The sequence below is a fragment of the Eutrema salsugineum genome, unplaced genomic scaffold (genome assembly GCF_000478725.1).
Source record: "Eutrema salsugineum unplaced genomic scaffold, Eutsalg1_0 scaffold_11, whole genome shotgun sequence".
In the NCBI taxonomy this organism is placed as follows: Eukaryota; Viridiplantae; Streptophyta; class Magnoliopsida; order Brassicales; family Brassicaceae; genus Eutrema; species Eutrema salsugineum.
Window position 1 is genome coordinate 8,451,388 of NW_006256901.1, and position 71,093 is coordinate 8,522,480.

General features: G+C 37.3%; 5 protein-coding genes across 6 annotated transcripts; 2 read left to right on the forward strand and 3 right to left on the reverse strand.

Moving 5' to 3' along the window:
• The first annotated feature begins 12,379 nt into the window (after window positions 1-12,379).
• On the forward strand, window positions 12,380-18,499 carry LOC18026319 (dynamin-related protein 3B). The gene is made up of 20 exons (XM_006409604.2): window positions 12,380-12,808; window positions 12,902-13,184; window positions 13,280-13,308; window positions 13,421-13,522; window positions 13,739-13,807; window positions 13,908-13,967; window positions 14,371-14,484; window positions 14,931-14,979; window positions 15,077-15,186; window positions 15,726-15,818; window positions 15,955-16,047; window positions 16,132-16,269; window positions 16,531-16,644; window positions 16,737-16,832; window positions 16,947-16,989; window positions 17,211-17,353; window positions 17,447-17,593; window positions 17,817-17,869; window positions 17,954-18,053; window positions 18,138-18,499. Exons 1-20 carry the CDS (start codon window positions 12,443-12,445, stop codon window positions 18,273-18,275), a joined length of 2,340 nt encoding a protein of 779 aa, XP_006409667.1. The 5' UTR covers window positions 12,380-12,442; the 3' UTR covers window positions 18,276-18,499.
• Window positions 18,500-21,945: 3,446 nt separating this feature from the next.
• Window positions 21,946-23,323, reverse strand: LOC18026320 (magnesium-dependent phosphatase 1). Its single transcript, XM_006409605.2, has 4 exons — window positions 23,106-23,323; window positions 22,648-22,819; window positions 22,412-22,528; window positions 21,946-22,311 (listed from the first exon to the last, which is right to left on the reverse strand). The coding sequence occupies exons 1-4, from the start codon at window positions 23,213-23,215 to the stop codon at window positions 22,138-22,140; spliced, it is 573 nt and encodes a 190-aa protein (XP_006409668.1). The 5' UTR covers window positions 23,216-23,323; the 3' UTR covers window positions 21,946-22,137.
• Window positions 23,324-32,693: 9,370 nt separating this feature from the next.
• Window positions 32,694-34,187, forward strand: LOC18026053. Its single transcript, XM_006409606.2, has 4 exons — window positions 32,694-32,989; window positions 33,197-33,282; window positions 33,534-33,736; window positions 33,951-34,187. The coding sequence occupies exons 1-4, from the start codon at window positions 32,715-32,717 to the stop codon at window positions 34,086-34,088; spliced, it is 702 nt and encodes a 233-aa protein (XP_006409669.2). The 5' UTR covers window positions 32,694-32,714; the 3' UTR covers window positions 34,089-34,187.
• Window positions 34,188-50,153: 15,966 nt separating this feature from the next.
• On the reverse strand, window positions 50,154-50,576 carry LOC112089828 (glutathione S-transferase T2-like). The gene has a single exon (XM_024160584.1). It carries the CDS (start codon window positions 50,574-50,576, stop codon window positions 50,154-50,156), a length of 423 nt encoding a protein of 140 aa, XP_024016352.1.
• Window positions 50,577-62,278: 11,702 nt separating this feature from the next.
• LOC18026055 (probable DNA helicase MCM9) lies at window positions 62,279-67,345 on the reverse strand. 2 transcript variants are annotated; one of them, XR_002901299.1, is made up of 20 exons: window positions 67,140-67,345; window positions 66,946-67,048; window positions 66,715-66,823; window positions 66,473-66,611; window positions 66,323-66,389; window positions 66,014-66,188; window positions 65,792-65,891; window positions 65,407-65,504; window positions 65,212-65,277; window positions 65,023-65,115; window positions 64,671-64,787; window positions 64,518-64,590; window positions 64,141-64,207; window positions 63,913-63,994; window positions 63,610-63,731; window positions 63,412-63,479; window positions 63,010-63,295; window positions 62,881-62,928; window positions 62,645-62,797; window positions 62,279-62,527 (listed from the first exon to the last, which is right to left on the reverse strand). XR_002901299.1 is itself a non-coding variant. In XM_024160733.1 (20 exons), exons 1-20 carry the CDS (start codon window positions 67,271-67,273, stop codon window positions 62,472-62,474), a joined length of 1,980 nt encoding a protein of 659 aa, XP_024016501.1. In that variant the 5' UTR covers window positions 67,274-67,345; the 3' UTR covers window positions 62,279-62,471. The 2 variants fall into 2 exon arrangements, 1 of the variants encoding a protein (XP_024016501.1); XM_024160733.1 differs by having other exon boundaries at window positions 63,186-63,295.
• Window positions 67,346-71,093: the final 3,748 nt, after the last annotated feature.

Genomic DNA, 71,093 nt, shown 5'->3' on the forward strand with positions numbered 1-71,093 from the left:
CCGTAGGTAGCTTTCATCTCCTACGACGGGTATGTCCATAAGATCCAGTTCAGGTAAACCAGATACAACACTCTCATGGCTCGGATTTAACCTTGGATCGGACTCTGGGTGATCAATCCAGAGAACCGCTTTGAGATTGGGATGAATGGGAGAATCATTTAACAACTTGAAATTTTTTAACCTAAAAACCTAGATTTCATTCGAACATGGGATCCCTTTTGATGGTCCCTTCACCCAACAAGGCAACTACTCAGACATGACTGAGCTTGACATCATCATTGGTTTAAGAATGAAAAATAAATAAAGTAAAGAAACAAAGTTACAAAAAAACTTCTCTGATTGAAGATTGTGTATGGTGATGAAAATCTTCTACAAGTGCATAAAAATAAAACCTAAATCAAAGATGAAGTTCTCTCTCAAATAAATGAAAAGAGGCTTGGTTACAAAAGACCTAAAAATGAGTATTTATAGTGTTTCTCCTCTTCTGGGCGTCTAGGGCTTGTAAAATGAGTGTAGAAAGTGTCTTGGGTTTTAGTTGGGCTTATGAGGCTCGGATAGAGGTCCACCGCGGGTGAAAACTCCTGAGCTGCGGTGGGGAGGTGTTTTACGGACTGTGTCCCTTTCCGGACTGTGTTGATCAGCCTTAAGTGCATTGATGATATCTGAAGATCTAACCATTGGTTTTCAATGATTCCAAGTCTTTTGGAAAGCTGGTTGTCTCTTCTATAATGTATCCAAATATGGGGATGATAAAACGGTGATAAGGTTTTATTTGGTTGCCAAAATTCTGACGGTCTGAATTTATCCAAAAATTTACTTTTGCTCCAAAATGCACTCCAAGAATCAAAGTTTCCTGAAGTCTTTTAAAACTATAAACATGGAAAATACTCATAAACCCCTTAAAACTGAGTGAAAACACATGCATAAGATATTAAAAGTGATCCATAAAAATGGTCAAAATCAGGTGTTATCATGAACGACCCATGACTGCGGTCAAAACTCACGCGACCACGGGGAGGGGATGGTTGGCTGTGATCAGAACTCCGGAACTGGGGTTGAACATAGCTTGGCCACAGGTCAGTTGAATGTGACCGCGGGGACATCTTACTGCCAAATCCTGCTTCTCCTTGGTTCCTGCTGGTAACAACTTCTCGAGCTTCTGTTCAACAGCAGCATATGAAGGGACTTCAGCTTTTCCAAAATGTTTCGACTTAAACGCATCACTACCCATACTCTCATAGTCATTTGGATAATCCCAACAGCCTAATCCAAATAAAAGTGTTTGTTCTTGAGAGAATAGTGGATGGAAACGTCATTAACAACAAACCAAAAATTTTTCTTCTTATTAATCTCTGCCTGATGTGTACGGGTGTGAGGGAACAAGTTTTACCATAAAAGAATCAATGAAAGCCGCAAGTGCAAAGCTAATCGTTTATAGTACATAGGGATCGAATCCACAAGAAGTCTAGAACGAATCGATATTTAAAGGGGTTTTGGATGTCACTAAAAACGTAAATGCCCTACTTAACGGGAAAATGAAAAATCAATTGAAACTAAAAATTACCTAATGCTAAGACCTAAGAAAATCGGCTGGAAAAATAAAGAAGACTTAATCTAAAAAGCTTGAGTAAAAATCAGTGTAAAACTTATAAAAACAAGGCGTTGGGTTGTCAGGGATACTTTCTGGAGTATGAACGATTTAAAACATTGCTAAAAAGTAATATAAAAGATCCTAGTTAAAACTTTTAGAATTCGAGCACGAAGGTATGACTACGTCACTCTCATGATCATAACCAACTGTAGTCCAAGACCCTAAGCAGTAGCTTTCAATTCTGACCCGGCCACAGATGTATGCAATCTTGCACTAGACTCATCTACATTCACAACTCACTCACATGTAGTTTTCGTCTTCTATGGCAGAATTGCTCTTTTCAAACTAGATCTGGCCCCTAATGAAAACTCTCGTAACACTAAGAACCTAAATCAGATTATATTTCATGACGATATTCCCATGCATTAAAAATAAGTTTAGAAGAAAAAGTTCTAGGATTCGGCTTAATAGCTTATGCAATCCTCATTGAACATAGTAGATCCCCATCACAAATTTCCTTAAACCCAACAAGTAAACTACTCAGACATGATTAAAAAAAAACAAAAACATTGTATTGAAAAGCTGTATTGAAATCAATATTGAAGAAGAAACAAAGAGGGTTCAAGAGATAGATCTCTATCTTCTTAAACCTAAAACAAACTAAAAACTATAAAGAACGACTGAAACATATGGCACACAGCCTAAGTTTCTTAAAACGAGTATTTCTAAAGAGAGAAGTCGAATGGGCTTGAAAATGGGCTTCTTGGGTCTGAGCGTTGATTTTCCGCGGTCAGGATATGTGCGACCGCGGGAAACCAAGTGCTGGCCGCAGTCTGGAAGGCTGGCCTGCTTCTTGAATAGACATCTTGCTCTTTGCGTAACTTTTGATTGAAACATTGGATTGTCCTGCTGTCAAATTTGCTGGAAAGCTAGCTGATCCATCTTTAAGGTCTCCAAATTTGAGCTGGATCGGACGGTGAGAAATTCTTCATTTGAGGGTGAACTTTTGACGGTTTGACTCTGAGCTAAATATTTAGTCTTTTATTCAATTTGCAAAGCTTTTACCTAAGTTTCCTGAAAAAAGTCTTGAAACTACAAATACTAGAAAACCATAATAAAAACACTTAAGAGAACAAAAAAATCATAAGAAAAGCATTTAAAAAAACGATCCATAAATGTGGTCAAAATACGGTGTTATCACTGCTGTCCGAAGAAGGAGCATCTAGATACCCATCATCTTTTGTGCGGTTAGCATACAATGCTTTATGCATAAACCAAAAATGCTTGAACTAGGAATGTTCTATAAACCAACTCAGCTTGTCGGGTAAAAGCTTTAGACTACAAATTCTTCAATTCTTTGTGGATATAACACATTGTTCACAGCTTGGTTGCGTTATCACAAAATGGGACTAAAAACATCCTCTCAGGTTGCAGATACTGGTTTTCATCTTCTAAAAAAACTTGATGCACTTGGCTTTCACACCATATCTGACTTCCTACGTCTACAAGCTCTTTTTCCATCGGTTCTGGGCTCGAGTTTTGATAAAGTTGCAGTACAGGATGCTTTGTTTCTTTGATATCAGCCATGACACAAATTCTACAGCAATTTTACAAAAGAATCCATTAGCATAAATCAAATTCAATTCTAGAATCTAGTATACATAAATTGAGTTCAATTCCCAAATATATAACTAAAAAATTTGAACTTTCATTGTCCCATTATGCAGTCATTGAACCCAGAGAAGTATAAAGCAGAGGAAGAATGAACCTGATTCTATTCCACAACAAATATCTCTGGCAGTCGATCGTAGTTGTACTTTCTGTAGAGGAATACAAGGTAATACAAGATGTTAGGGTCAGATTTCATGCCATTAAGTTTTCTTCGACAAGTTTTGCCTCGGCAACTGGTGAAGGTGACGAATCCTCAAACGACTTTGAGGATCTGAACCGATCGCCTCGGTCTCCACCTGAGACGAGGAGACCTCGTTCTCGCTTTGGAGGCTACCCGAACTAGCCTCGTCACCTCCTTCGCTTCGGGAAAAGTTATTCTCCGGATCGACACAACTGCTCGGCTTGGAAGACATGACGGAAGCAAAAAAAGAAAACTGGAAGACGAAAAGGACGAAATGAAAGATCTGATCCGGATCTGGATCCAAAAACAGATCGAAATCTTCGATAACGAACGAAAACCCTCAAGAACAGATTGAAATCTTTGAAGCTGGATCGGAAAATTCAAAGGCTCGCCAGAATCTTCCGAACGGCACGACGGACGGATGGAGGGACCCTATCCGGAGATAAATAAAAAATAAAGTAAAAAGAGGAGAGGAGAAAGTTTCTACCGTTGGTGAATTTTTAGAGAAGTGAATTGTGAGGAATGAAGAAGGGATAGCTCGAACATATAAAAGGTTCGGTGCATGTGGGTTCCACTTAGGCGCGTGAGATCCATAAAACCTCAAGAATCGGCAAATCTACACGGGCCTCCAAACCAGTAACGGTTATAAAACATCACATCTTTCAATCAGCAAACTGATTACGTACCGACGTGAAAATAAAGCACAAATTCAACGGAATCCCGAGCCGGAAGCACGAAGAATGCCACTCTAGTAAACTCGGCTTGGCGAGCCTCATCACAGAACAGAAAAATATGCCTCGGGGTATTCTCCAAGAAGACAGGCTTGGAAAGAGAAATCAACAAACGTTTGGCTCGGCTCGGTTCTAAAAGAACGAGCGAACGCACTTAGCCTCAACAGAACCGAGCTGACGTTTTCCGCTTCGGATTGACATGAGTGTTTCCTCAACGAACCAACATCTAAGCTCCCCTCACGCACCTCAAATCTTACCGCTTCGGCGTTATCTCTTAAACATGTCTTGGTGTCATGCAAAACACTTCAATGATTACTCTGAGGCGAAGTTTCTAAAAGCTCACCCCGATCCTGGAGTTAAACTCGTCTTTTTCAGTTTGGTATCGGATCACTTGGTAGTCATTTTGCCGAGACAAATGCTGCTAGGGATCGTTTCAATTAAGTTTGTAACACAACGGCTCGACAGGATGAACAGCTCGGCAGAACGAATGGCTCAGTCGGATGGACAGCCCAGCAGGTCGAGCGCCTCGGCATACTTCTCTCATTTTCCAGCAGGTAAACTCAGTTTCAAAACTTTATACCTCGACAATCTTGCATCCAGAACTGACGAGCTGGAGGCTAATTGTTGGGGTCGGATTTCAACCCATTAAGTTTGACCCCTGAAAAATGGCTAAATATCAAGATTGGGCTTTGATAAGCCCATTTGTCACAAGAGGATCCGACAAAGGAGTTGTCCACAATAACAAAACCGAACCAAACTGAGGTAGTGGTTCGGGCGAGCCATGTCATGAAACAACCGAACCGAGCCGGGTCTCAGCTTCAAGCCACCATTGGCCGCGAAAGGTCAAGATGGGCCGAGCTCAGTGACAGTCTGATGGGCCGAACAGGAGGACGAGAAGTGTAAATGGATCGAGCCGAAGCCCATTTACGGAAACAAGGTGTTTACCCTAGGAATAGGAGTGACGTGGCAGCTGCGCGGAGAGATAAGAAATCAAACCACAATTGATGTATAAATAGTTGATAGAACTTGTATAAATAGTTGATGTACGTCAACGTAACTTTTGCAATTCTAGAACAATAAGAGTTAAACACTTCCCCAGCAAAAAAAAAAAAAACTTTCTTTTGATTTTGAGTTCTGTCGAGAAAAGTCCTAGAGATTTTCGATCCCTTAAAATTTTTCTTAACAAATTTTGGTTGTGCGATTTTTGACTCACACACAAGACAACTTGAAAATGAAACTGTGATGTTATTTTTTTTTTTACAAATAGTGTTTAGTAATTCTCAAGTATTTAAAATGATAATTTAGTGTGTTATTCGATATTTGATTCGATTTTATTGATTTTATTGGTTTTGATTCGGTATAACTGATTAGGTATGGATACTGCTGGTTGGATTGGTAAATAAAAAAATTTAATATGAAAAATCTTTGGTTGATTTTTTTCCATTTAAAATAATTTGACGATAAAAAGGTAAATCAATAACAAATTAATCATACATATAATAAGAGAAGTGGTTTTTTTGGTTTTGATTCGGTATAACTGATTAGGTATGGATACTGCTGGTTGGATTGGTAAATTAAAAAATTTAATATGAAAAATCTTTGGTTGATTTTTTTTTCCATTTTAAATAATTTGACGATAAAAAGGTAAATCAATAACAAATTAATCATACATATAATAAGAGAAGTGATTTTTGCTTTCAATCTCGCATTTTGAGTTTCAGGGTAGTCAATTATTCTACTGCCTCTCGCCAAAAAAAAACATTGATACTTTTTTTATCGGTTTAAATTAATTTTACTTAAATTATCGATTTTGTGTTGGATTGTCCATTGTTTTTGTTTCAGTATACGCTATAGCTCATTTGTGGCCGTTGGTGTGTTTAGTGATCCAATAATTCAATAAACTGTTGTTTGGGTTTTAGTTTTCTTAGTCTGTTTTCTCAAAAACCCTTGGTTCTGTGTTGTTGACGTAGATGTAATTTAATGTCGGTCGCCATTTAATTAGTTTAAAACTAGTGAACTTTTTCGTGCCTTGCGCGCGTTGAGCGTTGATATAATTTTTCATTTGATTGTTTGTAAATCTAATAGTAGTTTGGACTCATGTTTTATTATTCATTATTATTGAGTATATTTGGTTGTTATATTTTCTTGAATTTTAGTGTTTGAAGACATTATCGTGAAAACAGTGTAGAAGATAATAGATAAAAACATATTAGTATCCAAATAATTTAGTTTAAATAGTTTTGAAATCTTTTGATTAGTGTTCTATGTATCTTAGACGTAGTTTATTGAAGTACCATACGAACTTATTTGATTTTGATCATTGTTCTATGTATTTTAGACATAGTTTTTTAAACTATTGTATGAACTTATTCGAAGAAAAAAGAAGAGGTTAAACAATTTAGAAGGATGTGAGAGAATTTAAAAGAATTCGTACATATTTATACTAACATATTTGAGGTCGAAAACCCTAATCTAGACATCATAAATACCGTCATTCCATTAGACTATTTATTGATTTTTCTTTTTTGTTAAATTTTTACTAAATTTTGGTTTTATAAAAGTTTAGAAACGGTTTGATTGACAATGAAATGAAACATTAAACAACAAGAATTTAGAGCGATTTGTTTTAAGTTATTTTAACACATCATCAGATAAGAACAAATTAAAAAATGACATGTAATTAAAAATGGGGTTAAAAGATTTTTTTTTACAACTGAAACTCATTCTGGAGATGACACGTAAGCAAAACATTTTGAAACTCGCTGTAAAGCCAACACCTAAGCAAATCACTATACAATTAAGTGACATTCCATTAGTTAGAGATGATTTCCTTTTTTTTAACGACATTCCATTAGTTAGATATATAGATTCTTTTTTATTTTTTACCTTTTTGTTAGATTTGTTTTTGTTTAAATTTCAGTTTTACAAAATTTTAGAAACAGTTTGATTTGACAGTGAAATTAAGCATATAATTTAGAGCGGTTTGTTTTAAATTATGTTAACACATCATCACATAAGAACCAATCAAAAAATGACACGTAATAGCTAAATGGGTTAAAATGTCTTTTTGTAGCTGAAACTCATTCTGACGATGACACGTAAGCGAAACACTGTGAAATTCGCTGTGAACTCGACACTTAAGCAAATCACTATACAAATATCCAGAGCTGTGCTTAATGAAGAAAAAATAAGGCATTTGCCATAGGCTCCCTTAATATTAAGCAAGTTTTAGAGCTCCTAATTTTTTGTATTTTTATTTAGTATATTGGTCAATATGTATTTTTTTTTGTTATTTTTTGTAGTTGAAAAAAGCATTAGTAATCTTCTAATATCTTATAAAATAATATTTGTATATGATTTACAACTTATATTTTTTTAGAATAATTATAGCAAAATAGAAATTTTTTTTTTGTCATTTCCCTTAGGCCCCTAACACTCAAGCGCAGCACTGTATATATCTATAATGTAATTTTGTAAATAAATGATTTTAAGAGCATTAATTTTTTTCATCTCTGTTCTATGTTAGACGAATCCAAAATTTACAAATAAGCTTTAGATTTTTGTAAAAAGGTAAAGAGGTTTGACGTAGTATATAGATAAGAAATCAAAAATCATAATTTATATATTATAATTAACAAAATTTCATTAGACATATATATTTTACTTTTATTTTTTATTATTTTTTCTAAATTTTGGTTTTATAAAATTTTAAAAACGGTTTGATTGGACATTCCATTAATTTTTAAATAGATTCTAGCTTTTGTTAGATTTTTTTTTAAAATTTTGATAAAATAAAAATGGTAATCATTAAGTTTTTTGTTTCTTTTAACATTTTTTTTAGATTTTTTCTAAGTTTCGGTAACACAAAAATGGTAATCATTAAGAGATATAGTTTCTATATTTGTTTTTTATTTTAAAAAAATTTGATTATTAAAAAAAAACAGTTTTGTTTATTTTTTTTCTAAATTTCAGTTTGATATAATTTTAGAAACGGTTTGATTGACTATAAAATTAAACATGAAATCATAATAATTTAGACTGATTTATTTTAAGTTTTTTTTAACACGTCATCAAATGAGAACCAATAAAAAATGACATGTAATTGTAAAATAGGGCTAAAATGTCTTTTTGCAGCCGAAACTCATTCTAGAGCTGACACATAAGCGAGAAGCGGTGAAACTCACTGCGAACATGACACGTAAGCAAATCACTACACAAATAAATATATACAGTAAAACCTTTATAAATTAATAATGTTAGGACCATGATATTTTATTAATTTACCGTGATATTAATTTAACTATAAACTAATAATTATTAATTTATAGAGAAAATTTGATTTCCGCATATAATTTTTAAAAAATTTCTTTGAAATAATATTATATTTAAAAATTTTAAAATTTTAACAAATCTCATAATATAAATTATGATTAACAATCATATCTATCGCAACAAAATAATTTTTAACACTATATTGAATTGTCCATGTAAAAATATACATGTTCATAAGTTTGAAATTTATAAAAACTAGGGCTACTATCAGTATTATTGATGATAAAATTGAAGATAACACTACAATACATTTAAAAACATTTACAGTTAAAAAAAATCAGTTATCACATAACAAAAATTAACAAAAATTTTGAATGTATATAGTAAAACAACAATAAGAGCTACTGATATAATTAGAGAGATGAAAACCAATGGATTTCAACTTTAAGTAAAAACAAACACATTAGTCATATTTTAGAATATTATATATATATATATATATATACATAAATTGTGGATTTGAATGGCCAAAATTTTAAAGTTGAGGATTTTTTGAATCATTTTCCCTAAATTTAGATAATTATTAATTTATGTTTTTGTTGGGATTATATATTTACATAAGAGTTTCAAAAAAAAATTATTATCTTATTATCTTATCGAATTTGATGGATTTTTACATTGTCCCAACTTGGGACCAACAAAATTTATTAATTTATAGTGATTATTAATTTGTCGAGTATTAATTTATAGAGGTTTTACTGTAGATAGTTTTTAAAATTTATCTTTTGATATATTTTATATGATTTGGTGGTATCTCTAAAAAAATCTAAACACTAACCTCATTTCAGGACTATAAATATATCCTTTTGACTCCATAGTTAGGTCATACCAAGTACGCTGTTTTCTTTAAAACGTCCAACTTCTACTGTAAAAACTTTTGCGACCAAATTAATGGTTAGTTTGCCAATGTCCCTTATTTATTTCCCTTTTTTTGGTTTTTTTTTTTAGTTTAGTGTGCGTCGTTCCTGTTCTCTTTGAGTTGTCAGTTCCTTGTGTACCATGTTAGCGGATTCGAGAGTTTAATATGCATTTGCTTGGTTTTGCTTTTGACTCTTTCGTGGTTATTTAAAAAAAAAAAATTGGATTGTCTGTTTCTTTCTTTTGTGGGTTTTTTTTTGTTTCGTTTAGTGTCTTCTTTCGCTTTTGCTTTTCTTTTCTTTTCTTTTTATTTATTGCATTTTTTCTATTTGGTTGTGGACTTACTTTAATTTATTTGGTGTTTGTCTGATGTTTAGGTGGTGGTGGTTTAATTTGAATTTGCTGTGCGCATGTGGCGCTGGTTATTGTGTTCTGCAATGGTGTCCAAAGGTAAATTAGTTGTTTTTTGGTTTGTTTGTGTATTGGGCTTGTGTTTTATTTCTTGTGAAGTTATGGTTGTTTACATTGGTTCTTGGATAATATGTTGTGCTAATGCCATTGAAAAACAATGATACAAGAGAACAAAATTCTGAAATGCCTGGGTTTTGTGTACAAGATGAACGTTGTCGTGGTTTATGGAAGCTGCAACATTATGTGATTTATGTCCATCGCCCTCGCAGATGGTGATTTAAGACAATCAAAGTTTTGCTACCATTTTTTTCTGTCCCTGAGAGTTTGTGATTTCATTTCTATTCTTTACTATATGAAGATGCACCTTGAAACTCATTAAGGAAAATAGTTATTACAGAGCCTAGGTCCTGACTAGGAAGACTTTTTTGGAATCAATTGCCTTTTATTGACCGATGCAAAAGAAAATAATGATGGGAATGCTGCTGCAGCTTTTATGGCCCGCCTGTCTCCAAAAACAAGTATGGGACTTCACGTTATGGATTTTGACTCCAATAAGCCAAAACGGAAAAAGTAGCTGCACTATCTTAATAGGTTCTTAGTGATGGACAGTGGCATGAGTAAGATGCGTCTATCTTAGTACCAGGTGATATAATTAGCATAAATCTCAGGGATATCATTTGTGCAGATGCTAGCCTTCTTGAAGGAGATCCCCTGAAAATTGATCAGGCACATACATAACATTTAACACTTAGTATTTTTGTTGCATCTCTTTCCTTTTTAGTGCACTATTTAAAGATTCTCTCTGACAAAATAACTAAACTTTTATTTCTGCAGTCACTACATTATCAGAGAATCACTACTTGTGACCAAGTAGAAGGTGAGAAAGTCAAAACAATATGCTTGGTAGACATCACAGATGTAACTCGACATCTTCAGCAGGATTTTTGTTGTTTTGTTGCAACTTTTGATCATTTCACCATTTTCATGTTAAAACGGATGTCAAAGTGTAATGGAAAATGGGAGAAAAGAGCTATCATACTTGAAATGTAAATGTGTTTCATCTGATTTTGATTGAAAATGACCAAAAATTTCTAAATTCTTACAAACCTCCATTAGCGAAAGCAGGCTCGGGTATCATTTATACCATCGAAAGAAGGTTCGGGTTTACAATGGATAAAGTTAGCTTCACCTTCTATTCCTTTGGCCTTTTGTTATTCTTGATATAGATCGGTCAAATGTTTTGGCTTACGACAGGTACGAAACCAATGTTCTTTCATGCCGCATATATAGCAAGTATTATCATGTTGCTTATTCATTTCTTGGTCATCTTTTTTTTTGAATTTTATTATTTCTTCCATTGGTGAAGTCAGTAGAGCTAGACTTTTTACCACGTCCACGTCCACGTCCATATCCACATCAATGACCACTATTGTTACCACGACCACGATTGTTACCACAAACGCGTACACGTCCTTGTTGCCAATTATTATTGTTGGATTATACAACATTCACTTATGAGAGTGGAGCTGATCCAGTTGGACGAGATAAACTACTACCAAGAGAACTTGCATCAACTCAGAATACTTCTTGTATCCTTTTGCCTCGTATTGTTGCTGCAAGATTACATTACCAAAATGAAATGTTTAAATAGTTTTTTTTATCATATTAAAATCACTTACTTCATTTCCACATAACATCATTTTGGAAGTGAATTTTAAACAAAGCAGAATTATATTCACTAACACTCTTGTAATCTTGAAACAGAGGTTTAACCATTCATGCTTAGCCTTTGGTAAAATCACATACTTCTGGATCAAACCTATCTTGGAGTGATTGCCAAAGATCTGCGAGATCTTTTTTCGTGATATATTCATCTTTTAAACCATCATAAATGTGATGGAATAAAAATATCATGGCCTTTGCCTTTTTCTCTTTCGAAGTATCGATGGTATCAAAGATATGTTTTCTCTTCAAATGTATCTTTGCAGCCATTGCCCATCTCATTTAATTCTTTTTTGATATATCAAAGGCAGCTATTTCGAACTTTGCTAAATTTAACATGATAACTCTTTGGTATAAGAATGGTTGGTAATGTGTTATAAACTATAGACTAGTTATAGATAAAGATGAGTAAAAGTTTGTGTTTTAACTTAAGAGATAAAAGAAAAAGATCACTACAAAAAATAGAATGGAAAGAGTAAAACTTTTATTCTTTTCATCTGTTGTATATTTCTCTTTATTACAATCATCTATCTATAGATAATAAAGAGTAGAGTACGTAGAACAAAATTAAGACATATATAATGGTGATAAAATATCATTTTTTAATAATATAAAAATTAGTATCCAACTCATATGATAAGTGTTCAAGAGAATGTAAAAAGATGATAAAGTAATAATGTGATGGATACTTTTTCTTAACAAAAGCAATTTAAAAAAAATTTGTTGGAAATAAAAGTTAAAAAAAAAAAAAAATTACAATTGCCGGGTTCTCGCGTAAACCGATCTGACCCAATCAAACATTCGGTTTACGTTTTGGGTCGGAGAGCGACCCTGTAACTGGTATGGCGAGATCAAGAGCTCTTTAGTCTCCTTCACCAAAATCTTCGCAACACCCTGAAGCCCTATTTGAAAATTCTACTTCGACCTTCGATCATCATCACACCAATGTCAGTTAACGATTTCCCTCCGTCGTCCACCTCCGCCGCAGCACCACTAGGCTCCTCCGTGATTCCGATTGTAAACAAGCTCCAGGACATATTCGCTCAGCTCGGAAGTCAATCCACGATCGAGCTTCCACAAGTCGCTGTCGTCGGAAGTCAGAGCAGTGGTAAATCCAGCGTCCTTGAAGCACTCGTCGGCCGCGATTTTCTTCCTCGCGGGAATGATATCTGCACGCGCCGTCCTCTCCTTCTCCAGCTTCTTCAGACGAAACCGAGCTCCGATGGTGGATCCGATGACGAATGGGGAGAGTTTCGTCACCATGGTGGCAAACGTTTCTACGATTTCTCTGAAATACGCCGCGAGATTGAGGTTTTTCTCTTTATCTCTCCCTCGTTCCTAAGTTCGTTTTAGCCTCGTTAGCCTCCATGATTCGTCTAATGTATAATTGAAAATGTATTCTAGGCTGAGACGAATAGAGTAGTAGGAGAGAACAAAGGTGTATCAGATCAACAGATTTGTCTCAAGATTTTTTCCCCTAATGTTTTGGATATCACTCTTGTGGATCTTCCGGGTATCACCAAAGTACCTGTGGGTGATCAGCCAACTGATATTGAAGCACGCATAAGAACAATGATCTTGTCGTACATTAAGAATCCTAGCTGCTTGATACTAGCTGTTACACCTGCTAATTCGGATTTAGCCAATTCAGATGCTTTACAAATCGCAGGAAACGCTGATCCTGATGGTAAGTTTTTAGTAGCAATTCAATTGTGAATATTTCCTTCTCCTGGTATACAGAATATTTACCTTTGCTTTGCTTATAAATTTTGCTGTCCTCAGGTCATAGAACCATAGGTGTAATCACAAAGGTGCGATTTCTCTCCTCAGATGTTTGTTTAAAATGTTGCTGCTTTAGATTTAGTCGCAATGGCAAAGTATTACCCGACTTCTCATGGCTGCTCTGTTTTCTCTCTGATTCAGCTGGATATCATGGACAGAGGTACCGATGCTCGGAATCACCTGCTTGGGAAAACAATTCCTCTTCGACTTGGATATGTAGGAGTTGTGAATCGTAGTCAGGAGGTAAATCCTGGTTACTTATGCTGCATAATGTTGCTGTTCTACGCCACTTATTTCTTGCTATCACATATCTCGTCGACTCTGCTCTTACCTTAAATTTCTACCTTTGATATTTACCATTCGTAGCTACTAAACCATTCTACATTCTATATTCGTTTTGCTTTTGCTTTTTTCCTGTGGCAATGCAAGAATTTATTTGCGCATTGATTTCCTTAACAGGATATTTTGCTGAACCGCAGCATCAAGGATGCTCTTATTGCAGAGGAAAAGTTCTTTCTTAGCCGTCCAGTAAGATTACATCATTTTCTCGGTTTACTTTCTGAGAGTGTTGCTTTGGCTGAAGTGCTTATCTGTTTTTTTTTCTTTTTGGCCTTAAACTTTATAACAGGCTTACAGTGGTCTCACTGATCGGTTGGGTGTCCCTCAATTGGCAAAGAAACTAAATCAGGTCTTTATTTGCAGTCTTGGGATTTCATGTTGTCTTTGTTATGCAGTAAGGACACGAGTTCCTCAAGGAAGATGCTTTCTGGATCTCGATATGTTTCTTATTAAGACAATATATGCTTTTCTATGTAATATATTCACGTTTCTATCCGTACAAAGTCTGATTATGCCCATTTTAATTTTAGCAGGAGCTAAGTATTTGTAGGATATTCTTTTGCTTCTCACTGTATATTTGAAAAAGTCTGTAACCTCTGCTCATTATGATTGTTGATTTACATGCTGAACTTTTTTCTGTGGACTGATTAGTCCTTTTTCTAAAGATGGTATTTCATAGGTTTCACTCTGGCAACATTAGTTGTAGAATAAGAAACTTTCTAATGGGAGCGAGTCTCTTTCATTATTCGCAGATCCTTGTCCAACATATTAAGGCACTGCTTCCTAATTTAAAGTCACGTATCAGCAATGCATTGTTTGCTACAGCAAAAGAATATGAGAGCTATGGGGATATAAAAGAGACCAGGGTATGTGATTTTTGGCCAGTTTTAGCCTAACATATGCAATACATTCTCAATGATGACATTGCTATTTGCTTTGTTAGCTAGTAGCTAACTGTTTTTTTAATTGCGTTGCTTCTTTGCTGAAGTCTTCATTCTGAATAAAGTTCTGTTCATGCACGTATTCATCTTTCTTGACATTCGTTGGAGCCTTTTTCTGCTTATTACCTCTAGAACAAACTAATCGATAATTCATAGTTAGTGTTTGAGGGTATTAAGATTTGGAGGAAAAGATTTCTGACAGTAAATGACTAGTAATTTTTTCAAAGTCTGTAGATATGCTTTCCTGTGTTATTACCTTATAAAATCTGCTTGCATTATTATAATATGGCATTTAAAACATATGTAAGTTTATCGTTGTGACTATTTTACTTACAACCTTGTATGAGTCTGTTCTGTTTCGAAATTTGTAGGCTGGCCAAGGAGCTCTTCTCCTCAATTTTCTTACAAAATACTGCGAAGGTAAACTCTGGAGATGGTTTTTTCAGTTTAAACGATGGATCTTAGTATATGCTTTTAAAGTGGGTAATGGTTCTCATGGTTTGACTTTCCAAAACAGCATACTCCTCAACCCTGGAAGGGAGAAGTAAAGAAATGTCTACACATGAGCTCTCCGGTGGAGCAAGAATTCATTATATCTTTCAATCAGTCTTTGTTAAGAGCTTGGAGGTTTGCTTTTACATTCTTACAACTTTTCTTCGATCTTCACTCAATTATAAGCTGCCTTTTGTTTAGTTATTTCAAGGTTGTGCATTAAGTTTTTTCTTAGTTAGGTAGTCCTCTTTTAATCTAATTTGAGATATCTCTTTTGGTCATCAATGGAAGTTAATTTTGTTGTTAATGATAACAACTATACACGTATGAGTGACTTTCTATATTATCAACTCTGTGTAGCTATCTTGGTTTAATCGTGGTTATTGACAGGGAAGGCAGACAATTCGTTTCAGGTTTTGAACCCTTGGAAGCGTGGCATGTTTGCCGTTCATTTATGAGTAGAATTACTTTCTGTTTTAAAAATAGTTAGTGTCTAATTTAGTTCAATTCCCTGTACCTTTTAAGCACCTTCTCTGTAATCGCTTAATATCGATCTCTATATTTTCTGCTGTATAGTGATCTTTACATTGTCTAACGTTCTGATATTGTCAGTGCTGCTTTATGTGGGTATTATGAATTTAAACTTATTACCTTCCTTCACTTTGCCTCTGCAGGAGGTTGATCCATGCGAAGGCTTAACAGATGATGATATTCGGACTGCAGTTCAGAATGCAACTGGTCCCAGATCAGCATTATTTGTTCCCGATGTAGGTTTATATCCCTATGCATGTGTGAATATCGTTCTCCTTATCAGTACTTTCCTAAACATAGTATCTTTAGTTTTATACTTTTCCAGTAACTCTAAATAGTTTTCTTTTCCCTTTCATGCTCTTCTCTGCATAGGTGCCATTTGAAGTTCTTGTCAGGAGGCAAATATCTCGTTTATTAGATCCCAGTCTTCAGTGCGCTAGGTTCATTTTCGATGAGCTAATTAAGGTGTGATTTGTTCTTTGATTTTCGTTACAATGCTTACTGTTGATTTACTTGATCATGAATTTTAAATAGAAAACTTCTCTACAGATTAGTCATCATTGTATGATGACAGAGTTACAGCGATTTCCAGTCCTACAAAAGCGTATGGATGAGGTTATCGGGAACTTTCTGCATGAAGGTCTTGAACCCGCACAAGCCATGATCCGAGATATTCTTGAAATGGAGGTATGTATGAATAATTTGAGATCAACATAAGCATGGGTTTCATGGCCAGTCATATTAGGTTTGCTGAGATATCTATATCGTATATAATTAGGCGTATATTGATTATTTTTTTTTGGGTCATAATGGTGAAGTAGAATAAGGTTGAGCAAATTGATTACTCTCTGTTTTATTGATTGGAACCACTTTTTAAATTTTGGATTCCTAATGTGTTCGTACTGAATGCTTGAAACAGTTTAACATTTTTAAGATTACCCTTTGTAGATGGATTACATAAATACCTCACACCCAAATTTTATTGGCGGAACCAAAGCCGTTGAGGTTGCAATGCAACAAGTCAAGTCTTCTAGGATTCCACATCCTATTGCACGGCCAAAGGTGAGAAATAGTTTCAGCTGAGCATTTATAATGCTTTCGTGTTTCGCTTTTCGTATTGTGCAATTTTTATTTACATCTCTTTGAGTAAACAGGATACAGTGGAACCTGAGAAGGCATCTTCTTCTGCGAGTCAAATAAAATCTTTATCTTTTCTTGGCCGACAAGCTAATGGACTTATCAGTGATCAGGCATGTAACTATGTCATGAATTTAACAGCTACATTGGTGGTGTCCTTTGTTATTGATACTATATTTGTAGTCTGGCTCCTGTTATATAACTTGTATCCACAACATTCTCCGCAGGGAGTTCTAGCTGCAGCAGATGCTGAAAAATCCGCACCAGCTGGTAATGTTCTTATTCCATTCATTTTTCAGCCTTTCATGTCTGCAAAGATAAATGAGCATGATGGATGGTCTCGGACGAATTTTTACTGAAATCATCAAATCTCATTCTCTAAGATATATCTTACATACGAGCATACATGTCTGGTCTTTATTTGTTGAAGAACCCAATTATACGTGTAGAATTTGAATGTAGATTTTTTCGACAATTGAAAATTAAATCAGGGAACACAAGCTGGAGTGGTTTCTCATCAATTTTCCGGGGAAGTGATGGCCAGGCATCTGCGAAAAACAACTTATTAAACAAACCACTCAGCGAAGCTACTCAAGATGTGTATCAGAACTTGTCGACGATCTATTTGAAAGAGGTTTACATCTTGTGCATTCTCAATTTCTCATGCTCCTCATATTGCAAATACTTTACTCACCGATTCACCTCATAACGTTTTGTTTTTTTGAAGCCCCCAACTGTTCTGAAGTCATCTGAAAATCATTCAGAACAAGAGGCAGTTGAGATTAAGATAACAAAGTTATTATTGAAATCTTACTATGACATTGTGAGGAAGAATGTCGAGGACTTGGTCCCAAAAGCAATCATGCATTTTCTGGTTAGTGTCCCCTCCTTTTTCTTCAAAAACTATAATGTTCACATTGTGGTATTACTTGAATCGAAAAGGTTCTTTGCGTGGATGTCATAGACCCTTGTTATAATAAAGGATGAAAAGTGGAGAAAGATTGCGTTAGTGTCTGTCGATATTCTACTTGACCTGAAGTTATTCAATTGTAAGGGAACTGTTGATAACTATTCTATGTAATTGGAAATAAACACAGGTGAATTACTCGAAACGTGAGCTGCACAATGTTTTCATCGAGAAGCTTTACAGGTGATGAAAGAAACATCTGATGACTTTTGCGTGATGTTGTGAATAGTCTATTTCTAATGAACTAACTTTAATGGGATGGGACAGGGAGAATTTGATTGAAGAGCTGTTGAAAGAGCCCGATGAGATAGCGATAAAGAGGAAACGCGCACGGGAGACTCTTCACATTCTACAACAGGCTAATAGGGTAAAGTTTCAAAAGATTGGTCTTAAATTGTAAATGTAACTTGTTATTAAATATGTTTTCACCATTTTACTTGGTTGAAAACAGACACTAGACGAGCTGCCGTTGGAAGCGGAATCGGTTGAGAGAGGATACAGAACCGGTCCTGAACCGAAACACGAGGAGCTACCGAGTTCAAGAAGATCAAGAACAGATTCTAATGGGTACGGACGCATCCACATGTAAATTTTGTTCAAATTCTGATTTACACACGCTTAAGTCTCTCAATTCATTTGCTGATGGGAAGATTTATTTTTCTTCCCTTAGAATCTGTGGGCGGGAAAAGATATTTTAGGGTATAGCTAAACATGATAAAAACAAGAAAAAGAAAATGGTCTCTTAGGTTATATTTGTTTCTCGGAGTCAACCACGGATTCTGACAAGAATAATCAAATCCTAATTCATTTCAATCTTCAACGTTTTGATTTTTTTTTTTGAAGAGAATGTAAAATTATATTCATCACCAAAAAAAACAGCTGTCCTTTTTTACATTAGATGCAAAAAAAATAAAATTTTGAAAGAAAGGTAGTTTTGAATGTTAAGCCTCCAAAGCTGCAAGCCAGGTGACTAGTGCCTCATTGTAGCGAGGTTGCAGAGTTCGAATCGAGTGTATCCGATTCTTCACTGTACGATCAATCAGTCTGCTCAAGGTCTGCGCTGTGTGATGGGGTTCGCCATGACGTCGCCCATTTCTTTCCTTCTAAATCGAGTGTATCCGATTTTTTTATAAATGTTTTGAGATTTTTTTTCTCTGTTTCACACGAACGTTTTCAAATTATTGTAGAAAACTATTGTTTTCTGTTTTGTTGCTTTTTGTCTATATTTTGTTCAGAGAACGTCTAAAAATTTTTTGAAACTAAACTGTTAAACTGATTCCCACCTGATCTTTTCTAAGAATCATTTAGTCGCTAGAGCTGAACCAAAAGACCTGGGAAGTCGAGAAGAACCAAAACCAAAATTGCTCTAAACCAAGCTCTAACTAGGTTTAGAACGGAACTGGATATCCAAACTTTTCAAGGTGTCCGGATCCGGATCTGTCGGATAATCAAGTTTACTATCCGGATCTAGATCCGAAAATTTCGGATATCTGGTTTGAACCGAATATTTACAGATATTCGGTTTCATTGATTTAAAAAAAAATCTTCAGTTTTTTAAAATTATAATGAGATAACATAAATAATTAATCATAGCAAAAATTACAAATAACAACAACTAAAAAAAGTATTCAAATAGCACAAAGTTTAAAAGTTTACATAGCAAAGGAGAAAATAGTAATAGAGAAGTTAATTTATCTTCATGTCCATGTGCTATCCATTTTTATGTTCTTTTCTTACAATTTGAAATAGAAAATTATCATGCAATATGAATTTCAATCATATGTAAAAGAGTTAAACCAAAAACAATTTTCAAACATAATTAAAACCAAAAATGAATGCATGTCCAAAGATTTCTAAACTGATTTTTACCTCATCCAAACTTCACATTCAATATGATCATGGCTGCAAATTCAATATGCCCACTTCTGTAAATGATAATAATCATTAGTATTTAAAACAATAAAAAAATATCATAAGCTAAAAGATAAAAAACAAAGCATAAATACATGATTTGATATTCTCAAGTTCAGCAAGCAATTCTTCTACTCTTAAATCTTCTTCATCATCACGATACCAATCTTGGATACAAATAAGAGCTTCCACGGTTTTCGGTGTCAAAGAACTACGAAAACGATCTAGCACCCGAGTACGAGTACCTGTGTTAAAGAACTACGAAAACGATCTAGCACCCGAGTACGAGTACCTGTGTTAAAGAACTACGAAAATGATCTAACTTCCACGGTTCTTGGTGTTAAATTAATTGTTAAGCACAAATTTTTTTTTTAAATATAAATAAATATTATTAAAAATAAATAAATATTTAACAAATTGATAACGGATAATAGATATCCGGTTTCAAAATTTTCTATTATCAGGATCCGTATCCGAAATAACCGAATACTTAATTTCACTATTCAGATCCGAACTACAAAGATATTCAGTTTTTAAGAATTGGATAGAACTGGATACTCGATCGGAGATCGGATACCAGATAATAATTCCAAGCCTAGCTCTAACCAGCAGCAGCACCGGCAGAAACGAACTCAAAACCAAATATCAATTAAATTAAATTAAATTATAAGATCTCGTGGAGTAATCCTATTTGACCACCAGAGCCAATAACTTCTCCAAACAGGATTAATCGAAACTACATACAGTACATAAGAGGTCGAACCCTTAACCCCAGCGTGGAATAACTACTAACTCATAAGATCTCTTTTGTCAAGCCAAAGATAACTTCATGGAAGAGAAAAAATTAAATTTTATACATAATAATGTGTTTTGTGTACAATATATAAAAAAACTAACAACACTCTAACAAACATACACAAGGATTAAAATGATATGGTATTTGTAAATTTTGAATATAACGCTTTTTATTGTTGTACATGTTGGTCTCATTACCACAAGGATGTCTCACAATAACAAACCCGAAGATTCACTCACCGTCATTCATAGAATAATGCATTCACTTGTGATGCTTGTGGGCTTGTCGATGAGAAGCAGGTAAATATGTTTGCTATGCGATTTCTGTCCACAGAAAATGAATTTTCTTAGCAAAAATATTAAAATCACACGTCACTCACTATATCTTGCACACTCTTTGTATCACTAATGGATACTTGAGATGTAGAATTTGCAGGGACAAGTACGAGAATCTCAAAATTGGCTATGGAGGATATATTTGTATTGAAAAGTCATGTGAACGTTGAAAAAAGTGTGGGATGCGCCAGAGTTGTCGAAAGAGAACATGAAGAAGAAAGTAACTCTGAAGCTGATATATATTGCGGTTTTGATGGATATAGGTGGTAAATACATATGCCATTTTTACCATGATCATGACATGTATGTCAAGCATGCATGATGCTCCTTCCAATTGAATATGGTTATTTCTTGGATTGCACGCAATACAATTTTATGCATATGCGAGTCTTCGTCGGAAGATGGAAAACCCTTTGCAACATCATCTGCTAACCTTAGGAATCGACATAATGAACATCGAAGGGGGATTCTTCACTTGCTCTACTTGTCAACGACAATCGTTGAATTTATGTATCAGTGTAGCCAAGTTGGATTGTGGGTTCAAGTTAGATGTAAGATGTGCTTCCTTTTCTGGAGCCATTGAACCATGCAGCCCACCCTGCACACCATCTCTTTCTTACACAAAATACTGAACAGTCACTATATTGGTCTGTGTGATCAACTTTCAACGACAATGGTTAATTGTGAGACATGCTTCTGCGTTTTGGAGTTCAAATGTGTAACTTTAGCAAGCATGACGTTCACCCATCGTCACTCACTTTTTATCGTAGGGAGTATCGACAGTCGTACTATTGGTGGTGTGAGGTAAGCAAAGAAAAAGTAGATGAAAAATAGTTGTTCTATGTTCCATAGATTGTATTCATTCTTATACTAAACTTGTTTAAAATCTCGGGAATGTGATTATTAAGTCGAATATTGGAACAGAAGCATATATCTCCGGCACAGAGGCATATACCTGTTCCACTATTTATTTACTGAGATTTGTTAATTTTTTTACTAAACTTGGTTAAAATCTCAATAGCTCCTTCCAATTCAAACGGTGTAATTAGTAAGTCGAGAATCTTAGGCGACATTCAATTCAAGAACATAGTAGGAGTCGCACGGATACTCCCTAGATATAATTCTAGTTCTTACTTTAGCAATACTAGGCAAAGCTTGATTAAATAAAGCCCTTGAGATGCCTACAATATGAGTATCACAACCCACGAATAGAGCCATTCTTTTTCAAGTGGAAACCATTTTTTTTTCAAGTGAAAAGCCGATATTCTCACCTTGCGGCCTAGACGGCGTATCAACCAGTATGGTACACTGCAGTTCAATACAAATCTTCACGAATCCATATAAATAATCGTCCATTAAAACAATACACAACAATGGTGTGTCCAATCGATCAGAACTATGGAGCAAAGTCAGTCTTTGTCGGTCTCAGATGATGCAGCCTTTCCAGAATACTTGTTGCGCCAAACATGTTTATTCTTCTCGATAGTGTTATGATTTTGAGAAAATTCAGTAAGCCCTTGTCTTAATGCTCCAAGTGTAACCCCATTACCCACCAAGATGCTTGTCACTCCCATTTTTGAAACCTGTTTATACACACAGAGCAAAGATTCAATCTTAGTTCACAAAGTAAAGAAAACAATCCCGCCTATTAAGCTTAATTAGCACAAAGCAGTATGTGTTAACTGATTTAATGTTCCTGTCTTCATCATCGAAGAAGAGCATCGCAGTAAAAGGCACTGTTGTCCTTGTGTGTATCTTCTGAAAATGTTCTGTCTTGTGAGTCCAACTTGAGAATATTTCCTGAAACAATCCCAAAAGGAATCAGATTTATAAAGACAACAGTTTCCGATACATTTCATCACTTGAATCACGGATTTAGCTAACATGTTTAAACAAGAAGGAACATGTTTAAAACGAACCTTGGCGACAAACATGGACTTAATGTTCAATTTGTCAATGAATGTGTTAGCTATATCTGAAGTTGGAGATCTCGAAGCAATCGCCATTTCAATTCCTTTCTCTTTCAGAGCACTCAATATACCCTTTGCTTGTGGATACAAAGACGGCATTTCGCGTTTTGAGCGGCATTCGCTGAAGTAAAGTTACAAATCAATAAAGAAATTATCAATACAAACAAACTCTGTGATCATCACTTTTGCAGATTGTTCCTCATACCAAAATGTTCGATTGAAATAGACCCCCACTCAAAATTGACAATTGAGACTAAATTACAATCTATTGGACACTTTTTCTGCTTCTATGAAAGGCTATAAACTCAAACCCTAATACAGTTCCGCTACCAGTGGAGATTTTCGTTGATAAATCAAAGAAATTCACAAAAATTGGGGATGGGAAATGGAGGAAACAGAAACATTACCAGTAAAAAGGCCAGAGAGTATAATCGAGATCAAAGACGACAAGTCTCGGGAGAATTTGAAACATTCCTATTATTTGCATCGCTTCATCTTTTACCTTCTCTTCGGTCATCTTTCGGACCGGAGAGAAACGATCGGAGATCGAGAGAGAGAGAGAGACTTTTTTTTTACAATCGAGACCCTACCTTTTTTTTGTCGGAAAAGTGAAAATTACAATCATACATATTTGTTTTGTTAAAGGATCTATATATATTTTTTTTTTAACGTCAGGATCTATATTTCTATATATAAAAAATCGACAAAAAATTAATAAAATAAAAAGAGAGTTTATTTAAGTTTCATTACCTTTTTAATATTTTAGATATCTTATATTATATTGTTTGTTCAAAGATTCAAAATTTATTAATATTTTATCTAAATATAGACTGTTATTTCTTAACTTTAGTTTTTTCAATATTAATTTGATTTTTTTAAAACTAATTCAATTTTTTTTTAAAGTTGGAGATTTTCTGAAAATTTTTTATTTAAATATTAATATTTTATTATTGAAAAATTGATAACTATTATAAAACTAAACACTATTTAAAGACATCTAGAGTTCTGTATATGATTCACAGTGGAAGATTTAAAACAAGTAAATAAAATAGTTGGAGTATTTTTTCTCGATAAAAAAAATTATATTAAAAAGTTTATCCTAATTTAGTTGAGATATTTTTCTAAAAAGTTTTTTTTTTTGTGTTAAGTGCTAATCTATGCAAATATGTTTAATAAAAATGTAAGAGAGATATAAGGAATCAAAAAGAACCTAACAGATTCTCAAACAGGTCTGATGCCATACGTGATGAGATGGGTGGTGTGAAGACAATTGGAGGGGCTCGTCTTGTCTACACAAAAAGATGAATTGGTGAAATGGATCGAGATGGAGTAAAGACAATTGACCGATGGGTTCTCCTTGTCTTTACCACGAGGTGAGATGGATTGACAAACACATGATAGAGTGAATAGATGCCACATGGGGATGATAGACCTGTAATAAGTCTGGTGAAACACTAAACAGAGGGGAATCCACAGAGAGCATAAATATCTTGTTATTCTTAAGAGACAAGATTTTGAAAGAAAGTTTGATTTTTATTGATAATGGCAAAAAAGGTGTTTGTATAAAGCTACATGTGAAATTTTATAAACAGTCTGTCAGTTGTGAATCTTCTAGGTTTTGACTCTATACAAAAGAAATAAATAAAACGACACTTAAGCTTATATTAAAAAAGAAATGAAAGTACAATTCGCTTATATTAAGACAAATGCATAGAAATAAGTAACTATAAGGATTAAATAACAAATCCTACAAAACAAACAAAGAAACTTGTTAGGAATTCAAATTAAAATACTCACTTTGTCTTAAGAAAGGCGTCTAGGTGCGTCCTTTAAATCGGAGATATCGTGAAGACACAAGTTTTCTTATTTGATGTGATGTAGGGCCAAGGCGGGATGTAGAGTGTCTTAAAGCTTTCTTGGGCTCTTGATGGGTTCTTGTAGTTGTGTACAGCTGAGGCCACGCAGACCAGGGCTTGACTTGGTGTTGGGCTTTGTTCGGCCGGTGTTTCCTCCTCGTTAAGCTCGGCCGAGTTGGTTTCAAGGCTCTCCAACATATCTCTTGAATTTCCACGCTCGTTCTCCAAAGTCTCACGCTCGATCTCCTTAGAATGTATTATTGGTCGGTATTAAACAAAGCTCACATCATTTTCTTGCACCAGTATTGATTTGGCATTTCCTTTGGTCTCTTGATCGATGTTGATCATTTGATCGACTTCTGCATGGCCCAATACTTCCATTTGTTGAAGAAGGCTCCGGGTCGTTTCTCATGAGCTGCTTTAGTCCTTGACCGTGTGCGGGTAGCCTCCCTCATGACTGCCACCGTGATGTGTCGGTCTGATTCTTCTTCAGCTTCATCACCTTCGGGGTTGGTGTCCTCATCACTACTTATCCTAAAAGCACAAGGGGTGCGGTTAGGAACAAGAACCTGAAGCACAATTGTCAATCAAACCAAATTAATTAGAGCAAAAACTAGAAGATTGGACTATAAGAGAGAGGAAAAATGATACAAGAAGAGGACAATTTCAGTACTCGAAAACTTTATTTTACAATTGGTCCAAACTCAAAACACTTGTATTATTTGTACCATATTTCTGTAGTCTGAGTTCGAAATCATGTTCTTATTACTCTTTTTAATTCACCCCAGACTGAATACATTCATCCAGAGTCACCCATTATTCAATACATATACATATTTTCTTTTTTAAACTCTCGATCATTTGCCATGATCAAAGACAAACGAGATCTAAACCAATCTAAACCATAATAAATCGATTACTGATCTTTTGCATCAGTATTAGTGGACGACTATCAAAGTTTTATTTGGTTTAGACTTTAGACTTAATCGAGCAAGCTGCGGAAGTACGGATGTTGTTATTGTTTGAATGCTCAAGATCAAGGTTTATAAAAGATCTTCTTTTCTTGCTCTAGGAAAATAACTCAAAACCTAAAGCCCTTAATCTCATAAGTTGTGCTACAACTCAGCACCTCCTTATATAGATAGTTTTAGATAACTCCTAAATCTATTAGATAAACACAACTTTAAATATTTCCTAATTATTCTTCTTTTCCTAATCACAACTCAAATAGGAAAGGGTAACTTGCTCTTCAAGTCTTCTTCTTCTTCAAGCTTATTTCAACATTCTCCCCTTTAAGCTTGAAGTCTTCTTTGATCACCTCCTGTACTCCAATGAGATCTCTCATCTCTTTAATTTTGACTCTTCCTAATGCTTTGGTTAGGCTATCTGCCTTCTGTTCAGTTCCGGGAACATGTTCTACGCGTACTTGCTCATTCTCTACACATTCTCGGATGAAATGATACTTTCTATGAATGTGTTTACTTCGACTATGGAACACTGGGTTCCTTGTGAGTGTGATCGCCGATTTATAGTCAATCCTGACCGTTACTTTCTTGCACTCTGAACCTGTTACTTCACTTAAGAGTTCTTGTAGCCATATTGCTTTGTTAGCAGCTTCTGTAGCTGCCATGAACTCTGCTTCGCAGGAAGATAGCGCCACAGTCTCCTGCTTTTGTGAGCACCAAGTGATAGGACACTCATTCAAGTAGAATATGTGACCAGTTGTGCTCTTTCTGTCGTCTGAATCCACATTGTGGCTGCTATCACTATAGCCCACAAGGTTTGTAGCATTACCACGTCTAAACATCAGACCATGCGCAAGAGTTCCTCGCAGATACCTAAGGACCTGTTTTAACGCCGCTCCATGACACCTTTTAGGTTCCTGCATGTACCTGCTTAACACACCAACTGCAAAAGAGAGATCTGGTCTTGTGTGTAGCGAATACCTCAGGCAACCAATGTTTCTTCTAAATTCTTTCTCACCGATTTTCTGTTCTTCGAGAGCTTTAGATAGTTTTAAACCAGAGTCCATTGGAGTTTGTACTGCATTACATTCAATCATCTTTGCTTCTTCCAAGATTCTCGTCGCGTACCTCTCCTGATTAAGTGTAATGCCGTCTTTGTGTTGACAGACTTCAATGCCTAAGTAATAAGTAAGCTTTCTGAGGTCACTCATGTCGAATTTCTTTGACATTCCTTGTTTGAACTCGATTATAAGATTCAGACTCGACCCTGTGACAAGTAAATCATCAACGTATACAGCCACCAGGAGGAGTTGATCTCTTTCTCTCTTCCGATATAGCGAAGCTTCCTTAGAAAACTTAATGAAATTCAACTCCTTAAGAATTTCATTAAGCTTGTTGTTCCAAGCTCTTGGTGCTTGTCTTAGTCCATAATGCCTTGTGTAGCTTGTAAACCTTTCCTTCACTTCCTTTAATCACAAAACCCTCAGGTTGTGAAACATATACTTCTTCTTTTAGTTCTCCATGCAGGAATTCTGTTTTTACATCCAGATGATGTACCTCCCAACCGCTAGAGGCTGCTAAAGCGATAATGAACCTGACTGTTTCTATACGAGCCACATGAGCAAATACTTCTTCAAAATCAATTCCATGCTTTTGCACATAGCCTTTTGCGACTAGTCTAGCTTTGTACTTGTTTATACTCCCATCTGAGTTGCGTTTGATTTTAAATACCCACTTTAATCTGATTGGCCTTGCTCCTGTGGGAAGATCAACCAAGCTCCAAGTTCTGTTTTTGGTGATGGAAGCTAACTCTTCTTCACATGCATATCTCCATACCTTTAACTCATTTGCTTCACCAAAGTCCCAAGGTTCTTCATCTATTACTAGGAGTAGATGCTCACCATCGATTTCGGCTAAGGTGAAAAAGTCATCAAGATAAGCTGGTCTTACTCTTGGCCTTGTCGATCTCCTTAATCCCTGCTCGGCTTATCGCCTCTGTTTCGGCTTTGGGAACCTGTAACTCATGTTCAGTGACTTCTTGATCGGAACTCTCTTCCTCTTTCTCCTCTGTTTCTTCTTCGATATCATGATCATCTCCCCTTGAGTTATTATAAACTTGTTCTCCAAAGTCGATTACAGAAGTTCCAATACCGGTTTCGTTTTCACTCCACTTCCAGCTTTTGCTCTCATCAAATATCACATCCCTGCTCACAACTATTTTCTTGGTTCTAGGATCAACTAACCGATAAGCCTTTGATCCTGGTTCTGTTCCTAGGTGAACTAGTATCCGTGATCTATCATCCAGCTTCTTCAAGTGTGGAGCCTCTGTTTTAGCAAAACTGATACATCCGAATACTCTCAGATGCTGTACATTCGGCTTCTTCCTCTTGTACGCCTTATATGGTGTTTGCGCGACTAAAGTTCTTGTGCCAACTTTATTTATGAGGTAAGTAGCATGTCGCACTGCTTCTCCCCATAAATAGTTTGGTACGTTCATGTGCTTTATTATGCTCCGAGTCATCTCCAACAAAGTTCTATTACGTCTTTCTACAACTCCATTCTGTTGAGGAGAATAAGGAGCAGTTAAGTGCCTCTTGATCCCAGAAGTTTCACAAAAATCCTGAAAATCTTGAGACATAAACTCTCTACCCCTGTCTGTCCTAAACGTCTTTATGGTAGCTCCTGTTTCATGTTCAACTTGAGCTTGAAACCTTTTGAACTTGCTGAAAGCTTCTCTTTTCTCTTTTAGGAGCAGAGTCCACATATACCGAGAATAATCGTCGATCAGTACAAAGATGTAGCGATTCTGTGCTGCAGTAGATGGTGTGATTGGACCACACAAGTCTCCATGTATAAGTTCTAGTATGTGTGTGGCACGATATTGTGTTGCTTGAGGAAACACTTTTCTGATTTGCTTTCCAAGTAAACAGGATGCAGACGTCTTTTTCTCTATCGATATTCTTGGTATACCAATGACCACCTCTTTGTTGATCATTGTCTTCATCGTTTCTAGCCCAATGTGCCCTAACCGAGCATGCCACTTCGTTGACTCAATTAATGTCATCAACTGCAGACACTTCATGTTTTCCACTTCCATTAATACCTTATACAATCGATTCTTTGATCTGTTAGCCTTCACTAGTAGCTTTCCATCGAGATCAAACAAAGTTAGGTAGTCCTCTTTCATTCTAACTTGACATCCCGATTCTGTAGCTTGCCCAAGGCTGATAATGTTGCTTTTTAAATCGGGTATGAAGTAGACATCAGCTAGTATCTTGCGCTCACCGTCTTTGGTTATGAACAGAATCGAACCTTTCCCCTTTACATCGATTCTGGAATCATCGCCGAATCTCACTTTTCCCATGATATTTTCATCAATTTTGTGGAAATATTTGCGATTTCCAGTCATGTGGTTGCTTGCACCGCTGTCCAGATGCCAGACATTATCCCCATCTAAAGATGTTTCGAATCTGCTTGGTTTCACACTCTTCTCGTTAAGATACACCACTTCGTGCATCAATAACTCCTCAGCTTCATGTGTGTCATCTTCATCAACTCCTTCTTGAGTTTCTTGAAGTTTAAGCAATTGGTCTGGACAAACATATGCATAGTGACCTGTCTTGTCACATTGATAGCACACCACCTTGGATATGTCCTGATTTTTTCTGTACCCACCATTATGTTGGTTGTTGTAGTTCCCGAACCTTTCACGGCCTCTTCCGCGTCTGGAAAAACGACCACCTCGGCCCCTGCCTCTGCCGGAACCATTGTTATCTTGAGTATCTGCATTAGCGTACATAAGTTTGCTTTACTCATCTTTCTCGTCTTCTTCTCCAAAGATTCTTTCTTCATAAGCTATTAGCTTTCCTACTATATCCTCAAAAGTGGTTGTCTTGAGATCCAAAAACTTGTTCAAGTGCTGCAACGATGTGTATGTATCTAGTGCGTGGCAGACTTTTCAGAAATTTCTTGACCAGTTTTGGTTCTTCAATGGCTTCTCCCAAAGCAGATGATTTTGAGGATAACTCTGTCAGTTTTCCAACAAAATCATCGATTGTGTCTGTCTCCTTCATCTGCATCCTATCGAATTCAGACATCAATGTTTGTAATCTTGCTTCTCTCACCCTTTCGGCTCCCATGTTCCTTGTTTAAATTGCGTCCCACACGGCTTTGGCTGTCTCGAGGTTTCTGACTTGGAGTGTTAATGACTCGGGTATGGATTTGATAACACCGGATTTTGACCATTTTTATGGATCACTTTAATATATTTTACAGGTGTTTTTACTCCATTTTCAAAGGTTTTCAAAGGATTTCTATGTTTCCGGATTTTAAAAGACTTTTCAGGTAATTTGGGATAAAGAGGCACAAATTGGAACAAAAAGACTCTTTAGGATAAATGCAGACCGTCAGAACTCTCATGGAGAGACGAACACCTTCTCACCGTCTGATCACCCTCACAATTGGACAACTTATAGAAGAATCAACCAGCTTTCAAATGCACTTGGTTTGGAGACATTCCAACTGTTGGATCTCAAGATATTCCATTAGCCCCGGAGCCACTCGAAGACGGCCAGCAAGTCACGCGACCGCGGCCAACAGCCTATTTCCCGTGGTCAGAAGCCTCTCGATCGCGGCCAACCACCAAATCCCCGCGGTCACGTCACTCCCGACCGCAGCCATCAAGCTTCGAATTAAAGCCCATATTTCTGAAGCCCAAAGTCATCCTCAGCCTCAATTCCAAAACCCTAGAGACCATGGAGTATTGACGACTATAAATACTTGTCATTTAGGTCGTTTTTAGGGAGAACCCTTCATACTTTAGAGAAACCCTTTTCCTTTAGCCGTTTTTATGTGATTTTTGTAGAAGATTGTTCAAGTTCGAGTTCTTCAATAGAGAAGCTTTCTTCATCTCTTTTCTTTACTGTTTTTCATTACTTTTATTAAAACCAATGATGATGTCGACCTCAGCCATGTCTGAGTAGATCCCTAGTTGGGCTTAGGTTTCCCGAAAGGGGCTCTCATAATCGATTAAGACATCTAAGTTTATAGATCTGGGATTTCGACCTGTTCTCTGTTTATTCTTGTTCTTATTGCATGTATGCTTGATTGATCACCTAGTATCTGATCTAGATAGTTAGTGTTGCGAAAGTTTTCATTAAGTATCAGCCCTAGAATGAAACATGTGATTTTTCCGTAGGAGTGGAAACCTACCTGCAGCGAGATCGTGAGTATTGACGAGTCTTGTGCAGCTCTTGCGTTCTCTCCCTTCTAGGGCCAGAGTGGAAACCTACTGATCAGGGTTGCGAGAAACAGTTGGTTATGATCACGACAGTGACGTAGTCATACCGCCGTACTCTAGCTCTAGAACCACCTATATTTCGATATCCGTCAATCCCAATCTATCTACCTTAGTATCAAAACCGATTATGATTCCTTAGAGTTCCCGAAAGCTCAGCGTTTTTAGCCATAGTTTACAAACCAATCGATTTTTATTTGCTTATTTAGATCTGCATTTTAATTACATTAGTTCGATATTTACTTGCTTTACTTGGTTTCTATTCGATTTTTCTACTTGCTTTCTAGGATAGATTTATTTGCTTTCTTTAAGTTTTAGTTGAATTCGTGGCAAACAACCAACCTTTAAATCCAATCTAGTCTAGACATAAAGTTAAAAACTGTAGAAGAATACCAGGCACACAAATCTCTGTGGATTCGATCCCTAAATACTACAACTGAGTAGCTGTGCACTTGCGACTTTTATTTGTTTTTGTTAAGGGTAAAACTTGTTCCCTCACGCAGTTGACACGGCATCAGGATTGAAACAGAAGTGCCTTCGCAAGATCGTCTTTGTGTTTATCCTTGGTTCCTGGTTCAATGACTTCCCAAGTTTTGTGTACCTTGAGTGCAACCGTCATACGTATAGCCCATACTGTGTAGTTAGTGGCGGTAAGCATTGGGCATTGTACGGTTGAAGGAACACTATCTTTAGCTTTGCTCATCGTTGCAGGAACTATATCGCCCATCTTTGAGTTTCGTTAATGTATAACGCCTCGTCGATGAAGTTGATGAATTCGCTAGTCTCGTTGCTTGTGTAACTAAACCCTATGATCGATTTAGCTCTGCTACCAATTATTGTTTGAATGCTCAAGATCAAGGTTTATAAAAGCTCTTCTTTTATTGCTCTAGGAAAATAACTCAAAACCTAAAGCCCTTAATCTCATAAGTTGTGCTACAACTCAGCACCTCCTTATATAGTAGTTTTAGATAACTCCTAAATCTATTAGATAAACACAACTTTAAATATTTCCTAATTATTCTTCTTTTCGTAATCACAACTCAAATAGGAACGGGTAACTTGCTCTTCAAGTCTTCTTCTTCTTCAAGCTTATTTCAACAGTTGTTACTTTGGGCTTTTAGAATAACTGATGGCTCACCATGCATGATACGGCCGAAGTCAAGTGTTCACAAATGAATGGAAAACTTCTCTTTCCACATTTCAAAGATTTTTTGTCTGTCTTTGTAATAGTAGAGATTTTGTGGGTCTTTGTAACAGTAGAGATTTTGTGGGTCTTTGTAATAGTCTCTTGGATTACTAGACTAAAATCTCTAATTTTGATCGTTAGATCATTTGATCTTTCACCGGCCATTATAGAGATTACTTTCCTTCATTAGCAAATCAATAGAAAAACATTCTCCATTTTCAATTTGGTTATGATTCTCTCTAAAGGGAAAAGTCAAGATGGTAATATTATTTTTAAAGTTGTGTTTATTGGATTTTTCATTTCATTCTCTTTGTAAAACCTAATGTCTCAAGTTTTTCTCAAGCTACATAATTTTAGAACCTAGATAGGAGAGAAAAGTGTAGATCCCTCTGCAATGGCTTAGTCTTTTACACCAACATCTCTACATTTTCTACTAATCCAAAACTTGTGGACCAAAACTTACAGAAGAAAATAAATTAATAAATAAGAATATATAATTAGAGCTGAGCAAAAAGAAATAAAAATATATATCCTCATTTCTTGGCGTGTTCAACCTCTTTCCCAAGCGTTACTACACGTAAAAGCATTTTACCTTAACTTCTTAAGCATACGATTCACCAATATCACACACAACACAAATTGAAAACTTTAATACATATATAAGTTTGTTGCTATGAATTTTCAGTATCTTGATTTCAAGAAACGAATTCGATATGTATCTGATTCGGAGAATGCAGAGCGGAGGTTACGCGGTATATAGGCAAGGACTTGCGGAGGTTTTACAAATTTACAACAAGGTTGAGAGGAAGACATCTATGAATCCATGTCCAACGATTCTTCGATTGGGAAGAGACTATAGTAACCAAAGGAGTCCACAAGGTCTGAAGTTATTAAATCCGGTTAATGCTGGGAAATACTTAAGTAATGGTTCCAACAACTCTAAGTTCCAATCATCTCCTCCAAAACCATGGTTAAATGTTCCTTCTTGGTACTAATTCTATTTCTCTCTCTCTGTATTTTCGATCTATAGATTCCCGAAAAATCTAACTATCCACATCGAATAATACAATATGTAGTTTATGAGATTATGATATACAGACAGTTTTGCATTAAAATAGGATCAAGATAGATAATTCAATTCGTAGTAGATTAAACAGAAACTTTTCTTTGGACTAATTTGGATTCTAACAAGCAGGGGAAGATGGCTCATAGGTTCTACGATTTCCTTAGTGTTATCTTTCTGGAACAATAAAAGAATGCAGAAACTGAAACGTATCGACGGTAATGAATGTAGTATCATCTCATCTCATCTCATCAATCTTGTATGCACTACTCATCTCTTTTATGGGCTTATTTTACTTTCATCTCTTTTATTTTCATTTGTAAAAAGTACTCGAAAAACATTATTTGTTAATGACATTTGTCGTGATATGAAAACATTCTTCAAAAAGTTTAAGTAAAACGAAGGCGTGCAAAATAGATCATTTCTGTTAGCCTAAGAAACGAGAATAAATTTGAATTATGTGATGCAGGAGAGGCAGAATTGGCTGTGGAAGGGGTAGAGGCTGTAGCAGAAATGGTGGAAAAAGTTGCTACGGCGACTGAGACAATGGCTGAAGAAATGACAGAGAAACTGCCTGAGAAAAGTAAATTTAAACAGATGGCTTTGGTTCTGGAACACATTTCAGAGGTTGCTGCTCATGAGGCACATATAACCGAAGATTTCCTTCACAAGGTACCTTTTAATCATTTAGATTGATATATGAAATACTTATAAATCTTACTAAAATGTAACACTATTAACACTAAAAAAGGTGGATTTCCAAAAGTAAAATATCCAGTCTCTTAATATATCTTATGCTTTTTAGGTACGTTTTGGAACAAAAAAAAAAACATATACATAAATTTTCTTATTGTGATTTAAAACATCAACATTTCCAAAACTGCAGGTGGAAAAAGTCACGCAAGATTTGGATGACTTGGAGACAATGATAAAGCCTTTGGTAGACAAAATTGTGGCAAATGCAGAAACAAAGCAACAAGGTGAAGGAGAAGAAGCAAACCCTGAGTCGCCTTCACGCCACTAATCTCTTCGTCATCTAATTTGGACGCAAACAAAGAATTCTTCAAAACTGTATCTGTATTAATTCATTAACAATTTTCATTCTTTTAGTCAAGAGATTATAACTGGCTTTGATTGGTAATCCTTCATCACCACAGTAACATTACAGGTGTACCGTTTTGATGGTTACCGGTAACAAAAGCGAGAAGAATTAACAGTATCAAAAACGGTACCACAATTCTATGCCAGTTTCTAATAGCCTTTACAAAAACTATTAATATAGAACTCTTCTAATAGCCTGAAAATTTCATTTATCAAATCTAAAAGTAAAACTCAGTTATCACACTATTTATAGCCTAAGACTCAATAATTAATATAAAACTTTAACTCAATAATCAGCATAAAACTCAATTATCACAATCTAATAGCCTTTTCAAAAACAATTGGATTACTAATTCATGACTCAACAACCTATATCCCTTGATTTACTCGAAGAATCCTCCAAATATTCAGAGAATTTTAAGTGAAAATTTTGAGATATCAACAGAGAAATACAATTATTCAGTTCAAAATCCACCAGGAAAAAATGATTTAAAAGTCACCATCACATCTCATATGAAATGAATAAACATCGCTGACAATCAACAAATCGTACCAAGAGAGATCTAGAATCTAACGGTGGTGGGGCCAAAGCAACTAAGGCCCATAACTCTCTCCATGGAAGCTTCGGATTTAGGAGTAGGATTGTCTCTGACGAAATCAGCCGAAGAAGAAGAAGATGATGATGATGATGCGGGGGAAGGTGTACGGGAGGTTACAGCGATGGCACGGAGACGAGGCTTGACATCTTTGTTGAAAAAACGAACGGGATAATTCCAGCGAGCCTCCACGGCGGCGATGGCCGTCGCCACTATCCACGGGGTTTGCCTTGCGGTTGCAGCAGCGCTCATCGGTATAATGATGAGTGAAATAAGAGAATATGCGTTAGCCGTAGACTCTTAGGTTTTGCAGAGGGTTGTTTCTCCGCTTCTCCAAGTAAATGAGATAATATGTAGACAAATATTTGATCTGGGGCATAATATGTTTTTGTATAAATTTTAGGAGAATAACTATAAAGTTTTAAAAGTTTTTATTTAGCATACTAGATTTTGTGTCCTTATATATTAATATTTGAATAATATATTAAAAATATTAATATAAATTGTGAGATTTTAACGATTTTGTTTTAAATTTATATAAAATATGTCAGATTTCAAAAACGTATTATTTGGTCAAATACTTATAAGTTAATATAATCAAACCAACTAAAAAATATTATAAATTAATCAAATGATAAATTAATATTTTATTTTTTAGTTTTTTTTAAAACATAGTATTGACATGATGATAAAATATTATACATTAAAAAACATAGTATTGACATGATGATAAAATATTAGAAAATTTTTGAAATCGCCCTTAGCTAGAAGAGTGAAGCGACCTGGTGAGGGTGAAGCAGGTCCGAGCAATGTAGTCACTCGAAATGAAACTCTCTCCCAAAACTCGCAGCCTCCACCGGCTCAGATCATCCCAAAAATCAAGAGGAAGAAGATGGATTTTCACACTCCATCTGATCTGGCCGGACCGATCAATTTGGATGCTCATGTCTAATTTTTTAAAATATGCTTTTTATAATTTTTTTTCAAAATTAAAATAATAAAAAAAGAAACAAAAAATTCATAAAATAATCAAACTCCATAAACTGTTTGTAAAAAAAGAAAAAAGATCCAAGAAAACATATAGTTTATTGCTGAAATATTGATCTTTTTACATTTTTCCGTGCAAAATCGTTCATTAAACTATCGTAGTTGAATTTTTCAACTATAGTTGTCCCAAAAGTTTGTTCATACTTTTGGAACTGTTCAAACCTGGACTCGAGAGAAACTAGATCTTGATCCCTAATAAAACAAATTTTAACCAAAAATATGCCCTTTTATAATGGATCCCGCAAAAAAATATGCCCTTTTATAGTGGAGGCCTGTGGCGGTCACCTCCCTCGCCCGCCTTCAAGGTCGGGCCTGTATGCGATTGTAAATGGGATGTTTGTTTTACTAAGCTTCAGGTTTTAAATTTATAACTCCTAAATGTCTGCAATGGCACAGATGTGCGCTGTAGTACTTAGGGTATCGATCCACAGAGACTTAGTTATTTCAGTATGAATTCATGCTAATGCTTAAATCAGATTAGAACTAGACAATTTTGGGTTTTGGTTTTGGTTGTCACTAAATCTAAACTAGAAAGCAAGTAAAGATCAATTGAAAATGAAAGCAAGTGAAAACAAGTAAAAATCAAATAAAAATAGAAGGCTGTAAATAATGGAAAACAAACGTTGGGCTCAAGGGTATCGCAGGGATTCATGGACTAAACCTATGACAGAAATATGTGATAAAGGTAATCGACTACGTATGTTCTAGAACTCGAGGTACGGAAGTATGAATAGCCTACATTCACAGCACTAAACAACTATCTCTCGTAACCCTGACCAGTAGGTCTCCACTCTGATCTTGTAAGGGAGTAGATGCAATAGTTTGAACAAGAATCATCAACATTCTCAACTCATCTATAGGTAGGTTTCCACTCCTATAAAATAATTGCTCGTTTCACCCTAGGTCAGACAATCAATGAAAGCTTTTGCAACAAATCTTATCTAGATCGAATTCTAATTGGTTTAGTAGAGAATCACGCAGTAAGATTAAAGGTAAACGAAGAACAGCTAGAAGATTATAATTCCTAAATCTAGCGATTCATAAAAAAAGACATACAAAATTCCCTTTGAAAAATTCCGTTAATCCCAACTAGGAAACTACTCAAACATATTGTAAACAAGCATCACAAAGTATTGAAAGTTTCTGGAAATTAAAAAAAAAACAGGGAAGAAGAGCGAAGAAATGAGTTGCAGATGGAGGCGTGATGATGGTTTCCCTTGTCGGCTCCTTCTTCGAAGACGACAACTCTCTCTAGGGTTTTTGTAAAACTCGTACACAGACTCTCTACACCTTTATGAATAACCTAAAGGGGGTATTTATAGCTTCTAGAGTTGTCTGGACACTTAGAGCATGATTATTGCTATTACCTCTAATGAGTTTCTTATGATTATTTAATGAATTGATTTGTGGCAAGAAACTATTAAAAGAAACCATGTTTTTAATGGTCCATTGGGAGAAACTTACATGGGTTTCTTGTAACAAAAAAAAATTATGTTTTTTTTTAATGAAAATAAAGATAATTAATTAGATTATTACATTATTAAACCAAAAACAACAGAAACAACAGAAACATACATTTGAAATGTAAACTTAAATATTGCAATAAAAACTTAATTGTCGACTTCAGTACGTCCTAAATTTTTGCCAGATATGCTCCAGCAAATCAGCTTGCAAACGATCATGCCGTGGTTTATCCCGAATTATCATTTCGAATACCCATCATATCAGCAATGTTTGAGGGCATATCTGTTGAATATGAGAGATCCACAATTGAACTTCCGCTTCCTTCTCCATGTTCAAAATCTGAAAGATCAAAATGTCTGTATCCATCTCGTTCGTCTTCTACTATCATATTATGGAGTATGATACAAGCTCTCATAATCTTCCCTATTTTTTTTTTATCCCAAAAAGAGCGGGATTTTTAACAACGACAAATCAAGCCTGTAAGACTCCAAAAGCACGTTCGACATCTTTTCGGTAGCCTTCCTTACGTTCAGCAAATAAGCATGACTTTGGATCTTGTGGAGCTGGTATAGATTGGACAAAAGCTGCCCATTTTGGATAGATACCATCTGTGAGATAGTATGCTAACTTATACTCCCTTCCGTTGACATAAAATTCACTCTCGGAACTTTACCTTGTATTATGTCATCAAAAACGGGTGAGCGATCAAGAACATTGAGATCATTTAATGTACCCGGGGGTCCAAAAAAGGCATGCCATAACCACAAATCATATGAAGCTACTGCCTCTAGAACGATAGTGGGTTTTCCTGAACCACGTGTATACTGGCATTTCCAAGCGGTTGGACAATTCTTCCACTCCCAATGCATACAGTCGATGCTTCCTATCATTCCAGGAAATCCCCGTTGCTCTCCAATATGAGGTAACCGTTGAAGATCCTCTGGGGTGGGTCTTCTTAAGTACTCATCACCGAACAAATCTACAATTCCTTCTACAAAATGTTCCAAACATGCACGAGCGGTTGTTTCACCTAGACGGAGGTATTCGTTAACCGTATCAGCCGCAGTGCCATATGCCAAAAGACGAATGGCAGCTGTACACTTCTGAAGCGGTGAGAGACCAGGCCTTCTGATGCGAGCAAAAGCGGGGTTTGTTGTTTTTTGTTTACTTAGCTTCAGGTTTTAAATTTATAACCCCTAAATGTCTGCAAGTGCACAGATGTGCGCTGTAGTACTTAGGGTATCGATCCACAGAGACTTAGTTGTTTCAGTACGAATTCACTGCAACGCTTAAATCAGATTAGAACTAAAAAGGTTTTGGTTTTGGTTTTGGGTTTTGGTTGTCACTAAATCTAAACTAGAAAGCAAATAAAACAAAAGCAATTGAAGGCAATTAAAACAAGTAAAAAGCGATTAAACTAAGGCTAATGAAAGCAGGTAATAAGCGAATAAATCAAAGACAAATTGAAAGCAGGAAAAATCGAATAAGAAGCAAAGGTTGTACGCAATTAAAGATAAACGTTGGGGCTCAAGGGTATTTCGCAGGGGTTCATGGACTAAGCTATGTCGATTTTAAACAAGTGATAAAGGTAATCAACTACGTATGTTCTAGAACTCGAGGCACGGAAGTATGAATAGCCTACTTTCGCAGCACTAAACAACTATCTCTCGCAACCCTAATCAGTAGGTTTCCACTCTGATTCTGGAAGGGAGAAGATGCAATAGCAGAACAAGACTCATCAACATTCACAACTCAACTACAGGTAGGTTTCCACTCCTATAGAAGAATTGCTCGTTTCACCCTAGTTCAGACAATCAATGAAAGCTTTCGCAACATATCATATCAGATCGGCTTCTAAGTGGCCAGCAAAGAATCACGCAGTAAGATTAAAGGCAAACAAAGAACATCTAAAAGATTTTAAATCCTAAATCTATCGAATAATAAGCAAAGACACATGAAATTCCCTTTGAACAATCCCTTTAAACCCAACTGGGTAACTACTCAAACATATTGTAAACAATCATCACAGAGTATTGAAAGTTGCAGGAAATTAAAGAGAATAAGGAAGAAAAACGAAGAACGGAGAAGCAGATGGAGGCGCGATGGCTTCCTCCAGTGGCGGCTCCTTCCGAGACGGCAGCGGCTCTCTAGGGTTGATCCCACGAAAATCTCTCTCTCTCTAAGTTGGCTAAGTTTCGGTTCTCTACACCTTTAGGAATAAACTAAAGGGGGTATTTATAGCTTCTGGGGTGGTTCTGGACACTTAGGGCTTCAAAAATAACGAAAGGAATTGATCTGGGCTTTAATTAAGTCGTCGGGAAAGTGAACGACCAAAGTCCGCGGTCGCGGTGGCTCTACCCACGGGAAAATGGGTGTTGGCCGCGGTCCCGGCACATGCTCTCTTCCGGAACTGCATTTTCTTTCATTCTTGCATCGGGAGTATCTGAAGATCTAACCGTTGGATTGTCTCCAAACCAAGTGCATTAGAAAGCTGGTTGGATCCTCTATGTTTTCTCAAATTTTGGAGGTGATCGGACGGTGAGAAGGTCTTCATCGCTTGTCATACTTCTGACGGTCTGCATTTATCCAAAATTGCTCATTTGTTCCAAATTGCATATCTTTTGCCCAAGTTTCCTGTAAAGTCTTTTGAAACTCTAAAACATTGAAAACACTTTAAAAAACTTTGAAAACAGAGTTAAAACACCTGCATAAGATACAATTATGATCCATAAAAGTGGTAAAAATACGGTGTTATCAACTCCCCCAGACTTACCTTTTTGTTTGTCCTCAAACAAACTTAAGTCAGGAAATAAATTTTTAAAAATCGCAGGAACTAAACAATATCTCAGTGACCGTCTTTCTAAACCATAACTTATCGTGAAACATCTATTTGGATCTAGTCTAGAAAATTCTCACCAAAATACAAGCAAACTAGTCCATTAATCCGTCATGCGAAAATTTACACACTTAGATCTAACTTCCAGTCAACTAGCTCTCTACATTCATTAAGTATAGTAGTGAATTCTCATCAAAATACATTATTCAGGGTAGACGGCGTTTGGTATTAAAGGCTATTTAAGTGGTGGGGTTTAAGTGTTTAGGGTTACTTGAAGAATATGGAGGATGCAAGATATTATGCAAAACTGCAAGAGAGAGAAGGACTTGTTGATGACCGCAGATTTTCAGTCACTTCTCCTTTCCCAATTGTTGTTGCATAAGCTTCCTCCTTTGTTGTAAACAGCTGTTCCCCCAGACTTAGATCTTTTCCGGGAATCATAAAGATAATCTCCAAAACTCCATAAAATCGAATCAAGTTTGCCTCAAGTATAAAATTCAATCCTCCTAGACTCTCTAAGGTATTTCCTCTCCCTTCATATTTTTTTTTTCTTTTTCGTTTTTTTTTATTTTTATTTATTTTTATTTTTTTTTTTGAAAGAGGAAATAACCTTTTACAGAGAGAGAGTCTAAGGGATGAAATTGTACCAAGATTTTGAAGTTTTTCCAAGGCAAACTGAATTTTCTCCTTTTGTTGAATTTTTCCAATGAAATCGCAGGTCTCCGTCTTCAGTGACTGAAAACCGCGTTGATCATCTTTCTCTCTGACGTTTTTGCACATATCTGCATATAGGACAATGAAAAACAAGAGTGCATGTGGTTTGAAAGAGGTTAGGTTCGGTGGGGAACTAGTTAAAGATGAACTAGCCATTCAGGATCAACAAAGAGTGGTAAAATGGTAAAGGAGTCCTGAATGTATGATTCGTTTCCGTGATCTAACGCTTTAATGAGAAAATTAAGTCAAAATTAAGTCCAGATAAAATGAGCTAGTGTATCCTGTCAGAAAGAATCTCCATGAATAGAAGTCTTCTGGTGGGATTTCGTAATGCAAGTACTTAGCTACCGCCTAGTCTAGGCCTAAATCACAAAAGAGCAAAAAACGAGGAAATAGCATACAAGCACATTGGTCTAATTCATCATAGTATTGTTTATTGTGTTCCTGGTTTGAAAACTTTTTTGAAAAACATTTTGAAAACGATTTTTGAATTTTTTTTTTGTTTTTTTGTTTTTTTTTTTTATGAAAAACATTTTGAAAAACTTTTTGAAAAATTTTATGTGTCCAAAACAAACTCAAAAAAAATGCAGTGTGATAAATCTTGGAAAGAATGGTAAAGAAAATAGAAAAGTTGAAATGTTTAAGAGTACTTATCGTGCTGGAGAGTGTGCTCGTCTTTTTTATTTATTCTTCCTTATTGAAAACCTGAAATTTAATGAAACAGAAACAAAGCAATGGAAATAGAAAATAAAGGTCAAAGGGAAATAGATAAAATACTAAGTGGGTTGCCTCCCACTAAGGGCTTGTTTCAAGTCATTAGCTTGACATTGTTGCTCGGTTAGACTTAACCGGGGTCGTGACACTCCTTGATCTCATCATTGGCCGATGATGGATCAATCAAAAACATCACTTCTCTTTCGTCTTCTCTTTCTTCAGCCAGATATGGCTTTACACGTTGTCCATTCACTGTAAATGAGTTTCCGGTTCTGTCCCACAGGACTATGGCTCCGTATGGCTTGACTTCCTTTATCGTGAAGGGTCCTGACCATCTTGAACGTAATTTTCCTGGAAAAAGCTTAAGACGAGAATTGAAAAGAAGAACTTTATCATTCGGAGCAAAAGTTCTATGAATAATCTTCTTATCATGATATGCTTTAGTCTTCTCCTTGTAGATCTTCGAGTTTTCATAAGCATTGTGTCGGATTCTTCTAACTCGTGAAGTTGAAGTAGTCTTCTTTCTCCAGCTGTTTTCAGATTCATGTTCATCTCCTTGATAGCCCATTTCGCCTTATACTCGAGTTCTACTGGAAGGTGACATGCTTTTCCGTAAACTAGGTTGAATGGTGTTGTTCCTAATGGTGTCTTGAATGCTATTTGATATGCCCATAATGCATCGTCAAGCTTTGTAGACCAATCCTTGCGATGAACTGCAGTAGTTTTCTGCAAAATCGACTTGATTTCTCTGTTTGAGATTTCTACTTGACCGCTGGTTTGCGGATGGTATGGAGAAGCAACTTTATGTGTAACTCCATTCTTTCTAAGAAGATTCTCGAAAACTCTGTTGATGAAGTGCAATCCTCCGTCGCTTATCACAATTCTAGGAACTCCAAAACGCGGGAATATAACAGATTTAAACAGCTTCATGACAACTTTCGCATCATTGGTGGGGCTAGCGACTGCTTCAACCCACTTACAGACGTAGTCTACTGCTACTAAGATGTATTGTTCCCAAAAGAAGTAGGAAAGGGTCCCATAAAATATATTCCCCAGACATCAAAAATTTCGACTTCGAGAATAAAATTTTGAGCATCTCATTCCTTTTGCTTATGTTGCCCATCCTTTGGCATTTATCGCATCGCGATATATAAGCTTGAGTATCTTTGAACAAAGTAGGCCACCAAAAACCTGCTTGTAAGATCTTTGAAGCAGTTTTGAAAGTTGCAAAATGTCCTGCGTAAGACGAGCTATGGCATCCGAATAAAATTCCTTCCATCTCTTCTTCAGCCACGCATCTTCGGAATAACCCATCAGCACATCTCTTATAGAAATAGGGTTCATCCCAGAAATAATGTCTTATGTCTTTCAGGAACTTTTTCTTCCTATAACCAAAGAATTGTGGTGGTTCTACATCGGCTGCTAAGTAATTCGCTATATGCCTAAACCATGGGGTGTTGAAAGCATCTGCTCGTCGCATTAGAGGACGTGGTGGTGCGGTATTGGCATTGGGGGTAGTATCTATTGCATAGATGTTTTCTTCAGGCAAACTGTCATTTAAGGGCAATCTTTCTTCAACTCGAATTCGTGAAAGATGGTCTGCAACTCCATTATCTGCTCCTTTCCGATCTCGAATTTCGATATCGAATTCTTGCAGTAGGAGGATCCATCTTATCAACCGAGGTTTAGCGTCTTTCTTAGACATTAAATACTTGATTGCAGCATGATCAGTATGAACTATGACCTTAGATCCTACGAGATAATAACGAAATTTCTCAAATGCAAATACGACAGCCAGAAGTTCTTTCTCTGTTGTAGCATAATTGCATTGAGCTTCGTCAAGAGTTCTGCTTGCGTAGTAGATTACGTGCAGTTTCTTATCTTTTCGTTGGCCAAGCACTGCTCCGACTGCATAGTCACTTGCATCGCACATGATTTCGAATGGAAGTTCCCAATCAGGAGCTTGCACGACAGGCGCGGAGACAACAGCTTGTTTGATCTTATGAAACGCGGCTAAGCACTCATCATCAAACTCAAAGTTCGTTTCCTTGCAAAGCAAACGCGTAAGAGGTCTAGCTATTTGAGAAAAATCTTTTATGAATCGCCTATAGAATCCTACGTGTCCTAAGAAACTACGGATGCCTTTTACGTTTGTGGGGGGTTGTAGGCTGGTCATGACCTCGATTTTAGCTTTGTCAACTTCAATACCTTTCCCGGAAATTCTGTGCCCAAGCACTATTCCGTCTCGTACCATGAAGTGACATTTTTCCCAATTTAATACTAAATGCTTATCTTCACATCTTTGCAGAACTTTACCAAGGTTGCCTAAGCATTTTTCAAAAGAAGATCCATAGACAGAAAAATCGTCCATGAATACTTCCATGAAATCTTCAATAAAGTCTGTGAAGATCGACATCATGTAGCAGGTGCATTACATAATCCAAAAGGCATACGTCTGTAAGCGAACGTGCCATATGGACAAGTAAATATCATTGTTTCTTGATCCTCCGGGCGAATAGGAATTTGGAAAAATCCGGAGTATCCATCAAGGAAGCAATAGTAGGGGTGATTAGCTAATCTTTCTAGCATTTGATCTATGAAGGGAAGTGGAAAATAATCTTTCCTAGTTGCTGCATTCAGTTTCCGGTAATCGATGCACATACGATGTCCAGTTACTGTTCTTGTAGCGATCATTTCATCTTTATCATTCTTAATGACAGTGACTCCTCCTTTCTTCGGAACAACATGAACTGGGCTAACCCAAGTGCTATCTGAGATAGGAAAGATTATTCCAGCTTCTAAAAGCTTCATAATCTCCTTCTTGACAACATCCATGAGACTGGGGTTCAGTCTCCTTTGACTTTCGATTGAGTTTTTAGCATTATCCTCTAGATTAATCTTGTGCATACAAAGATCTGGAGAGATTCCAGGTATGTCATCAAGTGAATATCCTAAGGCTTTTCTATGCTTTCTCAGCTCAGTCAACAGCATTGTGGTTTCTTCTTACGTCAAACCAGAGTTTATTTTGATAGGATAAGTAGAATTTGGTCCAAGGAAGGCGTACTTAAGTCCGACGGGAAGAGGTTTAAGCTCGACTTTAGGGGCTTTAAGCTCGCTCCAAGGATTGTTAATTGCTGCAGCAGTGTCTTTAGGAGGTGTAGGAATGTTTGTTTGGTCCTTAAGATCTAGATAGTTTAGAGGTTTCCTATAAGTTTCGGATTTATCAAGCATACGCGCGCACTCACTTGAAATTTCTTCAAGGAAATTGCGTTCATCTTTGGCGGGTGAAAGCGTGACACTTAAAGGGTCGTCTAGAAGCAGATCTTCATAGACTTCCTCAATAATTCCGTCTAACTCATCAACCCAACAAATTTTGCCATCCAAAGTCGGTTTATCGAAACTATTGTTCATGTCAAACTGCATAACTAAACCGGCTAGATGAAGGTCGATTTTTCCTTCAGGAACATTGATTATGGCTCCGGCTGTAGATAAGAATGGTCGTCCAAGAATAAGTGGATCCTTAGGTTATTTTTCTAGTTCTATAACTACGAAATTGGTAGGGATGGAACATTTTTCGATTTCGACGGGAACATCTACTAAGATACCTACTGGTTGTCTAACAGAACGATCAGCTAATACTAAGGAGATTTTAGTGGGCTTGAAAGTGTGGTGTCCTAAACGTTTTGCTACTGAAAGAGGCATCATGTTTATGCTAGAACCTAAATCACAGAGAGCACGCTCAAAAGCTACATCATTGATGGTGCATGAAAGTACGAAGCTTCCAGGATCGTTTTTCTTTTCAGGGATTCGGCTTTGCAGGATAGAACTACATTCATGGGTTATCATCATAACGCCTTCTTCAAGAGTTAAAGAATTTGTTAGAATACCCTTCATGTATTTTCTTAAAGAAGGAATCATAGCACAAGCTTCTACAAAAGGTAATCTCACATTTAACTGATCAATCAACTCTTTCAGCTTAGCTTTTTCTTTTTCTTTCTTAGGGGCTCTTAAGGCTCTAGGATATGGAGGTTTAGGTTTGTAGACACGAGTTGGTGGAAGAGGAATCGGGTCTTCTCCAAGGATTTCCCGGGATGAATCTTCTCTTACTTCTTCTCCATCCTTTTCTCCTACCACTTCTTTTTCAACATCTTCATTCGTGATTCCCTCTTTTTCTTTCTCCTTTTCCTTACCCTTTTTCTCATCTTCGGGATATTTAGGAAATTCAGGCTCTTTGTAAGCTAATCCACTCCTAAGTGTGATAGCTTTCACATCATCGGAAGGATCTGCTTCACTTGAGCTTTCGAAAGAATTTTCACTTGGCTCTTCTTCAGATTCTTCTAAGTTCTTAGAATTAGTTTTGGCCATTATGCTAAGGAGGGTGGATAATCTTTCATCGAAATCCTTCTGCATCTCTTTTAGTTCAGATCTAAGATCACTAATCTCTTTAGACCTAGATTTTTCAAGCTCTAGAATTCTTTTGTTTAGGTTTTCAGCTTCAGAAGAGGGAAAACTAGGATAGGGAACATGATTAGATTGAATAGCCGAGATTGGTTCGAAAGGTGGTGTCCAACCAGGCTCGGAAGACGTTTTCCCGCGGTCAGGTGGCTCACGACCACGGTGAATCATGTCTTGGCCGCGGTCAGAACCAGCACGACCGCGGTGAAAGCTTGCTTGGCCGCGGTCCGATTGAATGGACCCGCGGTGATCAGAAACGAATGGAAAATCTTGAATTTGATAGACTTCTGCAGTGTTCACCATCCCTTGATCATAAGAATCCATTGGGTTGTCCCAACCATCAAAGTTACATGTATTGTGTACCCTATTTGGTTGTTGCAATCCAAGATGACTCATTATGTGACAGAGACACTTTATAACTTCCGAAATTTCTTCTTTCTTCTCAGGAAGTGCAGAATTACCAAATGTTACTTGATTTCGGATGCTTTTTCCTAAATTTTTAATGAAAACGTGAGCATCTTCTACAGATCTAGTTGTGAAATCTCCATTACTTGCTATATCAAAAGAGTGTCGTAACTCTGGAGTTATACCGCAATAGAAGATACCTAGCAGGTATTCCTCGGCATATCCATGGTGTGGAGAATCTCTTTGGTATTCCCTAAATCTTTCCCAAGTATCTAAAAGATCTTCATCTTCTTTTTGTTTAATTGTTCTTATCTTCTTTCTCAAGAGATTTGAACGATTTCTAGTGTAAAAACGATTTAGGAAAGCAGTTCTACACGCTGCCCACGTTTTTAGTGAAGCAGGTGGCAAAGATTTTAGCCATTTGCTGGCCTTATCTCTAAGAGAGAATGGGAAAAGACTACACTTGTGGTAATCCCCATTTGCTGTAATGGTTGCACATAATTCTTCGAAAGTCTCAATATGGTTTATCGGGTTTTCGAATGAATAACCAGAGAATTGATTTTGTTGAACTAAATGGATAAAGGGTACCTTAATTTCGGTTTTGCCATCCTCAGGTAAGGCTGGTTGAATAGCTCTTCGATCTCCCAAGAATTTCTCGAGTGAATCGAAACTTCCAATCAGTTCATCATCATCTTTGTGTTTGACCGATCCGATCAGCTCATTGTCATCATAAATCGGTTCTTCAAACTCATCATCAGTCAGGTCATCAACACTTGGATCACCATCCACACGATTTGGTGGATCACCAAGAGTTCCGGGAACATGTTCCCGGTCTCTCATCTCAGAGAAACCTGAAAAATTCAAAAGAAAAAGTAAAAGTAAACAAGTGTTCTAATGGATTTAAGCTGGGATTCGCAACGAAACAAATTTAAGTCCTCGGCAACGGCGCCAAAAACTTGATGCGAGCAAAAGCGGGGTTTGTTGTTTTTCGTTTACTAAGCTTCAGGTTTTAAATTTATAACCCCTAAATGTCTGCAAGTGCACAGATGTGCGCTGTAGTACTTAGGGTATCGATCCACATAGACTTAGTTGTTTCAGTACGAATTCACTGCAACGCTTAAATCAGATTAGAACTAAAAAGGTTTTGGTTTTGGTTTTGGGTTTTGGTTGTCACTAAATCTAAACTAGAAAGCAAAGAAAACAAAAGCAATTGAAGGCAATTAAAACAAGTAAAAACCGATTAAACTAAGGCTAATGAAAGCAGGTAATAAGCGAATAAATCAAAGACAAATTGAAAGCAGGAAAAATCGAATAAGAAGCAAAGGTTGTAAGCAATTAAAGACAAACGTTGGGGCTCAAGGGTATTTCGCAGGGGTTCATGGACTAAGCTATGTCGATTTTAAACAAGTGATAAAGGTAATCAACTACGTATGTTCTAGAACTCGAGGCACGGAAGTATGAATAGCCTACTTTCGCAGCACTAAACAACTATCTCTCGCAACCCTAATCAGTAGGTTTCCACTCTGATTCTGGAAGGGAGAAGATGCAATAGCAGAACAAGACTCATCAACATTCACAACTCAACTACAGGTAGGTTTCCACTCCTATAGAAGAATTGCTCGTTTCACCCTAGTTCAGACAATCAATGAAAGCTTTCGCAACATATCATATCAGATCGGCTTCTAAGTGGCCAGCAAAGAATCACGCAGTAAGATTAAAGGCAAACGAAGAACATCTAGAAGATTTTAAATCCTAAATCTATCGAATAATAAGCAAAGACACATGAAATTCCCTTTGAACAATCCCTTTAAACCCAACTGGGTAACTACTCAAACATATTGTAAACAATCATCACAGAGTATTGAAAGTTGCAGGAAATTAAAGAGAATAAGGAAGAAAAACGAAGAACGGAGAAGCAGATGGAGGCGCGATGGCTTCCTCCAGCGGCGGCTCCTTCTTCCGAGACGACGGCGGCTCTCTAGGGTTGATCCCACGAAATCTCTCTCTCTCTAAGTTGGCTAAGTTTCGGTTCTCTACACCTTTAGGAATGACCTAAAGGGGGTATTTATAGCTTCTGGGGTGGTTCTGGACACTTAGGGCTTCAAAAATTACGAAAGGAATTGATCTGGGCTTTAATTAAGTCGTCGGGAAAGTGAACGACCAAAGTCCGCGGTCGCGGTGGCTCTACCCGCGGGGAAATGGGTGTTGGCCACGGTCCCGGCACATGCTCTCTTCCGGAACTGCATTTTCTGTCATTCTTGCATCGGGAGTATCTGAAGATCTAACCGTTGGATTGTCTCCAAACCAAGTGCATTAGAAAGATGGTTGGATCCTCTATGTTGTCTCAAATTTTGGGGGTGATCAGACGGTGAGAATGTCTTCATCGCTTGTCATACTTCTGACGGTCTGCATTTATCCAAAATTGCTCATTTGTTCCAAATTGCATATCTTTTGCCCAAGTTTCCTGTAAAGTCTTTTGAAACTCTAAAACATTGAAAACATTTTGAAAACCTTTTAAAAAAGAGTTAAAACACCTGCATAAGATACAATTATGATCCATAAAAGTGGTCAAAATACGGTGTTATCACCTTCTGAGCGCATCTTTCTTCTGTCTGAAGTAACGTTCTTCGTTGGAAAGTTTTTCAACTATACGTAAGAACAAATGTTTGTTCATCCTAAAACGTCGCCGGAAATAATTAGCCGGATATGTTGGAGTTTCACTGAAATAGTCGTTCCATAATCGGTTGTGGCCTTCTTCACGATCTCTTTCGATAAAAGCCCGTTTTTTCCGTGATTTGGTTGTCTCCAGTTGATCGCCATAATAATTCAAAAAATTCTGTAAAGTTTGATCGAACATTTGCTCTAAGTTTTCTTCAAAAGCTTCATTAACTGGTCCATTAAAGTCGTTGTTGGATGAAGAAGCCATATTTTTTAAGTAATTTGATTGGAAATGAAAGAGGAAGAAGATAATAAAATTGAGAAAGCTTGTGAGAATTAAAATGAGGAAGCTTGTTTGGTATAAATGAGTTGATAAGGAAGAAGAAGGAAGAGTATGGAAACTTAGATTGGTATCAAAGTAAAAAGAAGTTTGATGTTTTTGCTTTAGAGAGAAGTGACGATAAAAAGAGAGAAGAAGTTTGATGAATATATGAAACAACAATTGCAGGATAGTCTCTATAAATAAACGACTATAACTTATACATGTGGCGTCAAATTGTTTTTACAATGTGTGGTCTCAAAATTAGATAACTACTTTGTGGTCTGAGAACAAAAAAATAAAAGACAAGCCAATAAAAAAAAGACTTGTGACACTCGTTTGGTGTTTTGTGACCACGCCTATGCAATAATTTTTGTCCACCGAGTGGGAAATCTGTCACCACATCTCTTATCTGAAACACAAAAGTACAAGTACAAACATAAGGTGAGCTAGCATAATAATTCAACAAGAGCAAAGTTCATACTTAAAAGAAAAGGTTGGCATCTTAAGTTTTATATAAAGATCAAACTTAAAGCTCATAATCTTTAGTTAATTATCTTAAGTTTTAATCTTAAGGTATTACTTAATGAAAAGAGTAAAACTTTATCAGTTCATAGATAAAGAACATTCAAGTACTTAACCGAGACATTCAAGTTCATAGATAAAGAACAAAAGTAACAACCACATTCAAGTACTTAACCGACAGATCAGACCCAACTTAAGCAAGTACAAACACCAACTTACGGTAAACATAAACATAAACTTAAACAGAACACCATTCTAAAACAACTCAGTAATGAGTTTCTTCTTAACATATTCCTCATAGTCTGATAGTGGCACTTGCTTGGCTAAAAGACATTCAAGTATACCCATCTTCTTGATTTTTGCCTTCATTTCCAAGTCTTTCTCTTGAATTTGCCACACTGCTTGAAGCGCAAGCAATGGTTCTTCTTTCTCTACCGCTGACTTCTTGCCCTTGGCTTTTGATGCCTTGACACCTGCAGGTCGCTTGCCTCCATTATCTTCATCGCAAGGCTGGGTCTCCTCAGCACCCGAACCATCTAACACTCTTCTTTTTTTGGAGTTTCCAGCGACTTTGTCTGTTGAAAGAGCATACCATTTCTGATCATTCCTGAGCTCATACCAAACATGTTCTAAAGTGAACTTCTTCTTGTGATTGTTGTAGAAGATCTCATGAGCCATTTTGAGAATATCATTCTCATTCTGACCACTGGATCTCTCTCTACAAGCAGCCTCATATGCTCCACAAAATTTGCAGACTTGATCATTTATTTTCTGCCATCTTTGCTTGCATTGTATCGCCTCTATCTTCTCACCAACACACTTTGAAGATGCTGAAAAGTAAGTGGCTATGCGCTTCCAAAAGGCAGTTGACTTCTGTTCATTTTCCACCACAGCATCCTTGCTCGTGTTTAACCACGAGCTGATGAGAAGAATATCATCACTCGGGCTCCACTGTCTCCTTTCCTTCTTTCTGTTGCAGGTGATGCTTCACCGATGGATGCAGCACACAGAGGACTTTCTTCAAGAAAGCTAGAGGGATATCCGCAAAAAAACAGAATCTTGTTGACTGTTCAACAGTTCAACAAAGTTTGAGGTGGTGAAAGATGGACCCGTAGAAGAGAATGCCATTTGGTACAAGGAAAGATGAGATGAAGATGAGGCAAGAAGCTTTTGGGAATGGGTTTTCGGAAGAAACAGATGAAGCAAGAAGTTTTTGGGAATGGGTTAAAGGATTAAAATAAAAGATGAGAAGAAAGAGATGAAGCAACAAGCAAAATGGGTTTTAGGGCTTAGGCTTTAGGCTTTAATTAGGTCATCTGGAGATGAAGGGAATCGATTTAGGCTTTAATTAGGTCATCTGGGAAGTGAACTTTTTCTGGCAGCAGTCGCGGTGCTTGTACCCGCGGAGAACTATGCTTTGGCCGCGGTCCCGGCTTGTGTTGTCTTTCGAGACTGCATTTTCTTTCTTTAGTGCATCGGGAATATATATGAAGATCTAACCGTTGGATTGTCTCCAAACCAAGTGAGTTAGAAAGCTGGTTGTATCCTCTACGTTGTCTCAAATTTTGGGGGTGATCACTTGTCACTGGTAGTCTGCATTTATCCAAAATTGCTCATTTGTTCCAAATTGCAAAAAAATTGAATTTATTTTCACAATTTTTATTTACTTAATAACCAAAAAATCCTCAAATTTTTATTTACCAAAAAAATCTTTAACTTTTTTATTCACAAAAACCTCAACTTTTTATTTATCAAATTGTTTTAGACATTTGAGGATTAAACAAATTATTCAACGAAAAGTTATAGATTTCTTTTGTCCACCGCGTAGTTGGTGGTTTTTTGGTTGATGTTATGAGTTGAAAGTTTTTTAATTACTTAATAACCAAAAAAATCCTCAAATTTTTATTTACCAAAAAATTCGTAATTTTTTTATTCACAAAAACCTCAACTTTTTATTTATCAAGCTGTTTTAGACCTTTGAAGATTAAACTGATTATTCAACAAAAGTTAAAGATTTCTTTTGTCCACCGGATAGTTGGTGGTTTTTTGGCTGATGTTGTGAGTTGAAATTTTTTTTTTGACATTTTTCTCAATTAAAAATATAAAACACTATTTTCTAAATTCCTTTAAACAAAAAAAAATATGAGTCCACTATAAATAAAATAAAATTTCCATCACTTATATGTAAAAGAAGATTAAGATTTAACACTGGAGAAATTAGAGTTTTTTTCCTCTCTCTCTTCTCTCATCTTCATCTTTCGGAGAGATGGAGAACGTTTCTCTCAGTTTAGGTGTAAATATTCCGATCAGTATCATAATGTCTTCCAGTTTTAGCCGGACATAATAATTCCGGCAATCCAGATTTAGTTTTCCGTTTTTTGATTTTTTTTTTTGCTTTCTAAATTGGATTCTTCAATTTTGTGTGAAGATATCTCTTTGTTAGTCCTAAGTGGAGCAAAGAATTTTTTTCCCAACTGAAGAATTGGTTTTCATGGGGTTTATGAGACAAGCAATTGGATTTTCCATTTCGGATTTTGTGTTAATCCTCTACAGATCTATCTAATAGAGATGGTTAAAATCTTCTTCATTTTCTGGTTTCATTTGCTCATTTCGGCAGAGAGTTATATCTCTTTTACGTCCCCTATTGAAGAAGCCTTACGTGGCAGAGGGTGACAGGTCATGATGAGAACCTTGATAGACGGTGGTAATTTTTGAAGTCGAGAAGATTTCAACCATTTGGGGCTTGATCTAGTTATCTGTGAAGCTGCAAACAAGGCTGGAGCAGCACGTGTAGCAGTCGAGCTAGCTTAAGAGTTGACACAGAGAAGACTTGTGGAGCAATCTACACTCGTGGAGGTGAGTTGGTAGCTGAGTTAGAGCTGCAGGACGTGCTGGACACTTCAAGAGACGAGAAGCTAACTTGGATAAGAGGCTTGGAGTATCTTAGAGGATTTTCGAAGAATATATCAAGTTTCCTTTATCTTAGGTGAAGATAAGGAAGGAGGAGATTCTCTTGAAGATTTCGAGAAATCGCCAAGGAGAATCTCGGCTAGGTTTAGCCACAAGTCCTATTATGTATAAATAGGCGTGTGATAACCTTGTAGGGTTTTAACACAAGTGAGTGAATTCTTAGCAAAGGGTGAGCGAAATTCTTGTAAGAGTTTGTGAGCTAGAATGCTAAGAGTTTTGGGTGAGAGGTTCTTGAATCACTTATCGATTCAAGAACAAGGAGAGGCTAGTGTAGCAAATCAGGGAGTGTCTTGAGTTTGCTCTAAATTGGGTTCTGTATACTTGTAACTTACAAACAGATTTACTAGTACTATATTTTCATGTAGAGAAAATCCTTGTGTTGTGTTCTGTGTTAGTTCCTGAATTACGGCTCTTGCATTTTCATTTGGTATCAGAGCAGTCATTTGTGTGTATTGCAAACATGTGAGATCCTGCGGAGAAGATGGAGAGCTATCAGGAGATGGTGAACAACACCAGAATCATCTTGGACGCTGGGAACTACGGTTTTTGGAAAGCTAGGATCAGATCCATGATCAAAGGGATCGATCCATTAGCATGGAAGGCTGTACTAGAGAAGTGGGAAGAGCCAATGGTGGCTGATGCAGCTGGAGTCTTTCATCCAAAATCAGAAGAAAGCTGGACTGAAGAAGAGTCAAAAAGGGCAAATGAGAACTTGAGAGCTTTGACCACCATACACACCAACATCTCAAGGAAGACATTTGAGCTAATTCAGGGTGTTGAGACTGCTAAGGAGGCGTGGGATATTCTGAAAATCCAGTTTGAAGGAACCAAGAAGGTTCAAAGCTCAAGAAAAGACATGCTGGCATCAAGGTTCAAGAATCTGAGGATGGAAGAGTATGAAAATATTGCTGACTTTAGTTCAAAGCTCAGTGCCCTAGCACAGGAAGCGGCAGTCTTAGGTAAGAAGTACAAAGACAAAAAACTGGTGAAGAAGTTCCTAAGATGCCTGTCATCAAGATTCATGGGATACAAATCTGCACTCAGCGTGTCAAGCAATACAGAAAATATGCCCTTTGGTGAATTAGTTGGTATGTTGCAAGCTCACAAGATGGAACTGGATAGTCTAAAGAAGCCTATAAGTCTAGTTTTGAAGTGTGAAGAAGAAGATGATGATCCTATCAGTCTTCTTGTTAGGAATTTTGATCGTGCACTACGAAAAGCTGGAAGGCCTCAGAAGAAAGTCACCTCATTTAAGAGAACGTCTGAAGGAGACAAGTCATACGAGAAGAGTGATGTGCAGTGCCATTAATGCAAGGGGTATGGACATCTCAAAAGTGACTGTCCAACGATCAAGCGCTGAAAGATTCAGTGTTTCGGATGCAAGGGATACAGACACACTCAGCTTGAATGTGTCAATGACCATAATCGGAGGAAAGAGAAATCAATGTTTGCTGAAGAAGATTCTGATGACGAAAGTGATGATGACTCTGTTGAAGAAGTTAACAACTACGTCACCTTTGTTGGTATCACTGAGTTTGTGGAAGGACAGGAAGAGTCTGAGTTAGAGTCTGATGAAGAAAAGGAATATGACCAGGTGAACAGCTACAAGGAGGTACGTGAAGTTCTGGTGAGCATCAGCAAAAAAAATACTGAATTAAGAAAGGAAAATTAGAGGTTAACTGATCTGATAGATACACTCAGCAGGGATCTTGAGGCAGCACAATGCCTAAGTCAGGAAAGTGCTGGTCTAATCAAGGAGAAACTGGTACTTGCGAAAAAAGCCGAAAGCTTGAGACAGCATCTGAAGACAGAGAAGAAAAAATCAGAAAATCTGTAGTCAGAACTGGATCAACTGAAGAAACAGATTCAGATGTTTGCCAGAACTAAGCACTTCGATAAGATCCTGAGCTATGGACGACAAACCAACGTGAAGCATGGACTGGGCTACACTTGATGGTAACCGAAAGACAGATGAAATCAAGTTTGTCTCATTGAGTTATGTCAATCGAGAGGGTCAAGGTACTAGCACGGGAACTCGGAAGGGTAAGGAGTGCACTACTGCAGAAAGGTGGGACACATCAAGGCGTACTGTAACAGCGGGTGGAGTAAGATAAAGCAACTGAGAAAACAAGAAAAGTTCAGCTGGAATGGGTTCAAGAATCAGATATTGGTAAAGAAGGAAGATCAAAAGTATGAGCACAAGAAGTCAGCAGAAAACCACAGTGTGAAGCCAAGGAGATTAACTGTCAAGGAACCAATGAGAGCCGATCCAATGTCCAGGATGTGGTACGACTTCAAGTGTAACATGGCAATTGTGGAAAGTGAGAAGGATGAGTCAGATCTCTGGTATTTTGACAGTGGGTGTTCACGTCACATGACAGGAAAACAAGGCTACCTTCAAAACATCAAGACGATTAAGAGAGGAAGAGTGATATTTGGTGATGGAAGTGTTGGAGCTATTCAAGGAAAGGGCAAGACAAGGGACGAAAATCAACCTGAGTTAGTCAATGTCTACCTTGTTCAAGGATTGAAAGCCAACCTCATCAGCATAAGTCAACTATGTGACGAAGGACTCACAGTGATTTTCACTAACAAGGGCTGTAGAGCAGTAAACGATGATGGTCAAATCGGTCTCACAGGATTTAGATCAGGAAACAACTGCTACATGTAGAACAGGTCAGGATCGGTGATGAGCTGTTTCAGTGCTCGTGATGATCTACAATTGTGGCATCAACGAATTGCACACATAAACATCAGGAATCTCAATGACCTCATCACAAAGGAAAGCATCAGAGGAGTTCCAAATATCAAGGGAGGAGACAAATTCGTGTGTGGAGCATGCACTCAGGAAAAGCAGGTCAAGGTCCAACACAAAAGAGTTCCTGATGTACAGTCTAAGACACCACTTGATCTAGTTCACAAGGATCTGATGGGACCGATGCAGACTGAGAGTCTAGGAGGTAAACGAAATGTATTCGTGCTGGTAGACAATTACACCAGGTTTACGTGTGTTAGGTTCATCCAAGAAAAGTTCGAGACAGCTGATAGCTTCAGAATCTGGGCGTTGCAACTGCTGAAGGAGAGAGGATCCATAAAGAAAGTAAGAAGTGATCATGGTGGAGAATTCTAGAATAAGTTCATGAAACTTTTCTGTGAGAGTCATAGAATAACTCATCAGTTCGCAGCACCTAGAACACCACATCAGAATGGTGTAGTAGAAAAGAATAATCGAACACTACAGGAGATGGTTCGGGAAATGATACACGGCAATCAAATCTGTAAGAGATTTTGGGCTGATGTAGTTAGCACTGCATGCTGTATCATCAACCGCGTGTACATCAGAAAAGGGACATCCAATACTCCCTATGAACTGTGGAAAGGAAATACACCTAACATGAGTTACTTTCATGTTTTTGGCTGCAGGTGGTATATCTTGAACGACAAGAACCACCTTGGGAAGTTTGACTCACGAAGTGATGAAGGAATTTCCTGGGCTACTCAGGGCATAGTTCAGCATTCCGAGTTTTCAACACATGGTCAAAGGTTCTGGTGGAGTCATTCAATGTGGTGTTTGACGATTATGCACATATGGAATGGGAGAAGCCTGTGATTGGAAGTGACTCGGAGGGTGAAGAAGAGACTCATGTGACACAGGGTGACCGGTCAGTTCAACAGGAGCCAGTATCAGTAGAGCAACCTCAGGGTGTAACTCAAGGAGACACTAAGCAGGTCCATCGGAATCATTCATCCTTAGATGTGATCGGTGAGTTGAATGAAGGGAGGAAAACTCGTGGCGTCCAGCTCGATTTCAAAAAGATGGTTGGGAAGTTCTCTGAAATGGTGTTGTAATCATGCTTTGTATATGTGGTTGAACCAACGAACCATAAACAGGAACTTGAAGATGAATTCTGGATTATGGCCATAGAACAGGAGCTGGAACAGTTTGTCTGTAATGATGTATGGGAACAGGTGCCACAACCAATGGACTGCAAGGTGGTAGGGACCAAATGGATCTTCAAGAACAAGATTGATGAAAATGAAGCTGTTGTTTGGAAAAAAGCTCGGCTAGTGGCTCAGGGCTACTCGCAGGTGGAAGGTGTATATTTTGAAGAAAATTTTGCACCTGTAGCATGACTTGAGTCAATCTGACTGTTCCTGGCAATGGCGTGTATACTCAACTTCAAGGTGTACCATATGGATGTCAAGAGTGCATTCTTGAATGGTCTTATTCAGGAGGAAGTGTATGTTAAACAGCCTAAGAGGTTTGAAGATGCTGTCAAACCGAGTTATGTATACAAGCTCAAGAAGGCGTTGTACGGTCTGAAGCAGGCTCCTCGAGCATGGTATGAACGATTGACTATCTATCTGGTTCAAGAAGGTTACATGAGGGGAAGTGTGGACAAAACTTTGTTCATTCTGGAGCAGGAAGAAAAGATAATGATCGTCCAGATTTATGTGGATGACATAATCTTTGGAAGTACTTCTCAAGAATTGGTGAATGCCTTTGTTGCAAGCATGACTCGTGAGTCTGAGATGAGTATGGTATGCGAACTCAAGTATTTCTTGGGGCTTCAGATTACTCAGTCAGAGGAAGGTGTCTTTATCTCACAAAGTACTTATGCCAAGAATCTTCTAAAGAGATTCAAGCTAGACTCATGCAAGGAAGCTAAGACACCAATGAGTACCACCACCAAGCTTTCACGAGATGAGGAAAGAGTTAACGTCGATCCAACCCTCTACAGAGGAATGATCGAAAGTCTCCTGTATCTCACGGCAAGCAGACATGATTTATGCTTGAGCGTTGGTATTTGTGTGAGGTATGAAGCCAAACCAAATCAGTCACATCTTGAGGCAGTGAAAAGAATCATCAAATATGTCAAGGGAACGGTTGATATTGGTATCTGGTACTCCAAAGGATCGAATCCGAACTTGGTGGGCTACTGTGATGCTGATTGTGCAGGAAGTGCAGATAATCGAAAGAGCACTAGTGGTGGATGTTTCTTTCTTAGAAACAACCTGGTTTCGTGGCTCAGCAAGATTCGGTGTCCCTCTCCACTGTGGAAGCAGAGTATATCTCTATGGGAAACTGTTGCAGTTAACTTTTATGGATGAATCAGATGTTCGCAGATTAAGGGATGGATTCAGGCCCACTTCTGGTATACTGTGACAATAAGAGTGCAATAAGTATCTCAAAGAATCCGGTGCAACACTCAAGGCAGAAAAAAATGGAAGCTGTTCAGAAGAAAAGAAAAAACATAAGGCAGAAAAAGAGAGGAAGCTGCTAAGTCAGGGTGTACCTCATAAAAAAAACAAAGGTACATTGTGACAAAGAACCAGCGGCTCTCTCTCGATGGATAAAGATTGAAAACTGACTAAAGACATGATAAAAACGAGGTGGTGTGAAAGCTAGTTTTAGTGTCAAGACCTGACAAAACACAAAGAGTCAGGAAAAAGCTGAGTGTTCATTCGAAGTCACGTGCTGAGTCAGTGCATGCATCATCCATAAAATCGGGGTAAACAATCTGAACTTAGAAAATGTTTTCAAATGTTTTCAAAATCGGAGTGATGAGTGGGAGATTATTACTCTAGTTTGTGCCCATGGATTTATCGGATTAAATATGTCAATAACTGTCATGTTCTATGTGTTGTGCTAATGATTCTCCTGTCCCAAAGGAAAAGTATGCCACAATGAAACAGATGATGGGCCACAGACAAATGATGCTCATCAAAATAGGCCCAACAACAGCCCATGAAAAAAAATTAAAAAAAAGGAGAGAGAAATCGAAGTTGTTATAATTGCGGGAGAGGAAAAGAAAGAGTCACAAAATCGATTCGAGGCAAAACCCTAGGTGCAGAGAATCTCTCTAGTTCAGTTCAAGGTATCTCAACCTAGATTGGTACTTAAATTGGTGACTGGAACACGCAGATGAGTCATTGGAAAGAGATCCAAGTCCAAGATGTCACATGCAGCAACCGATGCCTCGCAACCTCACATCATCGATGAGGATATCACCGATGAAGGGACTCCAATAATTCCACTTGTTGGAGAGAAAGAGGGCCAACACAGAGACGCCGGAAGCGACGGCAAGTCGTTTGCAATGGCGAGTCGTTTGCAACGGCTGAGGAAGGTGGTGATTCCTCTGTCAAACCCAATGATGGATCGGAATCTGAAACACCGAAGGAGGACCAGAATCGGGTTGACCCATCAAACCCGATTGACACCCAAGAGAGAGATCCAAGGGAATCGGCACCAGAAGAGCTTCCGAAAAACACTACAGAGGCCGAAAGCGAGTTGCCTGAGTCAACTCAAGAAGCTGGAGATCAAGCAGCTGAACCATTAACTGATACGCTCCCATAAGAGGTCTCGGGTCAGAAACAGTTGGAAGAACAGATGAGGAAGCGAAGTCTGATGTTAGCAGTGCTCCCTCCGACGAAGCGATCTCGACAAGATCCGACTGCCTTAGCATCTGTTCCACTGAATGCTGCAGATGAAGCGTCCCATCCCTCGAAGAAGCAAGCGTAATCCTCATCCAAAGCTGAGAATCGAAAAGTTGAGGCATCGGGAAAGAACAAGAAGAAAAAGAAGACAAACTCCCAAAACAGAAAGGGGGCTGCGACTGATCAGAGACTTGAGCTGTTCAAGGATCGTCACATCTGGTGCGAGAGAATAGTGGATATCGACGAGGTGGATGAGTAGAAGTACCTTGAGGTACTACTCGAGAGCGGTATGTGCTGGTCGGTGACAGAACTCGAACCGTACATGAACAAGGTGGTGCGAGAGTTCTACGCAGGATTGCCCTCTGAAACTCTGAGTGACCCATCTTAAGTCTGTGTGGTAAGAATCATAGGAGTGAAGGTACAAATCTCTCCGGGAATCATCAACGAGATCTTGCGTCGTGAGCCACTGTCTGAGTCAGAAAGAAAAGAAGAGGCGAGGTGGATCTTGTGCCAATCTCTGAGGTATCACGGTATCTGTCACAGGGACATCAGTCGGTTTGGGCTGAATTGAACTTTAAGGATTTTCCTCCCTGGATAGCTGCACTGATGGTGATCGCATCCTCCAATTGGGTGCCATCCACAAACAAGCATCATATCTCTGAAGAGCGAGCTACGCTGGTCTAGAAGCTGGCGCATGGAGTCCAAGTAGTCATTGGTCTGATGATCTTCCAGCAGATGCTTGATCTGAGCAAGGTGATCAAGGGAGATCGGTGATGGTTAATGTTTCCATGCCTTATCACTAAGGTCATCAAAAGACAGCTCATCCTGCAGCCTGAAGAAGGAGAAATGTGGATCATCCCAATGAAATACAAGAATGATCCAAGAAACGGGGAAACGTTCCTCAAAAAGGAAGCAGCGACTGCAGCTACATAGGAGAAGGTTAAAGGGAAAAAGAAGAAAGAAGCTCAGAAGAAGACGCCATCAGCCTCGACGTCACAATCACCAGAGCCAAACCCGCGACCTAAGACAGCATTCGAGCCATCCTCATCAGCTGAAGGAGTCAACAACGTGAGTGAGGGAGTAGTACAGGTGCCAGAGCCTCCGGCTAGTGCATAAAGAATCAGGACAACTCTTGAAGATGTGTCCTCTGTCCCTAAAAGTCTGGGGGTTGTGACAGTCATGTTGCATGCGGTAATCACAAGTAAGTCCACTTCAACTCTGTTTGAACTTAAACATATTTTTGTTCATCGATGTGTTTTTAACATCTGTGCTCACAAGCAGGGGGAGAAAATTGAAATCGATGGATGCAGGAATTACAGGGGAGTTTCTTTTTGGGTTATGGGTTTTTTTTTTAAATTCTGTTGATTCTGGGAGAGTAAGGAGAGAGAGTTTAAGATTGTTGTTGGTACTTTTGGTTTCTTCTTGAACTCCTGCATGTTAAAACTTGGTACTCCATTTTATTTTTGGAGTTATTTTGGTTAATCAGAATTATTTCAGAATGGCGTGTGGTTGTGTATTGCTTTGGCTTGTGTTTGTATGTCTTCAATTTCTTGGACAGGTACTTGTGAGGCACATATGCTAAAAAAAGGGGGAGTTTGAAGCTGCAAACAAGGCTGGAGCAGCACGTGTAGCAGTCGAGCTGGCTCAAGAGCTGATACGGAGAAGACTTGCGGAACAATCTACACACATGGAGGTGAGCTGGTAGCTGAGCTGGAACTGTAGGAGGTGTTGGACACTTCAAGAAACGAGAAGCTGATTTGGATAAGAGGCTTGGAATATCTTGGAAGATTTTCGAAGAATATATCAAATTTCCTTTATCTTAGGAGAAGATAGGGAAGGAAGAGATTCTCTTGAAGATTTAGAGAAATCGCTAAGGAGAGTCTCGGCTAGGTTTAACCACAAGTCCTATTATGTATAAATAGGCGTGTGAGAACCTTGTAGGGTTTTAACACAACTGAGTGAATTCTTAGCAAATGGTGAACGAAATTCTTGTAAAAGTTTGTGAGCTAGAGTGCTAAAGATTTTGGGTGAGAGGTTCTTAAATTACGTATCGTTTCAAGAACAGAAAGAGGTTAGTGTAGCAAATCAAGAAGTGTCTTGAGTTTGCTCTAAATCGAGTTCTGTATACTTGTAAGTTACAAACAGATTTACTAAAAATATATTTTTGTGTAAAGAAAATTTCTGTGTTATGTTTTGTGTTAGTTTTTAAGATACGGTTTTTGCATTTTCAATTTGTAATGGAGTTTTACATGATAGTTTTCATAGAGAATGATTTAGATTTGGTGGATCTCTTTGCCTTGATGTTTGCAGTTCATCGGATATTTGCTTTCGGAGGGAGCTCTGTTTCTGCGTCGTCGTTGGCTGTGAGTCTCATCGTCATCTCTTAGATCAACCATAGCCTTCCACGTTTTATACACGTGTTTAGTTTTAATACATCTTTGTCTCATTTGGTCAATAGGTTGGATTGTTGGACTTGCTATGTAAAGGTTTTGGTCTTTGAAACCTCATGTAATCTGCCCGTTTTGGGCTTTGTGTAATCAAAAAGACGCCAAAAGAAAAAACACTGAAGAAATCAAATAAAATAAAATAATTTGCCATAATTATGATGGGCCAAAAAATTATAACTCTTTTCACTTGTTTACTCTGAACTGGTTAGTCACTTGTTTTACTCTGAATTCGTTAGTCAGACACTAAGCCTTATCCTAAACATGATGAAACCAATTTATCATGACAATTCTGGAAATTTCTTCCTCTCCAGAACTCTAAAATTTTACTTCTCTTTTGAGCTTTTGATTTGGGTTATAACTTAGCGAAACCTTTGTTGTTTGGGCTAGTGGAGGGAATATCCGACGGATACAGAAGCCGAGCTTCTGGTTACTACCTTACAATCTTATGAACATTGTGTTTTATACAGTTGTCTAAGTCGATCCTAAATAATTACTGTAAATGATAATATTTTTGGTTCTCTAAATTTTGAAGGCAAATTGTGTTGTAGAAGACCGACCGTCTTTAACTAATTAACTGTATCGGACACGGAGATAGAAAACATGCATCTTTTACAGTAAGTATGCAACCCACCACATAATGAACTCGGTACATATGAAACTTTGCCGGAGACACATAAGGAGATAATATTGCAACCCTATCTCCCTCTCTTCGCACACGCTAATAAATGTCGTCTCCTCTTAGCTTTTCAAGGATGATCTTCTCTTGCTTCGCGTCTGTTGGTTGCTATAAGTTAGGAATTTCAAATTACAAAACTTTCAAGCGTCAATGCTATTGTAACTAAACAAAGATATCTAGAACAAAAGTTAGGGAAACGTTTGAAAAAAGGATACATTCCTGATCCGGTTCTTCAGAGAAATTAGAGTGCAGCGCGTTCCCCATACTGTCCACGATGGCTGAAATGGTCATCGACGATTCAATGCACAGGATTGCTGTTATGGCATCCAATCGTGTGACCTCATTTCTTAACATCAGCCTTGCATGAGCTGTGACACCATTATACAATTAATCATTTTTTCTTCTTCTTATGTAGTGATTTGATTGATAAAGAGGATAACATAAGAGCTACCTTGAGCTAGACGGATTAAGCTTTCTAACATCCGCACGGTTGTTCTTGCTGCAATTCAAAGTAAAAGCAAATTACATGAAAGATATCACCCCACCTTAGGATTTATCTAAATTGTTTCATTGTACCCACCAAGCAAGTATCAAGTGGATTTGAAATCGATCGACCTATCTCTTGGCTACACTTACATCCAGTAAGAATGGGGTTGCAGAGCAATTTTTGATATAAATAAAGAATAAGAAGACACTGTTCCATGTTAATAAAAAAAATTAACATCTGGAAAACAAAGAAGTGTGCTTAGAAGATACCTGCATTATGTGTTGATGATCTTCTTTGGAGTCGATAATAACTTGAAATTATTTCTTCTGATTCCTTTGACAGGACAGGCCTGAAGTTTTTTTTTACAAACTGAATGTACCTGCATAGGTCAGGATTGTAAGAGTTTATTAGCAATTTCTAGGATCAAACGCATCTGTCATCTCAGACTTCTCTGCAGGGAAAATAATTTGTAACTCTTCTGTACACATCAGGTACCTTTGAAGCATCGGTAGTGGCCAAATCGTAGTCAGATCATCGACATATCTGCCTTGCTCTATTTCCACCTGAGTTGATGACATCAAATTATTAGAGACATAAAAGTCATATATATTGCCACACATATAAACTCTCTTCTTAATAAGGGCCATTAAGTATGCAATGCAATACAATATAGACTTCTTTAAAGGAAGATACCTCAGCAAGGATGTGGGAGGATACAACTTTATCCCATTCAGGATTCTTTGTATCTAAAAGAACGAGTACAATATCAAATCTGCTCAACAAGGGACCGGAGAGGGCAGTATTTACAGAAAGAGCTAAATTCAGTTAAGAACATTCTGAAGAAAAATATCAAAACAAGTACACCAAATAAACTCAAATGCTAACGGAAAACAGGAACATTTTTCCTTCTATAAGTGATAGCACCAACTTTTATTGGAAAATCAGTAGGCATGTATGAAAGCAAAAGCTTGTCTGAGGTTTTCTAAAAATGGATACACTGATCGGGATCATATTGTCCTTTAGGATTTGTAGCACCGAAGACGATTGTCTTTGTGCTAAGAGTCGTTACAAGGCCAGCCTTCAAATTAAAAAGACACAATGAGAAACATACAAATACAGAAACAAAATAAGGCATAAGCTGTTTTAATAGGAACGATGTACAGCTTGTGGTGCTGTGCGACAAAAAGAAAAATGTACATAAAGAAGTTCTATAGAGTGGTCTACCTTGGCAACGCTTATGCTTTGTTGCTCCATTGCTTCATGTATGGTTGCTCTGTCATGCTCTCTCATGCTTCAAGAAAGAAAGAAAAAAAGCACCTTAGTTTTAGTTGTGTCTTTCAAGGAAGAAGCAATAGAACCAAAGTCGATGCACAAATAGAGCTGATATAAATTGAAAGGATACTAAAATGCTTGCTATGTTAGGCTGACCAATTTATACTAATGATGATAGTTCTTGTCAGTGATAAGATGCCAGATATTTCACAAGACCACAAGAACACTTCAAGTTCATTGTAAATCAAACTTTTCAAGCAGATAACACTATGGATTAATTTAATTAACAATATACTACATGTTTCTTCCCTCTGGCATCTGGAGAGTACCTATCAAATTCATCAATACAGCAAAGTCCACCATCTGCAAGAACAAGAGCCCCAGCTTCCAACATCCACTCCCCTGGAAACAAATTAGTAAGAATAAACGGAAAAAAAGTGTTAAGAAGGACCCAACACAAGAGATAAGATTGGAGCGCTTACCTCCATCCTTAACCGCAGTTACAGTCAATCCAGCACTTGTGCTTCCTAGTCCTGTTGTGATTACAGCTCTGTTGCTTAGTTTTGCAGCAAACTTCAAGAACTGAGATTTTCCAGTGCCTGCCACATATTAACAACGTAAAAAGTGGATCCGAGTCAAGCTACACTCCCATTTAGAGTTGAATCAGCATCTAAACAAGAAATCACAGTACATTTTACTATACTCAAATCTCTTGTTAAGTACTCTAGTTCCAAATCAATTTAGTTCGGCCAAAAATTTGCATCTCATTCACAATTTAAGAGCCATGCGTAGATATGTATATAAGAATGGAAACACTCAGTGGTTGACACCGACCTGGATCACCAATAAGAAGCAAGTGAGACTCTCCCCGGACTTTTGTACCAGAGGCATCAACATGTTGCACACCTCCAATGAGTGTTAAGGCAACTGCATATTAACACATGCACATGCATGAACAAATTTCTAGGCAATTCAATGAGAATAGATGTTGACACCAAAAAAAAAAGTATGCATTCAGCATACCTGCAAGCTTAACAGTGAAGAGACCAAAGACTTGTGGGCAGATACCTCGTAGGATAGCATTTCTCCCTGGCTTAATCAAATACTAAAGAACTTAGCATGAGTTTTAACAAATATTCAACTTTTGATTTCCATATATTACTTGGTAGGACATAATAGTTGTTCAAAATAGTTTCCAAAGTAACAGTGACTTTTTACCTTTCAAAGGGGTATCTTTGAAGTGGCTCCAAAACTTCTTGAACTTCTCGATCAATTCATCAGATATGTCAATTTCTGATTTGAGTTCGTTAGTTCTTCTACAGAGCGGCAGGATAACAGGTGAAAATGAGGTAGAAGTGAGTTAATAACTGAAATGGCAATGCCCAATAGTAACTCAGAATATGAGGAAATAGAATCTCCTCAAATACCGACAATAACTCTCCGGAGACAAAACCTTTGAGGGAGCTACTTCATTGTTTAGTTAGCCTCATTGATTGTTTTGGGCAAACAAAACAGTACCATTTTTTATACTAAAAGATTTCCTTGATAAAATTGATCAACAGGGATTTGCTTTATCAAAGTTGCCAAGCTATTTACGATTTACCTGACATGATTGGCGATCAACATAGGTTCAAGGTCGCAGCGAACGTCTTTTAAGTCATGAGACCATTTTGACGTCAAGATGCCAGAGACAACAACATCATCTGCATAAAAAAGAAAATAAGAAAGATGTTACTGAATTTTAATCTCAGGAGGCGGAGCATTTATGCCAGCACCCTAAAAATGGTTAGACTAAGTGTTGGAAATTATAGCCATGGTGTTGTACCTCCAGCTTTAACAATGTCAACAAGGTCATCTTTCAGGACGACTAGAATGGACCTTGGGATAACCCCAACACCTAAAACCTGAGTATTTTCTTGGATTTTGATTTCTTGATAGTCATGGCGTGTGACTGTATCTTCCACAGGATCAAAGTTTGTGCCTTCACAAGATTTTGACCGCTGTCACCAAGAGTTGAAGATTTCAAAAGTGTTATAATATCAATTATTTAGAAGAAAATGGAAGCTACGAACACGGTTTCAGTGGAAAGGAGCATTGCTAGTAAAAGAATGAAATGAGATACAATGTGACAAACCTGGGAAGGACAAAAGGGCGGTTTCACGATTGAGTTTATCGATTCCAACTCAGGGAAAAGAGGAAACCTATACAAGGAATCAACTCACAGTCAGGCAGAAACACAAGAACAAGAGGTGACAAAATCCAAATTAAACAACACAAAACATACATGTGCTTGCATTTTCGGCATCTATACATCCGTTCTCCCTCGTACATTTTGACAGCCCCAGAACGAATCACTGTGCCTTTCAACATCAGCAGAATCCCACGGTGCTTTACTCTAACCCGACCAATACTCGGGAAAGAGTCTGTGACAAAACCAAAATAAGCTAAGAGAAGCAGAATAAACTCGATGGAAAAAAAAAAAAATGTTCTGTAGATAGAATAAGACGCACACACACACACACACACCAGGGCTTCGTTCTAGAGGGGATCCACTAGTGTTTATACGAACATGTATAAATCTCTTCTCGGTCCCAATCTTGTTCTCAAATTTTTTCATCTGCTCCAACGCAATTTTCTAAACCCAAACACAAAACTCGTCTATCTGATTACTGAAATCCCACATTTGATTTACAATTAAACTACAAAATCCAGAACCAAAAAAAAACAGATGATTCATCATCAAGTTGAGTAACATACGTGAGCCAAAATGGCTGAATCGTCGAAGTGACGAAGAAATTGCTCGGGATTGGAGAAAACAAGATGCGCCAGATTCGGATTATCATCAACGAGTTCTGCGAATCTAGAGAGAGAGAGAGTGATAGTGCAGTAAATGAAAAGAAGATTCATGGAGAGAGAGATAGAGAGAGAGAGAGAGAGAAATAAAGCATTACTCGAGAAAGAGAGGGTAGTGAAGTTTGGGATCGGTAGAGAGAGAGATGTCGCGGAGCTGATCGGAATAGTGGTTCATCAGAAACTCCGTCATAGACTCTATGTGCTCCGCCGTCTGTGTCGGCGATTCCATCATCGTCGCGCCGGCGAAGGAGAAAGGTTAAGGGTTTTGCGCGGGAAATGAGTAAATGGGTCTTCCGGAGGGGAAATCATCTCATTTATCCCTCCTCCTCAAATCCAAGTCTGATTTCTCCCCATATTTAAAATATTTTTCGATGTAATTATTTTTAATTTTCAAAATATAGTAGGTACATAACTCAACCTAACCCAATTCAATAAAATTATATCTTAAACCTAGGTTTTATCCACTCATCCAGTGATATCGGATGTAATCCGACCCAAATACTTAATTTAAAAAAATAAAATTCCCTATTTTGATATAATTTCTAACAGTTTCTTTCCATTTTCTCTCCTCTTTTCCCGATTTTAAATCTCTCTTCGTGAAACTAGAAAGAGGAATAACTAGAGATCTAATCCTCTTTCCCCCAAAACTGTAATTGAATGATTATCCCATTCTTTAACCCTAGCCTCTAACCCAAAGATGTCTCCTAGGTGGACGAGGAAGAAGAGGAAAATCGCTCCAAAAGAAAAGCTTAAGAGTTCCAATCCGCCTACGAGGGTTGAAGCATCACGAATGGAGGAAGAGGTTGATAACACCGTATTTTGATCACTTTTATGAATCCTTTTGAAATACTTTTTCTATGTTTTTATTGCTTCAAATACTTTTATTACGTTTTTCTAGTATTTGTAGTTTCAAAACTCTTTTCATGAAATTTAAGGAAAAGCTTAACAAAATGGATAGAAGACCAGATTTTCAGCTCATAGTCAAAACGTCAGAAGTTCACCCCTGATTGAAGGCCTTCTCACCATCTGATCCAGCTCAAATTTGGAGATCACAAAGATGGAAATATCTCAAAGATGGCAATCCAACGGTTCAATAAAAAAATACGCGAAGAGCAAGATGTCCCGTAAACCAGCCGGCAAGCATTTCTACCCACGGCCAACAGTCATTTCACCACGGTCAGAGACTTTCCGACCGCGGCCAAGCATCCATTCCCCACGGTCACGCACTTCCCGACCGCGGCCAGCCAACTTCGAACTCGAAGACCCATTTCTGAAGCCCAAAATGATTTTCTCATTTGGAGAAACCCTAAGTGACGCCTAGAGATGTCTTGAGCACTATAAATACATGTTTTAGGAACCCTAATCGCATGACCTCATATGCTCTTATTGTTTTAGAATACTTTTTAAGTTTTAGCTTTTAGGGAGAAAAAGATTTGTCTCTTGAACCTTTGCTCTTTCTTTTTCAATTTCGATTATTGCTTTACTTTTTAATACTATGTTTTTGATTTCGTTCATCATGTCTGAGCAGTTTTATTTTTGGGTCAAATGGGTTTTCGATGGGGATACATATGTTCGATGAGGATCCCATGAGCTATTGAAGCCGAATCTGAGAACTGTTTCTTCTGAATTTACTTTTACTGCATGAGAGTAGCGTCTTGAACTACAATCTGATCTAGGTGCTTGGTGAAACGAAAGTGTTCATCCGGTGTCAGATCTAGTTTGGGAGAGCAAAACAAATATAGGAGTGGAAACTACCTATGGGCGATTTGTGAATGCTGACGAGTCTTAAAAATAATGCATCTTTTCTCTTCCATGGCCAGAGTGGAAACCTACTGGTCAGGGTTCAGAGAGATAGTTGTCTATGATCACGACAGTGGCGTATTCATACGTCTGTGACTCTAGTTCGAAAAGTTTAAGCTAAGATCTTATCAAATTTACTCTTTAGCAATATTTTGAATCGTTCATACCCCAGAGAAAACTTCTCTGAAATCCAGCGCCTTCTTTTCTATAGATTTACATCGATTTTATTTCAAAGTTTAGTTCATGATTTTCATTCTCATGATCGATTTTCATTTAAGCAATTACGTTTAGCCGTTTTCTCGTTTTTAGTCGATTTCGTTAAGTTTAATTATTAGGTCATTTTAATTCTCGTATTTTCTCGTTAAGATTAGTTTTTACGTTTTAAAGACACGACCAAAACCCTTACAAAAACGCCTGGTTCTAGACTTCCTTACTTTATATTTATTTCAAAGGCATTTGCAGGAAAGATCCTCCTTCCTTGTGGATTTGATCCCTAAGTACTACAATCGATCACATGTGCATTTGCGGCTATTGATTTCATTTAGGGTAAAACTTGACACCCCTCACGACAGCACACATCAGAGGTTGAAGAAGAAGTACAGAGATCACGATCTTTGCCTCCGATTAGTGACGAAGAAGGAAAAGATCTAGAGAAGTCAGACAAGGAAGAAGAAGGTGACGAAGAAGAGGAAGAAAGACGAAGAAGAAGACAAAGAAGAAGACAATGAAAACTCAATTGCATTGGACGAGGGAAGTACCAATTCAACCCAATCTAACAGTCGAATTGCAGGCGACGCCATGGACTCAACGATAAGTAGTTGGATTCGATTCACAATCCCAAAGATGCCTCCTAGAACAAGGTGGACGAGGAAGAAGAGGAAAATTGCTCCAAAAAAGGGGTTGAGAGTTCTGATCCGCCTTCGAGGGTTGAAGCATCAAGAATGGAGGAAGAGGTTGAAGAAGAAGTAGAGAGATCACGATCTCTGCCTCCGATTAGTGACAAAGAAGGAGAAGATCTAGAGAAGTCAGACAAGAAAGAAGAAGGCCGTAGCCACCACTGTCAGGGAGATCGGGCTCTGGTTTAGCCGCCGCCATCGACATCTCCATCATCGCCATTTTTTCCTCTATCGAGCTGCTCTAGCCTGAACCAGGTCAGTTCAGTTATTGAGTTAGGCATTAGATTTGATTATTTTAGTATGCACATTGGGTGTTTGATCATGATTTCTAGGTTGATTTGGACTTCAATTTGGTAATATAACTATTTTAGTGGTTGAATCGTAGTGCATTGTAAGTAATCGGCGAGACCATCCAGTTTTTGCGATAGGAGAACTGGGTATGACTAGCATTATTGGAAAATGTAGTATAACTAGTAAAACTGGTATTACTTGAAGTCATGATTTATTGAGTAAAATTTGGTGCAACTAGTATTACTATGTATAGAGCAGGTATAACTGTCGATAAATAGTATTACTGGTTGAGTTTTTTGTATTGTTTTGATATACGATGAGCAAAAATATCAGCATACATTTTAAATGCCAAGGTCACATATACAGTTTAATGTTGAAGACACCTGTGTGAGAGATAAGTCTGTCGATGATAGAAGCTAGGATATACAAGAACCTTGCATTAGATGAAAGTAAGGTTAAATTGGAAATGAGTTGCATTTAATTGCTGGTTGTAGGAGGTGAGGAACAGTTTACTATTTCTAATGATGAGGATCTCTGTGTTTTTCTAACATCCAATGATAGAGAGAATCATAAATGTATGTTGTATGTGGAGGCCATGATACAATGTACAACTAGTACAACTGGTAAAACTCAGATGTTATATAATAATTTTGACTTTTAGAAAAACTAAACAAAAATTCATGCGTTCAGAGATTGGGATGTTATGATACAATTTACACAATATCACAACATCCCAATTTTGATAGAAAAAAATATATTTTATATCATATTAAGATGTTATAACATAATCTACACAATATATTTTTTTTATAGTTTTAAGATCATTTTGCAAATAATAATCAACTTAGGATGAAAAAGTTAGAAAAAACTTGATATTGAACATATTAGAGAATAATACACTCAGAGACAGATTATTCTGGACTATATAATCAACTGAAAAACTAGTAAAACAAATATTAAGGGTAAGTAATTGTTTTTGGTTATGTGTTTTGCAATGGTGTCGAAAGGTAAAATTAGTTTTTTTTTTTTTTTTGTTTGTTTGTGTATTGGGCATGTGTTTTATTT

Bases quoted from the DNA above. Each gene is read 5' to 3' on its own strand.
- LOC18026319 (XM_006409604.2), top strand. From the start codon at position 12,443: ATGTCAGTTAACGATTTCCCTCCGTCGTCCACCTCCGCCGCAGCACCA. The intron at 13,185-13,279 runs GTAAGTTTTTAG...TGCTGTCCTCAG, and splicing joins AGGAAACGCTGATCCTGATG to GTCATAGAACCATAGGTGTA. The intron at 13,309-13,420 runs GTGCGATTTCTC...TCTCTGATTCAG, and splicing joins CCATAGGTGTAATCACAAAG to CTGGATATCATGGACAGAGG.
- LOC112089828 (XM_024160584.1), bottom strand. From the start codon at position 50,576: ATGGCTCATGAGATCTTCTACAACAATCACAAGAAGAAGTTCACTTTA.
- LOC18026055 (XM_024160733.1), bottom strand. From the start codon at position 67,273: ATGATGGAATCGCCGACACAGACGGCGGAGCACATAGAGTCTATGACG. The intron at 66,612-66,714 runs GTGTGTGTGTGT...GTTTTGTCACAG, and splicing joins CCCTCTAGAACGAAGCCCTG to ACTCTTTCCCGAGTATTGGT. The intron at 64,208-64,517 runs GTACTCTCCAGA...TCTTTCTTGAAG, and splicing joins TGTATTGATGAATTTGATAG to CATGAGAGAGCATGACAGAG.
- LOC18026320 (XM_006409605.2), bottom strand. From the start codon at position 23,215: ATGACCGAAGAGAAGGTAAAAGATGAAGCGATGCAAATAATAGGAATG. The intron at 22,820-23,105 runs GTAATGTTTCTG...ACTTTACTTCAG, and splicing joins ACTCTCTGGCCTTTTTACTG to CGAATGCCGCTCAAAACGCG. The intron at 22,312-22,411 runs GTTAACACATAC...GTGTATAAACAG, and splicing joins AAGACAGGAACATTAAATCA to GTTTCAAAAATGGGAGTGAC.
- LOC18026053 (XM_006409606.2), top strand. From the start codon at position 32,715: ATGTATCTGATTCGGAGAATGCAGAGCGGAGGTTACGCGGTATATAGG. The intron at 32,990-33,196 runs GTACTAATTCTA...TCTAACAAGCAG, and splicing joins TGGTTAAATGTTCCTTCTTG to GGGAAGATGGCTCATAGGTT. The intron at 33,283-33,533 runs GTAATGAATGTA...TATGTGATGCAG, and splicing joins GAAACTGAAACGTATCGACG to GAGAGGCAGAATTGGCTGTG.